The 71,785-nt window shown below is 39.5% G+C and overlaps 4 protein-coding genes and 1 pseudogene across 4 annotated transcripts; 2 read left to right on the top strand and 3 right to left on the bottom strand.

Moving 5' to 3' along the window:
• Positions 1-8,194: 8,194 nt before the first annotated feature.
• LOC140949060 (protein mono-ADP-ribosyltransferase PARP10-like) lies at positions 8,195-20,165 on the bottom strand. The gene is made up of 6 exons (XM_073398307.1): positions 19,942-20,165; positions 15,758-15,873; positions 11,145-11,298; positions 10,086-10,189; positions 9,208-9,367; positions 8,195-8,310 (listed from the first exon to the last, which is right to left on the bottom strand). Exons 1-6 carry the CDS (start codon positions 20,102-20,104, stop codon positions 8,195-8,197), a joined length of 813 nt encoding a protein of 270 aa, XP_073254408.1. The 5' UTR covers positions 20,105-20,165.
• A 6,418-nt stretch (positions 20,166-26,583) lies between these two features.
• LOC140949061 (uncharacterized) lies at positions 26,584-27,545 on the top strand. The gene is made up of 2 exons (XM_073398308.1): positions 26,584-27,281; positions 27,324-27,545. Exons 1-2 carry the CDS (start codon positions 26,673-26,675, stop codon positions 27,543-27,545), a joined length of 831 nt encoding a protein of 276 aa, XP_073254409.1. The 5' UTR covers positions 26,584-26,672.
• Positions 27,546-36,086: 8,541 nt separating this feature from the next.
• Positions 36,087-47,151, bottom strand: LOC140948197 (protein mono-ADP-ribosyltransferase PARP14-like). The gene is made up of 9 exons (XM_073397418.1): positions 46,916-47,151; positions 45,257-45,529; positions 44,506-44,748; positions 43,791-44,027; positions 41,262-43,600; positions 40,734-40,955; positions 38,780-40,358; positions 38,316-38,642; positions 36,087-37,378 (listed from the first exon to the last, which is right to left on the bottom strand). Exons 1-9 carry the CDS (start codon positions 47,085-47,087, stop codon positions 37,095-37,097), a joined length of 5,676 nt encoding a protein of 1,891 aa, XP_073253519.1. The 5' UTR covers positions 47,088-47,151; the 3' UTR covers positions 36,087-37,094.
• Positions 47,152-47,243: 92 nt separating this feature from the next.
• On the bottom strand, positions 47,244-51,150 carry LOC140949063 (protein mono-ADP-ribosyltransferase PARP10-like). The gene is made up of 6 exons (XM_073398309.1): positions 50,902-51,150; positions 49,599-49,699; positions 48,743-48,896; positions 48,389-48,489; positions 47,708-47,861; positions 47,244-47,251 (listed from the first exon to the last, which is right to left on the bottom strand). Exons 1-6 carry the CDS (start codon positions 51,062-51,064, stop codon positions 47,244-47,246), a joined length of 681 nt encoding a protein of 226 aa, XP_073254410.1. The 5' UTR covers positions 51,065-51,150.
• Positions 51,151-51,478: 328 nt separating this feature from the next.
• LOC140949064 (uncharacterized) lies at positions 51,479-60,300 on the top strand (annotated as a pseudogene).
• The last annotated feature ends 11,485 nt before the right edge of the window (positions 60,301-71,785 follow it).

A 71,785-nucleotide genomic window follows, 5' to 3' on the forward strand; every position in this document is an offset into this window, starting at 1 on the left:
AAAATATACCAAAACATAAAAGACAACAACGAAACAACAAAAAAGGAAAAAAGAAAAACGAATAGCTATAGCCATTTCCAGGACGAGAGCAAAAAAGGAGGAATGAAGGGGGAGGAGGAGAGGAAGACAGGAAACCTCTTCTCCCATCCCCCTTCTTCCATTTTGTGTTTGTTTTTGCTCTCGCTCAAACTTTCGCGTGATAGTTCGACTGGAACAGCTTGCCGCGCCGGCTTATGTAATTAGTCATGTGATTAACTTCCATCGTTACAATCCAGATGCCTCTTTATGTTGTTAAAAGGAAAATACACAGAAGCCGAGTCTTGAGAGTTTTCAATAACCTGGTCCATTTATATCCTTAACACCGACCCCTTAGGATCTTTAGGGGCAATTATGAAGTCACTACAACTGCTTTCACAAGAGATTCCACCTCAATGACTGACCTGATTTGACTTTGATTCAGGGTCTTCTGTGAACGGATTGCATGACACCTCAACTAGTGCTCCGTTAACACGATGTGTTCGAAGTGTTACATTTCTAGCATCTGCCAAATGAACAATGCTATCGTTACTTATGTCTTTAATATACAGGGTGTCCCAAAAGTTTGTTCCTCTAATTTCATGCACTATAACTTTTGATCAAAACTTTATTTTTACTTGTAATTGCTAGAAGATGTTTATTTCACTATCGAGAACATGCATTCATAATTTCAGTTACTGGCGTACCCTTTGTGTTTTTTTTATCACATTCTGTAGCCGTTGCGGCATAAAGTGGAATACAGCGTGTAGCCCCACATGCAGATGATCCATATTGAGCTTTTTTATCACCTGGTGTGCAGGAGCCAGTTCAGCCCCCAAACAATATTTGTTTAGTTTAGGCAGCTGAAAAAAATATTGGGCACTCATCCAAAAAAGATAATCATCCCTTCCACAGTAAGGCTTCTGTACTTCTTTACAAATTTGAGACGAGCTGGGCGTTACTTGGCAGACTAAGCAGAGTTTTTTTGGCCATCTCAGGGGTCTCTAATTTTTTAAACATTTTAAACAGCTTTTCATGACCCCTTCTGGACGTGGCTTGCTATTTATGTGAGAGTTTCCTTGTGTAGACGTCTCCTTTTTTGTATCTAGCCTTCTTAAAACTATTTTACCTGCTTTATTAAAGGACTTTTGGTCTTCCCCCTCGTTTCTTGCCTTCAAAACCTTCATTTCGCCATGATCATTTACCACCCAACAATCGGATTTTTCCAGTTTTTTAGCAGTTTCTATAACAGACTAGAAATACGAGTATCGCAGAACCTCGCGAAGTTCGGGGGGGGGGAGCCCATAAGGGGTGGGAGGACAGGAGAGAAATGAAGTAAATCATGTTAATGGGGAGGGCGGGTCTAATATTGGAAGCTGAGATGTACTTTTTAAAAATTTGAACCCAGTGCTCTGATTTTAAAAAGGATCTTCTGAGATTTAAATGGGGTTGCTGTTGTGAGCCAATGCTGCATAGGTCCCATCCTGTGTTCACCCCATTTGACCCTCTTACATGTGTAATTATGGTCAAAAGAAAATGGGGGTGATAGTGGATAACTGATGACTAATATGCAGTTGCCTTTGCTTATAAAATAAAAGCTCACCTTTAAATGTAAGAATTATTTGTGAAATATGTCAGTAATAGTGAGTGGATGGCAATGCTAGGAGATAATGCTGCAGTGAAAACAACAGCTAAATGCTGGTAATTGGAGACAAAATTTATTGTTAGGTGAACTACAGCTATAAATGTGTTTGCACTTTTTTGGTTTTTTGGTACATAATCACACTTGTACAACTATTGTTCGTAACAATAAAGTGCAAAGATAATCACTGAAATAGAAAATTACAAGTAGCAATGTCATTAAGGATGCAGTTCATGAGAAATATTAAAGTGATCATGACTTATGATCATTGAATATGCGGGCATTCATCGCAAAGCACTGAATCCATGTAAAAAGTATTAATTTTTTATCACCTAGGCAAGTGTTCAGAGTTATTTGTGTACATGCATAAGAAACAAATACCTATGCAAGAGTGAATTTGTATGAAATGTCCAAACAAGTCATGTTGAAGGTGATCAGTTTCTCCATTGGTGTCTATTCTAAACAGGCATGAGCTTGTTGAGACAGTGCCAGAGCCATAGACTTTTAATTTCCCAGACTGAGACGAGTCAAATGAACACTTTCCCTGTATTACATGCATTTATCGTGAATGTAAAGCTAAGTGCAGGATGGATTGCTCTTAAATCGGAAACCCTATAAAACAATCTCAATCTTCTTCTGCCAATGGAACAAATGTTTTATTTCTGTGAATATGTCACCTCTCTCTGACTTCTTTGAAAGAGTGAAATTTTATGACTGACTTCTTAAATTTTCCCTAACAGCGAAAGGAATTAACGTTCTTGCCATGGCAGCCATGTCACCCACTAATATTCTGAGGATATCCGAAATACAGATGGTCTTTTGGAATAATAGGAACGAAAATATAGGAGGCCAGCAATAATAAATTTTTGTTATATTTGACTTAAAAGACACAGCAGTGTTTATGTATAAGGCTGCTGTACACATATTTATATATATTTTACTTATGACGGAAATTGAATGAACATAATTTTGTTCAGTAGCGATTTTGTTTACAAATTGTAACGCTTCCCTACATGTCACACATTATCGGTGTTCTAAACTGTTCATTGTAAAATAAAGCTTACTGTAAAACGGTGAAAAGGCTGATTGGCTGTCCTCAGTCCGTTGGAAAGATACTCCTCATGTCGATCTTACAGATGGTGTAATTCTTGCTGCCTAGGCCTATCGTTGGATCGAAGAAGGGATAATTTTGGGGAGAGTTGAAAAAACTGACCCCCACTCCGCGGACTACCCACTGACCCCACTCCGCGGACTACTCTACGGACTACTCCGCGGACTACTCTACGGACTAGACCGCGGACTACCATGCGGACTACCCTAACTAATCAACCAAATTTACTTTCACGGAGAAAAGAGTTAGAAGAAGCGTACCTGCCTACAAGATCACACTTGATAAACAGCCGCCATCTTGATTTTCGCCATTTTACTCGACCCAGCCCTTCTTCTTCATTGCTACGTCCATTGCAGCTTCCGTTCTTGGATCGTCACGCAACGCTTCTCTCCAAACCTCGCGTGACGATCCAAATAACGACTGCGTGCCCTACGTAGGAGAATACGTCTCCAAGGGCCTTGTGGGCCAGGTGAATCCAAAAATATGGTGACTTCCAAGCACGGCTATAAGTAAGTTCTTAAAAACATTTTTAAGCTGAATATAACAAAAACTGTTACCAGCGCCAATAGTGGTCATCGATTGGCTGAACGGCGTGCTCTGACTTGTGGCCGATGAAGACTGGGGCGAGGCTAAAGGAGAGCTGGGTCGAGTAAAATGGCGAAAATCAAGATGGCGGCTGTTTATCAAGTGTGATCTTGTAGGCAGGTACGCTTCTTCTAACTCTTTTCTCCGTGAAAGTAAATTTGGTTGATTAGTTAGGGTAGTCCGCATGGTAGTCCGCGGACTAGTCCGTAGAGTAGTCCGCGGAGTAGTCCGTAGAGTAGTCCGCGGAGTGGGGTCAGTGGGTAGTCCGCGGAGTGGGGGTCAGTTTTTTCAACTCTCCCATAATTTTGACTGTAAACTTGCCCCGGCAACTTGCCTCTCGATGATTCCTCGTCGGTTTCGTTGCGAATTCTATTGACCGCATTTTGCTGAAACATCGGCAGTCGGTGTTCCCCCTCTTCATTGGCTTTGTTTGCAGTGTAATTGTAGTATTTTGTTGCTGCCTCTTTACATCCTCTGAGTTTAGTTGACAGCGTTTGTCTTCGCTGTGCCGTTGCTCACCCTGAATTTAAAGTCGACGTTCTCGGTCTTGCGGAGTTTTGTTTGTAAGTCTTTCCCAGCGAGGATTTCCAGCCACTTGTTGAATCCACTGTTGTTGAGTCTGCTGTTCTCTTTTATTTCCCTGAGATATTGGGTAGTGATTCACCGACCGCAAACATTGTTATAATTCACATATGAAAAAACCCTCTTCATGAATAAATCCCGGAGCTTTGTTATCGATGGCAATCGGTTGCCTGGAAACCCATAATGCACTTTGACGTCACTACTCCCGGATGACGTCAAGGCGGACACCAACCAAACTCGATAGATTTATAGCCAAGAGAAAATCACGCTGGCATTGCAATGCTCGTGTGATACACGCGCGCTTCGCGCGCGACGAGATTATAAACCTCGCGGCTCGGCGCTTCGCGAGGAATAAGCCAGTAAATCGAAGTATACTTGCTTATGCTCTCACGTAGCCGGACGTTTTTGCGTTAAGGGTGTTTATCTTTCTTGATATTCACAAAAAAAACAAGGAAGGAGTTCGAGCAACTCGGCCTATAAAATACAAACAAAAAAGGCTGGAAAATATACCCGCGCACGCGCACTTTTGGCGCGGCAGTACACAAATCGAATATTCGAGTCAAAAGATGGCACAACAAGTTCGAAAAAAGTGAATTCGATTAATAGTCACAACTTTTGTTTAAATGATTTTCTAACCAAGTCCAATCGTACTGAAATACAGACTTATAAAGTAGAGGAACAAACTTTTGGGACACCCTGTAGTTTACCTGATAACTGTGTACCTTTTCTTCCTGAAACTCATTAAACCATTACAACTATACAAAAAAAAAGGTTCAAGCCTTTTACAGAAGCTTTGTTAGTCTCAGCACACAAGCTTAAAATGTTAGTTGTGTAGCAAGAAAGGTAACCAACTTTATTTTGCGTAGATATTCTCGGCTAAATGATCAATTGTGTTGTATACTATAAGAACTTCTTCTAATCAATAAAATTGTGTTTTGAACAAAACGGGGTTTTTGTTTGTTTTGTTTTTATGAACTTTTAACATCTTAATGTTGTTAGGAAAACCCTTCATGCTGATCACGAAATTGAACGGCTCATGCTGTGTGAAGTCATGAGACATATATTCAGGAACTGAAAAACAGGATTTTATTCATACTTTTCACTTTGTTAAGTTCTCCAGTGTTGTTGCATCTCACTGCAACTCATCTTACTGGCATGTTTTACCTTTTAAAAGCAGTTTCAGTTTGCGAATTAGACTGAGAAATATTTCTAAAACTCCAAACTTGTTTTCTGGTATCTAAGGTCACGTGTTCCTTAATTTGCGTTTCTGCCGTCCTTGCAAAATATGTACTTACCTTCTAATGACTCAAACTTGACTCGAGCTGAATTTCCAGTGATTTTTAATTCCTCCACTGGCCCTCCACCTGAACGCCTCGTGTTTTCCAAATAGTTCCACAGGCCATCTTCAGTTGTATCCTCAGAGAGTCCACGAATGAAAACAACACTAGCCTGCGGCTGAATTTGGGTAACAGAGAAAAGATAAACGTAGTAAGAATATTCTTTAAGCCCTCAGCTAAAATGCCTACGACTGCAAGTAAAATAGGTAATGGCGTCATTTTGTTGCTACTTGGGAGGTATTGACCGTGAAAAACCCCACCGAGCCACCTTAATATGTACCAAACTTAATGTATACGAGAGCAGTAAATGCACTGCATACCGTTTACTAGTGTTTGTTTACTTCTTTTCTTTTAGGGCAAGACGAGGTAGAAACAGCCTTTAAGTTTATTAGGTCGTGTGATGGATATTTTGCTTAGATACCATCTTTATTTTTTTTTGGTGTTTTCTTCAGTGACCAACCTTAAGAATTGTTAAACTTGTATTAAGCAGTAAGTCAGCTATTAGCCAAGAGTGGCCGTTGAATACAGGGTTTTTTAGTGATTGTAGCGAAATTATTGTTTAAAAAAATTGAAAAAAGAAAGAAAGAAAGAAAGAGAGACAGAGAAAGAAAGAAAGAAAGAAAGAAAGAAAGAAAGAAAGGAAGAAAGAAAGAAAGAAAAACGAATAGTCGTATAGCCTGCGTAGCAAGCGTTTCCGCGGGAGTTCGTCGAGAATGTTGGGACGGAGCAAAAAAGAGGCCAGGAATGAAAAAGGAGGAGATTGGGAGAAAAGGAAACCTCTTATCCCCTCCCCCTTCTCCTTCCTTTATTTTGTTTTGCTGTCGCTCCAACTTTGGCGCAATAACTCGATTGGAAACGCTTGCTACGCAGGCTATATGAAGCACAAGACCTAACGACAAGCAATGATAACATAGTCTTATGATTCACCAAGCGCCTGTGTCATGAGCTCCTGGATTAACTTTGTCACAATCCAGATGCCTCCTTTTTGTTGTTAAAAGGAAAATGAATAGAAGCTGCAGATGGCTATTAAAAGATTCCACCTCGATGACTGACCTGACTTAAATTTGATTCAGAATTCTCTTCTGTGAAAGGATGGCAGGACACCTCAACTTGTGCTCGGTTAATACTATGTTTTCTAAGTAATACATTTCCAGCATCTGCCAAAAGCAAAATACCATTGTTACCTTTCTCTTGAGTATATTGTACCTTGGTAAGTGTTTTCTTTTTCTTGCTGAAACTCAGTGACTAACCCATTATTAAGAGCTATTCTAAAAAACACCCTAGCCTTCAGTTTACTGAAGCTGGGCGGACACACGACAAATGTCGTTTAATGCAAAGAAGTGCACCTTCCTAAGAGTCCCATGCTCGAAATCTCCAGTTCAATACCGATACACCATCCACGGAGAACCCCTGCAAGCTGTAGATCACAGCAAATACCTTGGAGTTGAACTACCCAGTGGTCTAAATGGGGATGTTCATTTTGCTGGTATTATAGGCAAAGCCAACAGATCTCTTGGCTTTATGAGACGAAACCTAAAATAGTGCCAAGAAAACGTAAAAGAGCAAGCCTATCTCGCGTTAGTTAGACCACAGCTTGAGTATGGATGTTGTACATGGGACCTGCACATTCAAAAACAGATAAAGGACATTAAGAGTGTGCAGAGACGAGCGGCACGTTTTGTTGAAAATGAGTATAGCACCACTCGCGGAAATGTCATGATAATTCTGAATGATTTGAAATGGCCAACACTCGAGAAAAGACGGAAAGTGACGACTCACAATGATGTTTCTATTCTATAGCTATACAATTTCCACCGTATATATTATTTAAAAGACGACAGGGCATTAGGCAATTCCACCCTAAGACATTCATTAAAGTTGGTGCTAAAACAGACAAATACCAACACTGTTCCGTTTTATTGCAAGTACAATCAGAGACTGGAACGTCTTACCAAGTAGTGTTATTGAAAAGCAGTCGAAGAGGCTTCCAAAAAGACCGTCATGTGCTATCTTTAATTCGCGTTCTGCTGTCCTTGGAAAAGATTTACTTACCTTCTGCTGACTCAAACTTGACCCGAGCTGAATTTCCAGTGATTTTTAATTCCTCTACTGGCCCGCCACCTGAACGCCTCGTGTTTTCCAAATAGTTACACAGGTCATCTTCAGTTGTAACCTCGGACAGTCCACGAATGAAAACAACACAAGCCTGAGTCTGAATTTGGGTAACAGAGAAAAAATAAACATAGTAAGTATATTCATTAAGGCCTCAGCTAAATTGTCTACCTCACTCGACTAAGATGAATTTATCGCAACTCCAAACAATTAAATGCGTTTAACTTCAATTAGTTGTGTGATGGATATTTGGCTTAGATACCATCTTCATTTTCTTCGTTTTTTCTTAAGTGACCAACCTTAAGAATTGTCAAACCTGTATTAAGCGGTCAGTCAGCTATTCAACAATAGTGGCAGTCAAATACATGTTTGATTGTAGCGTCCCACAACCTTCCACAAAATTGTGAGAGAAAAAATAGAAGAAAGAAGAAAGAAAAACGAAAAGCCTTGCGTAGCAAGCGTTTCCGCGGGAGTTCGTCGAGAATGTTGAGATGAGAGTGAAAAAGAGGCAAGGAATGAAAAGGGAGGAGATGGGGAGAAAAGAAAACCTCTTATCCTCTCACCCCTCCTTCTTTCATTTTGTTTAGCTGTCGCTACAACTTTGGCGCAATATATAAATCGATTGGAAACGCTTCCTACTCCAGCTAATAAAGCACAAGACCTAACGACAAGCAACGATAATAGTGTTATGATACACCAGGAGCCTTTGTCATGAGCTCCTGGATTTACCTTGTCACAATCCAGATGCCTCCTTTTGTTGTTAAAAGGAAAATGCACAGAAGCTGCAAACTGCTATTAAGAGATTCCACCTCAATGACTGACCTGACTTATCTGTAATTCAGAGTTCTCTTCTGTGAACGGATGGCAGGACACCTCAACTTGTGCTCCGTTAATACTATGCTTTCTAAGTGTTACATTTCTTGCATCTGCCAAAAAAAATACCTTTGTTAGTTATCTCTTGAATATATTGTACCTTGGTAAGTGTTTTCTTTTTCTTGCTGAAACTCAGTGACTAACCCATTATTAAGAGCTATTCTAAAAACACCCCAGCCCTTTACTAAGGCTGGGCGGACACATGGCAAATGTCATTTAATGCAAAGAGGTGCACCTTCCTAAGAGTCTCATGCTCGAAATCTCCAGTTCAATACCGATACACCATCCACGGAGAACCCCTGCAAGCTGTAGATCACAGCAAATACCTTGGAGTTGAACTACCCAGTGGTCTAAATTGGGATGTTCATTTTGCTGGTATGTATTATAAGCAAAGCCAACAGATCTCTTGGCTTTATGAGGCGAAACCTAAAATAGTGCCCAGAAGACGTAAAACAGCAAGCCTATCTCGCTTTAGTTAGACCACAGCTTGAAGTATGGATGTTGTACATGGGACCAGCACATTGAAAAACAGATAAAGGACATTGAGAGTGTGCAGAGACGAGCGGCACGTTTTGCTAAAAATGAATATAGCACCACTCCCGGAAATGTCATGATAATTCTGAATGATTTGAAATGGCCAACACTCGAGAAAAGAAGAAAGTGGCACGACTCACAATGATGTTTAAAGTAGTTTCTAGTCTATTACCTATACATTTTCCACCCTATATATTTAAAAGGCAACAGGGTACTAGGCAATTCCACCCTAAGATATTCATTCAAGTTGGTGTTAAACAAACAAATACCAACACAGTTTTATTGCACGTACAATAAGAGACTGGAACTCCTTACCAAATACTGTCATTGAAGAGCAGTCAGTAGAGGCTTTCAAAAAGACCGTCATGTGCCATCTTTAACTCGCGTTTCTGCCGTCCTTGAAAGGATTTACTTACCTTCTGCTGACTCAAACTTGACTCGAGCTGAATTTCCAGTGATTTTTAATTCCTCTACTGGCCCACCACCTGAACGCCTCGTGTTTTCCAAATAGTTACACAGGTCATCTTCAGTTGTAACCTCGGACAGTTCACGAATGAAAACAACACCAGCCTGAGTCTGAATTTGGGTAACAGAGAAAAATAAACGTAGCAAGTATATTCATTTTAAAGGCCTCAGCTAAATTGCCTGCCTCACTCGAGTAAGATGAATTTATCGGAACTCCAAAAACATTAATGCGTTTAAGTTCAATTGGTTGAGTAATGGATATTTGGCTTAGATACCATCTTTATTTTCTTCGTTTTTTTTAAGTGACCAACCTTAAGAATTGTCAAACCTGTATTAAGCGGTCAGTCATCTATTCGCCAAGAGTGGCCGTCAAATATAGGTTTGATTGTAGCGTCCCACACCCTTCCACAAAATTGTGTGAAAAAAAAAAACATTATAGAAGAAAGAGAAAGAAAGAAAGAAAGAAAGAAAAACGAATAGCCATATAGCCTGGATGAATGTTGGGACGAGAGCAAAAATGAGGCCAGGAAAGGGAGGGGATGGGGAGCAAAGTAAACCTCTTATCCCCTCCCCTCCCCCTTCTTTCATTTTGTTTTGCTGTCGCTCCAATTTTGGCGCAATAACTCGATTGGAAGCGCTTGCAACGCCGGCTAATAAAGCACAAGACCTAACGACAAGCAATGCTAATAGTGTTATGATTCACCAGGAACTTATGTCATGAGCTCCTGGATTAACTTTGTCATAATCCAGATGCTCCTTTTGTTGTTAAAAGGAAAATGCACAGGAGCTGCAAAATGCTATTAAAAGAGATTTAACCTCAATGACTGACCTGAATTGACTGTGATTCAGAGTTCTCTTCTGTGAACGGATGGCAGGACACCTCAACTTGTGCTCCGTTAATACTATGTGTTCTAAGTGTTACATTTCTAGCATCTGCCAAAGAAAAATACCATTGTTACATATCTCTATAATATATTGTACCTTTGTAAGTGTTTACTTTTTCTTGCTGACACTCATTGACTATCTCGTTATAGCTATTCTAAAAAAGACCCCAGCCCTTTACTGAAGCTTTGTTCATCTTAGTAAAAAGCGTGAAATGGTAGGTGTAAGTGAAGTTGGGCGAAAATTGATTTGATGAGTTTATCCGTCAAGCCTTTCACTTTGCGTTACTCATAAACCGTATTGAATGTTGTAAAATCTAACTTACTCGGCGCTATATAACGGAAAATCGTATTGATCTCGCAAACAGGGCAAAAGCAACAAAAACGTTTTTATAAAGAAAATAGGGGTGAAGCAAAATCGTCTTGGTAATAGTCCCGACGATTATGAACAAACAAAATACGGGAGGCGGTACATGTACCTTTTTCAGGGTTCTCTCAGGTATTTTAAAGAAAGGGTAAAGATCGTCACTGACCTCGGGGTGGAGCCTCCCCGTATAAATCCTTGTTGTGTACACCTAAATACCCCTGAGAAACAAGCTTTTAGATAGTCTCTCCACAACCTGTCCCTTGAGGCCATAAATTCAGTCCAGAAATGTGGACATGGTGAGATGAGTAAGGGAAGGATGAACAGAAAGCAAGATAAAACAAATAAACAAACAAAATGTCAAACGGATTTTAAACTTGATATGGTTTTGGGGTTTTCAATCCCGTTAATCGGTCAATTCAGAATTGAGAGTCGATGCTGAGCCACTTAACATTCCATCTCAGCCATGGTTATCAGTGAGATATTGTCAGACGTTGTAACCCATGTTGACAAAGTTTTTAATTAATTATATTACTCTAATTTCTCTTCTCTTCAAGTTTTTGGAAATTGGCACTCATATCTGTCGGTTTGCGTTCGCTGCAAACGTGATTCCAAGCCATTCTAACACAAATGGTGTAATTACCTTCTGATGATTCAAACTTGACACGTGCTGAATTTCCAGTGATTTTCAGTTCTTTCACAGGCCCACCACCTGAACGCCTTGTGTTTTCCAAATAGTTTCTAAGACCATCCTCATTTGTATTCTTGGAAAGTCCACGGATAAAAACGACGCTAGACTGGAAAAGGAATGGCTTATAAAAAAAATTGGACCAAAAATGTAAAATAGTAATCGTCAGAACCAATGGCATCAACATGTTTATTACACACCAAGCATATTAATTTATTAGTCGAAATTGAAAACTGGGAACAAGCCTCATTCCCTCAGTCCTCACTGTCAAGACCAAGGACAAAAGTTTAGATGCTAACCACAGGTAACCCAGGCTCTGTGATAGTACCATAGTACGGTTTCAGTAAAATTACAGTGTTTGTATGGGGAAAAAATACCATCCTAAAATTTCTAGGAAATACTAAATAAAGATCAATGAAACTTACTCTACAGTTAATTGTCGTTGTCCTTATTGCTCCAACGAAGTTTGGTGATAATTTGCAGTAATTTGTTCAAATTCACTCTATATACAATAATAATATACAAGGTAGGAAACACGAGATGCCATTTTCGCCGACATGCTCTCATTCAACACAACTTTTTCCACGAAATTCGAACTCCAACGGAAAATAAACATGCCAGGATCGTAGAACTAGGATAGCAGCAGATATAGAAACCAATGAAGCTTTCCCAGATAGAGAAACGAATCCCACAGACTTTGACAAACTCGAAGGATATAATCCAAACAGACCGAGAATATGCTAGCCGAAGCAGCCGGGCCAGATCAACGCGCGGCCAGGAAAATGAGGCCTGGGCACTGTACAAAAAAAATCCATCCCCGGAGTCCTGAGGTGACCTTTCTGGGGACCGATAGATCATTTACCCAAAGCCACCCTACCCTGATGAAAAAATAGTTGATAGAAGGCAATTGTTCTTCCTAGCCAATCACAATTCGCCAGAGAAAACCCTGCACGCTCGCCTATATTAAAATGGCTAAAAAAAAAAAAAAAAAAAAAAAAAAACAGGATAGCCTGCCGTGTTACAAGGCGCGCTATTTCTTTTACTAAGGAACGCAAATAACAGTAATGAGACTATGAAATAATTACGCGAAAAACTTATCAGGCGGGCTAAAAACGAGGACGAACAAGAGGTAGATGATGACTGAGATACTGTTGCTGTAACTCTCGAGCGAAACGATAAACGGTGAAGCTTACAAAATAATATCAAAAATTATACAGAAAATTCCAACAGAATATGAATTGCTTTGACTGAGACGAATGTGAAAGGCATGTGCACCAGTAAACAAACATAGAACTAGCACTATTGACATATTTAGCGATTAATGCGGCCATAACACGCCGACTTCTTGTCAATACAACCGGACGTTCTATCAGTTAAATATGTGAACCATCGTGACACCTCTCTTTGAATTTGGTCCTGTTGTACAAATGCCACTGTAAGAGCCAAAATTCACTTATATCTTTTTCTCGTTTTAAGTTTTGTAAATCCTCCTTGGTTGTTATTTCCTTTGCCCTTATAACCTTGCCCTATTGATGTTTGATAGACTCTCTGAGGACTAGCGCCAGGCGCTGAATAAAGTACGAGAGGGACATAATATCTTTAAAACAGGCCAGGGTGGTACGGCTAGGAAGAACAATTGCCTTCTATCAACTATTTTTTCAGCAGGGTAGGGTGGCTTTGGGCAAGTGATGTATCGGTCCCCAGAAAGGTCATCTCAGGACTCCCGAGATGGATTTTTTTTTGTACAGTGCCCAGGCCTCATTTTCCTGGCCGCGCGTTGATCTGGCCCGGCTGCTTCGGCTAGCATATTCTCGGTCTGTTTGGATTATATCCTTTGAGTTTGTCAAAGTCTGTGGGATTCGTTTCTCTATCTGGGAAAGCTTCATTGACTTCTATAACTGCTGCTATCCTAGTTCTACTATCCTGGCATGTTTATTTTCCGTTGGAGTTCGAATTTCGTGGAAAAAGTTGTGTTGAATGAGAGCATGTCGGCGAAAATGGCATCTCGTGTTTCCTACCTTGTATATTATTATTGTATATAGAGTGAATTTGAACAAATTACTGCAAATTATCACCAAACTTCGTTGGAGTAATAAGGTCAACAACGATTAACTGCAGAGTAAGTTTCATTGATATTTATTTAGTATTTCCTAGAAATTTTAGGATGGTATTTTTACCCCATACAAACACTGTAATTTTACCGGAACTGTACTGTGGTACTATCACAGAGCCTGGGTTACCTGTGTGCTAACTTGCTTAAAGATCATTTTGCATTGTCGCCTTTGTATTTCCGAACCGCCTCTCAGTCCGGCTTTGCGCCTTCAAAACCTTAGTTTTTTTGCTGTGATGTTATTACAATTTTTGTTTTTATAATGTAATTGCCTCCATCCAACTTGATTTGCCGTTTTTTTTGGGCGCGATCAGTTTGTCAAAAAAAGAAGAAGAAAAAATGAATAACACGTGCATTTTCACCGTTTTTTTCGGCTAAATTAATTAGTAGGCCATTTCCGAGTTCCACAAATTCTCACTTTCAAAACTTAGGCGAAGTGCAAAACCTTTCATGTCAAAATGAGTTTTATTTTCATGAGAATTTAAAAATATCATTTTGATATCAATGGCCTCGCTTTTAGCCTCGCTTTGAAACAAATGCTTGAGGCAACCCGGAAATGGCCTATTTCAGGTATTTTGATACAGCTTTTCGGAGGCCATACCGATAATTTCAATCGCCTTAAAAGTGATTTTATCCTTTTCCGATCGCTACAAAATTTTCACCAGTGATTGACTATGAATTAAAGTTTGTCAAAATGCCATTCGAAGTAAATCAATGTCACTATGACAACAACAAACATAAAGCTTTGAAATTAATAAAAGTCGAAATCCGACAGATATGTAGAAAAATCCTAAAGGTAAAAAACGTGTTAGTTTTCACGATCGCAAAAAAGAAACTACACCAAAATTTCCAAGCAGCAAAATGTGATATTAAGCAGCATTCTGATCATGACGCAGTGCATCAATCTTACTGAAAGTTTCATACATAATTATATACATTTTGAGGATTATGTCATGAGGTTTAAAAAAAATTCTGTCGAGTTGTTCTTGAGAAATACAGAAAAATGCTAAAAGTCAAATTTAGACTGAGTTGCACTTAGACAGGCGGCGAGAAAACAGATTAGTTGAAAATATGAGGTTTAAAATATACTAAAGCTTTATTTGAATTCAAACATACAGAATTTTTTTAACTTCTCACGAAGGTTATTTGCTAAACACTACACTTTAAGTTCCTGGTCTCGGATTTTCAGTAGCAGTTCTACATCGCGCAAAATTCGATTTTTATTGATTTCAAAGTTTTTTGTTTATTGTTGCCATAGTGATATCGATTTGACTTAAAACTAGATTTTGATAAACTTTAATCCAAAGTCAGTCAGTGGTGAAGTTTTTATAGCGATCAGTCAAGGATAAAATCATTTTTAAGGCGATTGAAAAATAACGGTATGGTCTACAAAAACATGTGCATGAAGAACAGGGCCGTAGCATGGGGAGGGGCCAGGGGGGCATCACACCCCCCAGTTTTTTGCCCCCAAAAAGTCAAAACATGCACGCATAAGAGTTGAAAATAAAACTTCATCTCCAAGAGTATTGAAACAATGATGTCTCTGCAGCTAGGTAAAACGTTTTCTAGTTTCAAGATACAGAGACCAGTCTAATGGAACCTCCGGACTGAAAACCCTCTGCTTTTCAAATACAATGAGCTAACTAAAATCTCTGTGCCCCCAAGTTTCTAAAGGCTTGCTACCGCCCTGATGAAGAGTCGGCTATAAGCAGATAATGCAAACATAGTTAATAGAGGAGACTGGTTGTGAAAGGCGGCAAACATCAAAAATAAGAACAACCGTGCAGCACTTTATGTTGGAAGTTCCCTGACAAATTGTGACTGAATAAATTAATGCGACATTTCCACTGGTCAATAGGCGAATCTTTGGTGAAGTCATTGTTTACATTTGCCCTCATTAGCATACGACTTAACTCATAGAAGGCATGGCCGTATATTTGAACTAAATGCAAAAGTTAAAAGAGCTGATTAAGTTCAGCAATTTTGTGCAATTTTCAGCTCTTTGCAAGTAATATTGAAGGAAATATCAGCCATCAAAAACTGCGAAATTGCTGTGTGGCAAAAAAGGTTAATGAGCCATACATTCCCTGTAAAATTTCTAGTTTTTAGAAGAGAAATTCTCCTAAATCATTCGGTGTGTTGGGCTCAATTGGGCTTAATGTTTTTATTTTATTAGCGTCATCAGATAGTGATAAGCATATGTTAATGACGCAAAAAGTGTAAACAAGAAAGATTCGCCTATAGGATCAAAATAATAGAATAGAATGCTATTAACCGTTCTGCACCCGCCGTCCGTAAGGCATAAACATATAACAAGGGAGATCAGTGGGCTTTCTCGACCTATTATTTTTAATTCCACCCTATAACTATGTTGCTAATAAGTCCACCCTTTTTTTAAAAAAAATATTGTAAATATTGACTGATTCTAAAGGACTTCTTAATCTTAGAAACTGCAGACCTGATTTGATGTTAATTCAGAGTCCTCTCCACTGAACGGAACAATAGAGACTTCGACTTGTGCTCCGTTAATGGTATGTGTTCTGGTTTGTGTTCTGAGTGCCACATCTTTAGCAACTGCCAAGACCGAAAAAAAAATTGTCAGCTGTCGTTGCAAAAACGTATTTAAAACTTCATGATTTATAAATGAAAGGAAAGTGTCCAGTAGAGCTGCGTGATTAGGGGAAATTAATTCAGGGCTTTAAAGAGATAGGCATTTAACAAATGAGTTGTTTTGTATCCAATAATCAAAGGTGTAAATGAGTGTGAGGTGTTCTTTTGCATTTGCCTGTTTGCACGAGGGCATCATTTTACTCCTACTACCACAATCCATCAGGGTATTGCTTTCTTGTAGAAATTAGGGATTTTGTTATTTAAACCTGACTGGACTGATTACCAAATTTAAATATGAAAGATAAAACGAAAAGTCCTGGTCTTAGTAGTAAAAAGACGTCAACGCGCAAATAGCCTATTCTGCATCTTTATGGCTTCAGCAAGCCTTCTAATTTTGTTTTTTTCTTACAACCAGCTTTGCAATTTTTTCTTTATTTCGGTTGAAAAGCAAAAGGGAAATGTGTCCTTTGAAATTTAAAAATCGTGTGGGGTTGTAAAGTTATGCATATCAGTTTCAGCTTGTTACTGCTTTAATAATTCGAAGGAGACAAAGTGCAAATAATTGTTGTTTCTGGAAATACCTGAATGTCGTGACGGTTCATTAAGTATGATGCCTAAAATGTTTTGCATATTCCACAACTTCTTTTGGCTCTATTATTGCGTTCGAGGTACGAGAACGCAACCCCTAATTTGTGTTGGGTGTTCTGTGCATTATTGGGTTACCTGGTGCAATTAATAAGGGAGGTTTTTTTGAGATGTCATTTTCGTTCGTCGTCGTCGTCGACACACATTTGCCTCACTTTGACGCGCTAACTCATGTGGTGATTCTTGTGTCCTCGGCGTTCATCTTTCAAAGGTTTGCTAAGGTCTGATATTCTTCGTAAAGCGTTCATCTTTTCAAAAGTTTGCTAAATCTTCGTAAAGAGAACATCGATCTGTGATTGCTGAATCGTCCAAAGCGTTCATCTTTCAGGAGTTTGCTGTTAAATTTTACTTTGGATTAAGCCTTCATATTTTCCAGCATGGTTCGTCACTGTCTTTGGAAAACGTCTGCGACTACTGGTGCATGCATCAAACCGGGTTTAGTTCGGCGGCCGTTATGCCACAAAGTAAATTTACCGAGTTGTGTAGCTCGGCGGAGGTTTTGTCACAAAGTAAATTTACGAGTTGTGTAGCTCGGCAGCCGTTGTGCCACAAAGTAAATCTACCGAGATGTGAAGCTCGGCGGCGCCATTTGACCATGCCTTGTGATATTTTTGGCACCGGACTGGTAGTTTCGAAAACGAAGCACGAAGCACCCAAATCTCGATCTAAGGTGCTTCGTTTTCGAGTTTTGGGTGGTTCGTTTTCGAGATTTGGGTGCTTCGTGCTTCGGTCTTCGTTTTCGAGTGCTTCGTTTTCGAAAAAAACTACCCCGGACAAACGAACAGTTTAACTCTATGTTATCTATTAGGAAAAACTTATAAATCAGCCCACAGTAGCGCCACTCTCATGTCACTGAAATCAACACCCTCGACCAAATTACTGGAAAAGGGTTTAGTTCGGCGGCCGTTATGCCACAAAGTAAATTTACCGAGTTGTGAAGCTCGGCAGCCGTTGTGCCACAAAGTAAATTTACCGAGACTTGAAGCTCGGCGGCGCCATTTGACCATGACTTGTGATATTTTCGGAACCAGACAAACGAACACTTTAACTCTATGTTATTTATTAGGAAAAACTTATAAATCAGGCCAAAGTAGCGCCACTCTCGAGTCACTGAAATCAACAAGCTTGACCAAATTACTGGAAAAGGGTTTAGTTCGGCCCCAAGGGGGGGGGGGGGGAGGGTACTCCCATACATTAGCTATACGGGTATGTGCCGCCCAACGGGGTCGTGATTTTGAAGCTCCTGATTTAGAACGGGGTATCCATTTCAGAGGCGTTTTCTAGAACGGGGTATAAAAAATTGTGGATCACGGCTTTATCTTCTGCTTAAAATTGTTGCCGATTATAAAGAAGCATTCATTTGATGTATAAGTCGAACAAATAAAGAAATATCTTTATAAAAAAAACAGGGCTATTTCAATTTATAAACTTTATAGGACGGAGTGTAAAAAATTGGCCCATTTCTAGAACGGGGTATCAGTGTTAGACATCTATGGCTACCATCCCGCTCTGGTTTGAGTTCTTTCGGTGTCGTGTTGATGTCTTGCAGAGTTAATTTTCACGTAGTACGATCAGCATTGCGGTATCCTGCTTGCAGAATTTAATATGTCTCTTTTTCATTTTTGCTGATCAGGTCTTTATAGATCCTACGTTTTCCGGCATATTCGTTTGCGGTCCTTTGCAGTCCTTTGTGGTTAATGTTTGTACTATCAGTTTTAGGGCGAATTCTAGAACGGGGTATAAAAAATCGGCCCATTTCTAGAACGGGGTATCAATTTTAGGGAAAATTGTTTTAGAACGGGGTGCCAATTTGGAGTCCCGGGCGGCACATACCCACCCAAAAAATACCCAAGGCCCCCCCCCCCCCCCGGGAGTTCGGCGGTCGTTATGCCACAAAGTAAATTTACTGAGTTGTGTAGTTCGGCGGCCGTTTTGTCACAAAGTAAATTTACGAGTTGTGAAGCTAGGCAGCCGTTGTGCTACAAAGTAAATCTACCGAGATATGAAGCTCGGCGGCGCCATTTGACCATGACTTGTGATATTTTCGGCACCGGACAAACGAACACTTTAACTCTATGTTATTTATTAGGAAAAACTTATAAATCAGCCCACTGTAGCGCCACTCTGAGGCATTGAAATCAACACGCTTGACCATTGATGACGTTCCATTGATCGGGTTAGTGCGAAGTTTGAATTCATATGTGAAAGCTTTTAAACCAGTAAATTCAATGTAATTCATTTTGTCAACAAGTTGATGATAGGATGCTGTTAAAAATATCAGAGGAAATTATCCGAAGAAATGTTTTTGAAGAAAGAAAAAGAATCCCGGGTTAAGAACTAATCGGCCTTTGAGAAACTGCGCCCTGTAACTCGCGCCAGTGAAACAAAATGTTCCATTTACACGTCCTACGCTGGCCAATGTCTCCTCCGATTAAAGCACTTGACACCGAACCATACGATATCTTTTGAAAACGTTCTTCAAATGATACACAGTTTAAATAGAGGTTTCGCTGTACGCAACCCTTACGTTCAGAATATGCCATAATCATATTTATCTACATCGCAACCACCCTTCCGCCTCAACAAACATATCGAACGCACTCTCCTAAGCTCCGATTACTCCTAGTTTAAATTGGCTTTTTTACCTTTGGACTTTCGTTTAGATCACGTGTATGCTGGAGGATTTTTTTTTCTTTGTCAAGTTTTAAAAGGTGCTTATATGCGTGAATAAGGTTATTTTATGAAAGGGACAGTTGTTTTCTCTGCAGGCAGATAAATATAAACCTAAAATACGTAGGTTGGAACTGAAGCATAAGGGACTAACCACAGAGACTGTGAATTCTTGGAATTTAAAAGGTATCGTCAAACAGACGACAATGAATAGAGTAAATTGTCATACGTCTTCTCAAACGGGTGTTTCAAATACTAAGAAAATTCAAGAACATACACATTTTGAAGCACTACAGGAAGGAAAAATATAAACCTAAAATACGTAGGCTGGAACTGAAGCATAAGGGACTAACCACAGAGACTGTGAATTCTTGGAATTTAAAAGGTATCGTCAAACAGACGACAATGAATAGAGTAAATTGTTATAGGTCTTCTCAAACGGGTGTTTCAATAAAATACTAAGAAAATTCAAGAACATACACATTTTGGAGCACTCAGGAAGGAAAATAACCGGTAACATATAAAAATATGTCGTGCAAATTTGTTTAGGAATAAAACACTGAAAAGTGAAACCGGAAGCCAACGAAAAAGAAGGAAAGCAAGCAGTTTGATGTTGTCTCAATATCCCTGTTTGCAAAAGAAGAAAGTTGTACTGTTTGATGATACATCATCCTCCCAAAAATTAAGTGAAGAGTGTAGATAAGTAAAAGAATTTACCTTCCTGGTCTTCAAATGTAATGATGGACTCTTCATCATTGATCTGTTCGATGGAACTGATGTCTCCACCGCCAGACTGCTTGCGAGATTGGAAGTAAATTTCTAATTCTTCCTTTGAAATTGCCTTTCCTGTAACTCGAACGTAAATCCGGCCTTCATCCATCTTTACGGCCGTTTATTTCCCTCCTTCAGCCAAGCATACTTTAGTCTCTTCCGCGCACCACGAGAAACTGAAAGTAGTCGGCGCCAGGGGATCCTGGGACTGAGTTCTTGTTGTAAATTTAAACCATAGTTTGAACAAGAGGGGAAGCAGGGGGGGCTGGCAGCGAGGTCTGGAACCGAGTTTACATGATCGCCCCAGTTAAGAAATTCGGCCGAGTGAGACTAAGTACAAATTTTCCTTGAAAACAAATATGGCGAAGAATGCATGGAAGGACGATGAGTTTTTGCTCGGTTTTAAGTTTTCCCGCCCACAAATATCAAGAAAAGGTTTCTATGAACTTTTTTAATGGAGCGTTTGGACATCAGGAGCCGTGATATATGAACAGTTCATGGGTGACTTCACTTAACGTGATTCGGGATCTCGGCAAGTTCAGTTATTTTTAAGCTTCGTGAATTTTCGAGCGACCATCTTGCTCCATCTCTTATATTTTTCCACTTACGTACAGTGGTTTTAAGACTCTCCTCCTTATCTTAAACATATGCTACGCGCACAGTATATTGGTATGAGTCTTGCAACAGTCATGTGCGAATGTTCATTAAACCACTGATTTTCTACTTCGCTGTTCGTAAGTTTGTTTGTGTACACCGTGAGGCAAAACAAATATTTATGGGCGTAAATACAGAATACACGGCCAATTTAGTAAAAACCAGGGTAAATGTTCCAATCACTTTGCTTCACATATACTGGGTCTGTCAGTATAAGCTATTTTTTAATATCAGAAGGCTGGGAGGGGTTTACTGAACCTTCAAAACCTTCACTGGAATGATAATCAATAAATTTCCAACCGCAATAACGTATTTAGTAGTTTTGTATTAGATACTGACTTCGGTTTCAAGTATTTCCTTGAAATTGTTGGTACAAAAATTACCCTTTAGTTATGAATTATACTTGAAATCATTATAGTGGTTTAGTGTAAGAACAAGAGGCTAATTCAGTTGCTAATAAGAGTGAGTACATTAGGAAAGAGTATGCTTTGAGAAAATCCCTCAAAGGACTGAAGTACAAGAAACAGAAAAAAGAAAACTGAACGTTTTGCAAAGTTTATAAAGAGAATCAGAACGGGCTTGAAAAATATACAACTTAAGTTTATTGTTTGTGTAAGTTATGAATCTGATTTACAACTAAATTATACAAGGGAAAATTGATTTTTTATCAACCATCAAAAGAAGCTATTTTTGGGCTTGAGCCTTATCCTCTCAGCAGTTCTTCCTACTATACTACCCTTGGCTTATTTGGCCTAGATGGGTATGTGCTGCTGATTTAGGGTGGTGACCATTTCACTCTTTAGAGTTTTGAACAGGTGTCTGTTTGGGTTGTGAAGGTTGAAGAAGAAGTGATCTATAGAGTACAGTCTATTGGTACCACCATCCCCCCCCCCCCAAGTTTTGCCATGTTTCTAAGGTTAAAAGCTACCTTAATTCTGTATGTTAAAGGAAATGAATCAGGATTATAAAATAAGGTCTCTTGGCTTAAAAAGGGTAGGGAAATGCACAATGTGTCCTACTACCCATACTCTCTTTCAGTGTAAGCCCAGGGAGGTGATCTCACATTTTAATTCCCTTCTACCACTTGTTGTAACAGCAAAGTCAGTGAAGGTTTATGGTCTCTGAAAAATATTTTTGCCAGCCTCAACACAAGTTTCTAACTGTTATTGTTGACTGCAAATAATATTATCTTAATAATCATTTTACATACTTTTCCAAGGCATCCTATGGTGTTTTCAATATCCACTAGTACAAGGCAATTTTTAAGTTGAGAGGCTTTACTTTGATTTCATCAACAGTAAACTACATTTTTACAGAGACACAAACTAACCTGGTAGGTTGATGTCCAAAGGTGTAAAACATTACATGCAACTATATGGCAAAAACTGATCTCAGTGGCCAAAGGAAAGGCAAAAATAGAAATGTCACCATTTTTTTAATGTTATAAATTCCCTTTGAAGCATATTTAGCCAGATGTAGTCCCTGTCAAAACATGCAAATTTGAACATTTATTTTCTGACCTTAGCCAATCTTTTTTAAACCAAACTCTTGTTCCAGTAGGTAGTGTAGATTTTGGAATAAAATATTTATAATTTCTCCCTCTTTGTTTGCAACAAAACAAAAAACAATTGAATGAGGACTCAAACTGAAGGCAGTGTAGTAATTAACTGCTGTCATGAAAAGAGAATTCCAAACACACAAAATAATTACCCTCTCATTTGCCTATATTCATTTCTTAGAAACTACGGTAAAGTTTAAATAAAATCACACGAAGATAAGAACTTGAGCATATCAAGAGTGAATGATCTCTTGGCAAAATTTATTTAACCAATTATTTATTTAGACAACTCTGACAACTCTTCTACTTGACCACGGCCACCGCGCTTTTTTTAAAATCACAAAGGATTAATTTTCGGCCTTTCACTTGAAAATATAAACTCTTCCGACATACGCATTGGAGAGTTGGCCCTTCTTCTAGTCTTGTGGGTCTTCTTAACAGAAACACAGCTTGAAAGCCTGTAGTGAGCCAAAAGGTCGGGCATCGAGGAACATGTACAATGACTGTTCACTGGTCTCGTTCTTAGCGTAGTAAACCGCATGTAATGGCAAACGCAAGACCAGAAGATAGGAAAACGTAAGCTCCACATTACTGCGGAAAAAATCGGTTACAGCAAAGAAAGCAATGACTAACAGGACCAAAAGCGAATTCACTTCACACTGTCGAATCGCTGTGAAGACGAACTCCTTGGTGTTGTTGTTCCCAGCCCGTTTCGCGCATGTTCGCTACAGTTCTCGAATGATTGACAGATTTCTTAACTGGGGCGATCATGGAAAGCCGAAAAGCGGCAAGATCAAAGGCCGTTGCCAGCTCCCCCTGGGGGAAGGGTGTCTTACATTTTCTATCACTTGTTTTTTTTCTTTGTATCAAAGAAGCTTGAATGAATCAATATTCTGGTTGCGAAAGTATATTGTTTTTTCATATAAGGTAAGAACCATCTGAACTGTTACTCAAGAATAGTGTGTAGATTAAGAAACAAGACTTTTCATTCTATCCAGCCCACCCTATTGGGCAATTAACAGAATATTTCGGCAAACAAAGCGGGCTTCCCAGGAAAACGATAAAATCATATGAAAAAGAATTCAAAGAATAACAGTGTGAAGAACAGAAAATATTCGTTCGCTTCTGTTCGCTTGCCAGAAAGCGGAAAGGTGTTATTTTTTCCCCTTTATAGGAGGAGTAATAGAGAAGAAGTTGACCCTGTTCGCATGTTGAAAACGAACCCATTAAGAAGAGTCCGAGGGCCCTACGCCGAGTAATTTGTGCATATGGCAGCTAATACTTTTGTTTCCTCCGCAAAGCCTCCCACTATTCCAATTAAGGTAGCTCGACTGGATTCTTCACAGAATACACCTCCCAAGTTTGAGTAGTCACTATTAAAGTCGTCATTTAATAACAACGATGTCGGAAAAAGATTACCACTGACAGCAGTATTATATTAAGATGAAAATTTGTTATGATCTGTGACGTTAACGTGACATCACTGTGTTTATTTTTTCTCGCCTTCGTATTTCTCAGAATCGGAATTTTTTTCCTAACGTTACTGAACGTCTAGTCGAAGTTGAAGGGTACAATAGTAATACACAAAATGTTTTTACTTAGATTCTGGGCAGGCGGTGTGAGCATCATGGGCGGTATTCAAAATCTGATCGTTTGTGTCAAGATGGCGTGGAGTGAACATCTCGCAGGAGGCGACTGCGGAGACGCATATTCGTTAAATACGCTGTAGAAATCAGCGATTTGCCTTTATTTTCTTCCAGAGACGTCTGTAAAAAAGAAGGCTATCGAATTATCGGGCAAAAACACCGTCATTTCTTTAATAAGTGTATTTGGTTCGAAATCACTCGCATGCAGTCGGTAAATCCAATGATTGCTGCTTTGTTCTATGCTTTAGTCATGATATTATTAAAGGTAAGACCTGTGGTTTGCCGGAAAAAAATGATTTCATCGTCAGATCTACGAGGTACTACGACGATCTCTTCATTATTAGCAAGACGAATTTAAGCTTAAGTTGGCTTGAAAATCTTGTAAGATTGTGTATGCTTCCTTCTGACAAAATAGCCCTAAAACATTTGCCAGGTACTATAAGAGAACTTTAGCGGGTCAGCTTTACGGGCATTTAGGTCTCTCTTGGCAACCTGTTTGCATTTGTTATTTGTTTTACCATCTGTATTTATCACACATGAAGTAAGTGGAAAGTAAATAAAGATATCAATACATGTACAGTGGGTTGTGTCCTATTTATAAATAATTTTGAGCACTACTTTCTTCAGGGATCTTTAGTCTTAAATAAAAACTGAGCTAAGGAAGAAATACTGCAAACTAGTATCCTTGCTTTCTATATTGGTATAAGTCACAGAATGTAAGGTTTGCAATTGAAAATGGCATTCAGCATTTGTGATAACTAATTATCCTCTTACAGTCAAGCAAATTATGTTACACGAATTGAGCCTAGGAGACATTCATATATAGTTTTTGCCTTTATTCTTTTTAAAAGTCTGATTTTATCAGTATGCACAAACACATGTCATCGCATATTTTTTGTATGAAAATAATGATTTTTTAAATTCAAAATGCGAAAATCTTATCTGTGTTGGCAAATCTACTGTAATCAGGGGCAACATGTAGGGAGACCCCTTTCAATTCTTGTGATCCCCCTCCCTTCAACTACTTTTGTTTAATTCAAATGTTGTGTCATAGGTGTTATTTAGGTGCAAACTTTTGGGTAAATAATTATGTAGTCACATTTTATTATATTGGCAGGGTGATTAGTATTTCAGTGCTGTCATTTTATAGTGACGGATACTATTTTTCCTTGCATGGTGTTGATATAATTCAGTCTTTTGGGTTAGCAATGATTACTGTGGTGGATCCTAGTAGTACCCCCTTTTTCCCACTTTGGATATCTTGCAGTTAATTTTTTATCGCAGGTAAATTTTATTTTTCTTTTCTTTCAACTCCATTTGCACACATTAAAATACCCATACATTTGTCAGAAATTAACGATAATGTTACCCTTTTGCCTATTCCATTCTAATGACGAGTTCTGTGCTCTTCTACCCGAAATAAAAGCCGGAATATTCCATTGACTAGAATCAAAGTGCCAGCTTGTTGGCTTCTACATGACACTACTCATGTATTTCTCTCACCACTTTTTTTCATAAAGGGTAGCTGTTTTTAAAATGTTCAGGGTTTATCTGTATTTAAAGTTAATTTCTTATCTTTGAGGAAAAAATATTCAGGTACTTTCATTATACTCTCAGAGGCTTTACATATTGCAGCAAATTATCATTTTACTTGGTGTAATTTGTTTGTTTTTAATCAGACTTTAATAGGCCATTTTTCATTCATGTATTTATTCATAAATCCGACATTTGTTACGTGCAATCGTCCACAGGCTTCATGCTTCTGTATATAACCGATGAACTATTTTGCAATTAACTTGTGATTACAAGAGTGACACTTCAAGTGACATGTCACGTCTGTGCGAGGCCACATTTTGTTATGAAAACATGTCGGTTTTAATTCGAAAAAACTATTTCAAAAAGTGGGGAGCGTTTATACCTTGGCGTAGATATTTGTAACAACGCTTAAGACTAGTTTCTGTCGTCAATGAGCACTATGGTAGAAATTATAGCTCTCCAAACAGTGGGTTCAAATTTCATGCTCGTGGAGGACGAATCTTTGTTGCTTCTTCTTTTAGATTGTAATGAGGAATGTTGATTTTTTTTCGTCACAGAAAAAGCCTAAATAAGTATAAGTTTATGTAATTGCGGATAACTTTCTCAGAAAAGAACTATGTCTATCGAAATATAAAGCATATAACCTGGGAAATTCCTCGACCTTCGCCGCCATCTTAAAAATTCTACATCCACAATGCATCGCAATCCTAGTGCGCACACCGCCTGGATTCTGGGACTAACTTACGGCTTTATAATGATGGCGGGATTGGAAAAAATATATTCCGTATAAGATAAATGCAAAAATCTACGTGTCTTCATCGTCATCTGACGCGGAATAGCCCATTTCACAGTTGTAGATGGAAACGAGGATAGAGTTGACCTTCTTTGCAAAATTCAACCTTTTCTGATTTGTTATGTAAAATCATGTTGTTCTTATTTATGCTAACTAGCATTTTTCGAGTATAATCTCGATAAGAAAACAAAGTAGGTTTGTATCAAAACAAGGTCAACCTCAGCCTTGCATTCACGTTCTCGAAGGCTAAGGTACTAAGCCCACAACTGTAAAATGGTCTATTTGAGAAGTGCGGCTACTTTAATTCTAAGTCGCCATTTCTAGTTTTCGGCATTCTCTACATGATGATAAAATTGAAGCAGTTTGGCTTCAATTACGACCTTCGCGCCTCCCTAGGGGATTATCTTGTATAATCATTGCCAATGTTTACCATCCACAGACAGACAAAGGCGTTTCTGACTCTGAGATCTTGCTCTATCTCCACGACTCAATGTCTACAATTGAATCGCGTTTTTCAAATTGTGGAGTTTTGATCTTGGGGGATTTTAACAGACTCGATACCTCGAGTTTTACGAACGCTTTTATGCTGAAACAAATTGTCAAATTCCATACTCGAGGAAATCAGACTCTGGATCTCGTTTTGACCAACATCAAAGAATTCTATGAGGAGCCAATAAAACGCCCAGCTTTTGGTCTGTCAGATCACGCATCTGTTGAACTCCAGCCCTTGTCTCGCTGTAAATCTCAACCATTAAAACGATCCATCATTTCAAGAGACCAGCGGGAAAGTTACAGGGTCGCCCTGAGTTCATACTTGGAAAAAGTCAACATCGCCGACCTTGTAAAGAACAAAGATAGATGTGATGAGAAAGTACAGTTAATGGAAGAAGCTATCATTTCCGGAATGGACGCAATCATGCCCTTGAAAGAAAAGTCGATATCAGTGAACGAGGCGCCATGGATGAATAACTCTCTTAAACGCCTTATTCGCCGCCGGCAAAAGGCATTGGCCAACAACAATCTGGCTGAGTACAAACAGCTCCGGAATAAAGTGAACAGAGATCGGAAGGCGTGTCGAGCAAAGTATTATGATGCCAAAGTCAAAGATCTTAAGGCTTGTAAACCTGCCCAATGGTGGAAGGAAATCAAACAGCTAAGTGGTTTTTCTAAGGTCGAGCGCGCGAGCCCCATCGCAGACCTTCAACATCTTGCCGATGAGGGGGAAGACCCTAGACATTTCGCCAATGTTATTAACGACGCTTTTTTGTCACCAATGACCGCTTTCACCCCTCTAGTCACGCCTGATGCACACGCGCGTGCGCGCGTATACATGCCAACAAGATCTTCCCCGTCCGATATCTGAGTTTTCAGTCTTTGAGAAACTATCGGCGCTTAATACGAACAAAGCATCCGGACCTGATGGAATCCCTTCTTGGGTATTAACCCTATTCAGACTGGGCTTTTTTGGTCAATCTGTGACTGGGGGGGGGGGGCTCCTCGGACCCCCCCTCTGTATCTCTGGAACCAATAATGCTAGGGTCATGAAATTTACAAACAATGATCATCTCCGTACAAAGAAGCCCCACACCCAGTTTTGACTTGCCACGCCCAATGATGACGTCACAGTGACGTCATATTCCGATTTTTCAATGTTTCTTATTATTTTTCCACTTAGATACGTAAAATATCAATAATATTGGTAAAGTCATCTCTTTGTTATCCTTTCTTCTGAACTAGTAACAAGGAAACACTTGTACAGCGAGAAAAAGCAATAGGAAGGAATAAAATTTAAAATTTGAAATGGTTGTCCGCCATCTTGGATCCGCCATCTTGGATTTCCGGTTTTTTTGTTAAAATTATAATTTAAAGCAACTTTCAAAGGGGAAAAAGCTCAGAATGTATAAAAGAAGTATCAAATTAATGTTTATTACCCAAACAAAGGACTTTGGAAGTGTTATTTGGAAAATAGAGCAGCATATTTGTCAAAGCAAAAAAGTGACAAATTTTACCCCACCCCTCCCCCCCAAATATTCCATGTTGAAACATTTTGATGTAATTCAAAAACTAGTCCCAAGCAAAGACCATTTGAACAACAAAAAGCACTATAAGTGTAAAAACGCGATCTTAAAACAAAAAAATCACCATTTTTTAAATTTTCCAAAACCTATGTGTCAGAAACTGGTTGCCATGGCAACATGATTAATCACATGGACATGGTAATTATACCAAAATGTTCCTAGATAAATTTTAGGAAAAGTCAGAAAATTTGAACGTCATAGCTCTTTCGGTATAGGAGTTATCACGATTTTGCCGGAGGGGGGTTCGAAAAGCCCCCCCCCCCCCAGTCTGAATAGGGTTAAAAGAAAACGCGGACTTATTGGCTGCACCAGTGGCAGACATCTTGAATTCTTCCTTTTTGGAGCGTCGCCTTCCAACTTCGTGGAAGAAAGCGGACATTACACCCCTCCCGAAGACTTCACTTGTTAGCGATGTGAACAAACACCTGAGACCCATTTCGTTGACTTCAATTCTCTCCAAAGTCGTGGAAGAGTTTGTCGTTGACGGCTACATCAAGCCTGCTGTCCTTGCGAAGATTGACCAGAACCAATATGGGACTGTTCCGAACTCCAGCACAGTGCATTCCCTAATCAGCATGCTCCACAACTGGTATAAGAATACTGACGGCAACGGTTCTACTGTGCACGTGGTGCTCTTTGACCACGAGGAGCCGCAAGAGGTGATATTTTTGCACGGCATCTGGCGGCACATCAAAGAATTTGGAATTGAAGGGCAAATTCCTAGAATATCTTCGCCAGTTAAACTAGAGGAAAGGTGTTAAAAAACCTCAGGATCCTAAACAACACGTCAATCAAAATATCACTTGGACCTTTTCGCTGATGAAGAGCTATCACGCGGCTAAGCTTTGAATTAGACATATATTGAAATAGGAACTCGTGTCAATAAAGTATCAGAAGTGAGTGGGAATCGCTCCTGGTTAAAAAACTGGTTCACAGGGATATGCATCTCTTCTAGTTAGGAGAAAGGAATCAGAGCTGCTTTTCATGCAGGAACAGGTTTCCTTCGGGCCAACTACAAAACTTCAGCTTATTTTACTCCTTGACATTGTCAAAGCGAATTTTGTAAAGATAACTTTTTCCGCTTTATCAGCTTTTTTTATATTCTATTCCATTAATGTTTAACCTCCCTCAAAAAGCCAAATAATATAAATGCTGTTGTTAAAAAAAGCGTTTTACCTGTTTTCGTGAATTCGCTAACCAAAGATCACTATGCTCAAAGGACAGGGCAAAATTTCCAGGAGAGAGGCATTAATTTTTTTTCCCACGAGGTTACGAAGAGAAAATGCAATGATTATTATTAATGTAACCATCAGGTATACTCTACCCACGAGGTTACGGACAGCAAATGCAGTGATTATTATTAATATAACCATCAGGTATGTTCTACCCACGAAGTTACAAAGAGAAAGTGCAATGATTATTATTGACGTAACCTTCAGGTATGTTCTACCCACGAGGTTACAGAGCGCAAATGCAGTGATTATTGTTAACCGTCAGGTATATTCTACCCACGAGGTTATGGAGAGCCAAATGCAGAGATTATTATTAATGTAACCATCAGGTATGTTCTACCCACGAGGTTACAAAGAAAAAGCGCAATGATTATTATTAACGTAACCTTCAGGTATGTTCTACCCACGAGGTTACAGGGAGCAAATGCAGTGATTATTATTAATGTAACCATCAGGTATATTCTACCCACGAGGTTACAAAGAGAAAGTGCAATGATAATTATTAACGTAACCTTCAGGTATGTTCTACCCACGAGGTTACAGGGAGCAAATGCAGTGATTATTATTAATGTAACCATCAGGTATGTTCTACCCACGAGGTTACAAAGAGAAAGTGCAATGATTATTATTAACGTAACCTTCAGGTATGTTCTACCCACGAGGTTACAGAGAGCAAATGCAGTGATTATTATTAATGTAACCATCAGGTATGTTCTACCCACGAGGTTACAAAGAGAAAGTGCAATGATTATTATTAACGTAACCTTCAGGTATGTTCTACCCACGAGGTTACAGAGAGCAAATGCAGTGATTATTATTAATGTAACCATCAGGTATATTCTACCCACGAGGTTACAAAGAGAAAATGCAATGATTATTATCAACGTAACCTTCAGGTATGTTCTACCCACGAGGTTACAGAGAGCAAATGCAGTGATTATTGTTAACCGTCAGGTATATTCTACCCACGAGGTTACGGAGAGCCAAATGCAGAGATTATTATTAATGTAACCATCAGGTATGTTCTACCCACGAGGTTACAAAGAGAAAGTGCAATGATAATGATTAACGTAACCTTCAGGTATGTTCTACCCACGAGGTTACAGAGAGCAAATGCAGTGATTATTATTAATGTAACCATCAGGTATGTTCTACCCACGAGGTTACAAAGAGAAAGTGCAATGATTATTATTAACGTAACCTTCAGGTATGTTCTACCCACGAGGTTACAGAGAGCAAATGCAGTGATTATTATTAATGTAACCATCAGGTATATTCTACCCACGAGGTTACAAAGAGAAAATGCAATGATTATTATCAACGTAACCTTCAGGTATGTTCTACCCACGAGGTTACAGAGAGGAAATGCAGTGATTATTGTTAACCGTCAGGTATATTCTACCCACGAGGTTACGGAGAGCCAAATGCAGAGATTATTATTAATGTAACCATCAGGTATGTTCTACCCACGAGGTTACAAAGAGAAAGTGCAATGATTATTATTAACGTAACCTTCAGGTATGTTCTACCCACGAGGTTACAGAGAGCAAATGCAGTGATTATTATTAATGTAACCATCAGGTATATTCTACCCACGAGGTTACAAAGAGAAAATGCAATGATTATTATCAACGTAACCTTCAGGTATGTTCCACCCACGAGGTTACAGAGAGGAAATGCAGTAACAATTATTAGATTTTAGTGCAACTATCAGGTTGAGTTCCTCCATTAAAAGAGTTTTTTGCTAGGTTTGGCTTTCATGAGTTTCAAGGTGCAAGAAATTATCAGTATAATTATAGCACACAAACATTGTCATCTAATTTTTCGCACGTAGCCGGAATAAGCCAAGAAATGAAGCATATATAACGAAAAATTGTCCTCAGATGATCTCCATATTAAATAAATTATACTAAACGTTGCGAAATAAATTATTATTGTTTGTATCCGTCTTATCCATCGTAAAAAAGATAAGTCATCGCATGACATTCGTTATATACTCACGGGTTTCACGAGTTGTATGCACTATTTTTCGCCGAGAAACAAATTCAAACTTCAATTCTTACCTTACAGTAGTCCGTTCTTTTACCTTGCATTCGACAAAAAATCTGTTAAAGGCGAACAAAGCGATTCCGGCACTCTTCTTTATGATGAGTAGCAAGCCGCAGGAACTGAAGCCGCTTTACTGAAGTAAAATCCACCGATATGCACAGCATTCTCACTACAAATATATACAAACGTCGCGGGGAAAAAAAGACGAGGAGGAAAAAATGCCAGATCTTCGCCTCGGTAATGCATTCCAGCTACCATGCCGGCGTATCTCCAGAAGGTGGGCTCGAAGTAGGACAAACCTTGTGATTTTTTGCGCGCAAACTAATTTATTCTGGCGCGAAATAAAGATTAACAATATGTATACTGAAATCTAATCCACGACAAGAAGATTTTCGCACTGTAGCGCGACATATTAAATGCCTATTTTTACAAGTACGCGGAGAAAGTGGTCCTCTAGTTTAACTTTTTTAAGATGAATTTACTCCACAAAAGCAAAATGAAATGTTTTATCTCTATGTTGTTTACGTGCCTGATTAGAAGGCAGAAGTAAATTCATCATACAGACCCCATCAATATGAAATTACACGAATGAAGCGGAATAAGTTTGGGACGGTTTAGTTTCTACTCAGCAGCTTCTTTGCTTTTATAACAAAAATTTAATGTTGCAGTCTGTTTTAAACGTTGGCATATCAACGCGCACAGTCACTGAATGAAAACAACAGTCACGATCACGTTCTTCGAAACCGACCAGACGCGCGCGACCTACCACTGTAATGTTAAGCAATTATCCTGAAGGTGTTAATGTTCCCGTGACAGTCTTCGCACTGAAGGTGTAAATGGTAAACCGAACGGTCGCTTTGATCATCAGAAAGACCTGTCAACTTTGATGATTTAACTGATTAAATTACGGGACAGAAATTTTACTGCTTGCGGCTCCTCGTGGAATGGCGTGGTCGATGAGATCGAATGCTTTCCTAACACGAGGAGCCGCAAGCAGTAAAATTTCTGTCCCGTAATTTAATCAGTTAAATCATCAAAGTTGACAGGTCTTTCTGATGATCAAAGCGACCGTTCGGTTTACCATTTACACCTTCAGTGCGAAGACTGTCACGGGAACATTAACACCTTCAGGATAATTGCTTAACATTACAGTGGTAGATCGCGCGCGTCTGGTCGGTTTCGAAGAACGTGATCGTGACTGTTGTTTTCATTCAGTTACTGTGCGCGTTGATATGCCAACGTTTAAAACAGACTGCAACATTAAATTTTTGTTATAAAAGCAAAGAAGCTGCTGAGTAGAAACTAAACCGTCCCAGACTTATTCCGTTTCATTCGTGTACTTTCATTTTGATGGGGTCTGTATGATGAATTTACTTCTGCCTTCTAATCAGGCACGTAAACAACATAGAGATAAAACATTTCATTTTGCTTTAGTGGAGTAAATTCATCTTAAAAAAAGTAAACTAGTGGACCACTTTCTCCGCGTACTTGTAAAAATAGGCATTTAATATGTCGCGCCACAGTGCGAAAATCTTCTTGTCGTGGATTAGATTTCAGTATACTGTACATATTGTTAATCTTTATTTCGCGCCAGAATAAATTAGTTTGCGCGCAAAGGGCTTCTAAAAAAAATCACAAGGTTTGTCCCACTTCGAGTCCACCTTCTGGGGATACGCCGGCATGGTAGCTGGAATACATTGCCGAGGCGAAGATCTGGCATTTTTTCCTCCCCGTCTTTTTTTCCAAGCGACGTTTGTTTACATTTGTAGTGAGAATGCCGTGCATATCGGTGGATTTTACTTCAGTCAAGCGGCTTCAGTTCCTGCGGCTTGCTACTCATCATAAAGAAGAGTGCCGGAATCGCTTTGTTCGCCTTTAACAGATTTTTTGTCGAATGCAAGGTAAAAGAACGGACTACTGTAAGGTAAGAATTGAAGTTTGAATTTGTTTCTCGGCGAAAAATAGTGCCTACAACTCGTGAAACCCGTGAGTATTACCTCTGTATAATATACCGGATGTCATGCGATGACCCCTCGCTTTTACGATGGATAAGACGGATACAAACAATAATTTCTTTCGCAACGTTTAGTATAATTTACTTAATATGGAGATCATCTGGGACGATTTTTCGTAATATATGCTTCATTTCTTGGCTTATTCCGGCTACGTGCAAAAAATTGAATATCAATGTTTGTGTGCTATAATCATACTGATAATTTCTTGCACCTTGAAACTCATGAAAGCCAAACTTGTTTAAGTCTAGCAAAAACCTCTTTTAATGATGGACTTAACCTGATAGTTGCGCTAAAATTTAATAATAATCACTGCATTTGCATTCTCTCTTAACCTCGTGGGTAGAACATTCCTGATGGTTACATTAATAATAATCACTGCATTTGCTCTCTGTAACCTCGTGGGTAGAATATACCTGACGGTTACATTTAATAATAATCACTGCATTTGCTCTCTGTAACCTCGTGGGTAGAACATACCTGATGGTTACGTTAATAATAATCATTGCATTTCCTCTTTGTAACCTCGTGGGTAGAATATACCTGACGGTCACATTTAATAACAATCACTGCATTTGCTCTCTGTAACCTCTTGGGTAGAACATACCTGAAGGTTACGTTAATAATAATCATTGCATTTTCTCTTTGTAACCTCGTGGGTAGAATATACCTGACGGTTACATCTAATAATCACTGCATTTGCTCTCTGTAACCTCTTGGGTAGAACATACCTGAAGGTTACGTTAATAATAATCATTGCATTTTCCCTTTTAACCTCTTGGGTAGAACATACCTGATGGTTACATTAATAATAATCACTGCATTTGCTGTCCGTAAACTCGTGGGTAGAGTATACCTGATGGTTACATTAATAATAATCATTGCATTTTCTCTTTTGTAACCTCGTGGGAAAAAAAATTAATGCCTCTCTCCTGGAAATTTTGCCCTGTCCTTTGAGGATAGTGATCTTTGGGTAGCGAATTCACGAAAACAGGTAAAACGCTTTTTTTAACAACAGCAATTATATTATTTGGCTTTTTGAGGGAGGTTAAACATTAATGGAATAGAATATAAAGAAAGCTGATAAAGCGGAAAAAGTTATCTTTACAAAATGCGCTTTGACAATGTCAAGGAGTGAAATAAGCTGAAGTTTTGTAGTTAGCTCGAAGAAAACCTGTTCCTGCATGAAAAGCAGCTCTGATTCCCTTCTCTTAACTAGAAGAGATGCATATCCCTGTGAACCAGTTTTTTTAACCAGGAGCGATTCCCACTCACTTCTTATACTTTATTGACACGAGTTTCTATTTCAATATATGTCTAATTCAAGCTTAGCCGCGTGATAGCTCTTCATTAGCGAAAAGGTCCAAGTGATATTTTGATTGACGTGTTGTTTAGGATCCTGAGGTTTTTTAACACCTTTTCTCTAGCTTAACTGGCGAAGATATTCTAGGAATTTGCCCTTCAATTCCAAATTCTTTGATGTGCCGCCAGATGCCGTGCAAAAATATCACCGCTTGCGGCTCCTCGTGTATGGCTAAACTTACTGATTATGAACTACCACCTTGGGTGCTGGACTGGATTGCAGATTTTCTTACTGACTGGAAGCAACGAGTGAGACTCGCCCACTATTGCTACTCGGATTGGGGATTTGTCAGGGCAGGTGTCCCGCAGGGGACCAAATTGGGGCCCTGGCTCTTCCTGGTAATGATAAATGACATCAATGTCAATGGCGTCAACCTTTGGAAGTACGTCGATGACACATCGATGGCCGAGACAGTCCACAAGGGCCAACCAAGTGGAATCCAATTTGCTGAAGACGACCTAGTTAGGCAAGCCGAAATAGATAAGTTCCAATTGAATGAGACCAAGTGTAAAGAGCTGCAGATAAGTTTCTCAAGGTCTGTAGATCCTTTCGAAACAGTTACTATTAACAACAAACCAATTGAGGTTGTAACTAGCGCAAAACTTCTTGGTCTCACAATTTCAAACAATCTAAAGTGGAACGCTCACATAGAGAATGTTATCAAAAAAGGAGCCTCTAGGCTATATCTTTTAAGGCAGCTTAAGCGTGCAAAAGGAGATCCTGCGCAGCTACTTTGTTTCTATACTACGTGTATCCGGCCCATGTCTGAATATGCCTGCTAAGTTTTCCACAATGGTCTGCCTGAGTATCTCTCTGAAGAGCTAGAGAAAATTCAGCGCTGTGCACTTAGAATTATTTTCCCAGATTTAGGTTATCAAGAGGCTCTAAAAGAGTGCAATATTGCCACCCTCCACCAACGGCGCCAATGGCTGACAGAGCGCCTATTCAATGAGATTAAGGACAACAGCCTCCACAAATTACATGGCCTTTTGCCGCCAAGTAATCTTAGTACTGTAGCCTTAAGGAAAAAGCGCGCTTTTAACGTACCTCTTTGCAGAACAAATAGACTAATGAATAGTTTTATCATGCATAACGCGGCTCTTTTCTAATGGTTTTTCTTAAATTTCATGACGTAGTATTTTGTTCCTTTGTTTTATTTATTTACCGTTATTTATTTATAATAGTTAGTCTTAGTATTCAACGTATTGTACAGTCCGTAATCCAACCCTTGGGCTGCAATGGATTTTTGATAAAGCTATCTATCTATCTCGTCCCCAGAGCTACTCGTTTTGATCACATAGTCATTACTGACTGCACATTATCAGTAATAAATCCTCCGGCCAACAAGGCTGAAAATACATTATCTTACCGAATTTTTAGTTTACTACTGCACTTTTCAAAAACAAGCGAACGCTGCAGAAGTTCTAACGCCAACTGACGTTTGCGTTTCTCGCTACCGTCAATCATCTTAACGGACTTCATGGGACAGAGACGTTTACTTCAACGAGTTCAAAAGGTCATGGTTTGTGATTTGTGATTGGTGGATTTCGATCCATTTTGTGTGTTTCTGTGTTTCAAAGTTTGATGCTCGTGATCGTAATTATGATTGACCACAGCGAAAAAAAACCCAGCGGCATTTGAAATTCAGTGTTCTCGTGTTCTCGTGTTTGCTTAGTAAGTTTCACACGTTCTCTTGTTTCTGGGTTATAATTAAATCGTGATAAGCATTTGAGACTGACTTTGAGATTTGCAAACTGTACTATCAGAAAATAATGTGATAAACTGTAATTACACTAATAAAAATATTACTGCAATTCCTACAACAAAAACAGGCTTATATATAGTACAGACTGAAATTTCCTAAATGGACCTTGCAATGTAGAGTTGTGAATAAAATACTGTATATTTCAGGGCCAAACCCAAGTTTACGTATTTTTCTAACCGTAATCCTAAAAACATCTCCTTGATAAATAAGAACCGCATTAATTAACAACCTACTTCGGCTAACTTGCCAATAACTACCCAAAATACAAGAACCTGTTTTTGACAGAGTTCATAGAATGTTGGTTCTTTCATGCGGATTTTGCGGCTACGCAATTCAACGTTGCTCCGGAAAAAGATGCTAAAAATTAACTCATTAAACAAATTTCGAGAGATTCGCACCGGTAACTTTCGAGCTCACTTAAAAGTAACAAGATAATCAGGATAACACTGGCTATCATAAAACACAACAAAAATTTTTGGATTTCCCGGACTATCTACAACACTGTCGTATGCATCTGTGGCGTCGCTTCCCTTTGCTGGGGGAGTAATCATCCCTTGACGTCCAGCCGCGTATTCGCCCACTAGAACATGGGCAAGGTACATGTAGCGGTTTCCGTTTCCATCAGGTGGAGAGTATTTGGCTTGAGCAGAGTAGGAGGCATCTCGGGCAAAATAGACTCCATTCCCATACATAGTGGCTGAAAAATTGAGTTTAATCATTCATGTAAGCATAAATTGTACAATTACACTTCCTTCCCAGAATAGTAACTGATTATTTCCTGTCAACTGTGTTCTCGAACTTGTTGTGTTCTCGTTGCAAAATGGAAGGAGGAGTATGTGCTTCTCAGTTTGGAAAGACCTGGAGCAAAAAATGCACTTTTAGTTTATCGGTTGATTTTTCTTGCGTAGCGGATTTGAATGGCTTAGATATAGTGTCCATTTTTTAACTTAAAAAGGACAGTTTCCCTATTTTTAAGGATAGCCCTATGCGTAACCTTCAAAATTAATTCTTAGCTGGAAAAGTTTTCAAAAATTAAAGGATATTAGCCCCCCTGTCTATATATTGGATAACCGACGAGCTATGAATTAACACAAAAATGCCGGATAGCAAGCGCGGAAAGAGTTATTGATAGCAGCAAGCCATAATTCTTGAAAACAAAGAATATAACTGTCCACCTTAACGTAATGTTTCTTTTATAATTTGTGCTTGTTGTTCCTCTCTGTTTCTCAAGGGATAGTTTTGTAACGAACTCCACTTGGAATTTTTTTCCATCGCTTCTTCCGTTGCAAAAAAAAAAATGCAGCAGTTTTTGATCTTATACATGCAGCTTATCTCAAAATTAATCGAGCCTTACCATAGCATACGAAGCCCTGACACATCAATAGTTAACATTCCTCATAAAAACGCGGTGGGCTCGTCGAAACACTAGCCTTTGTAATTACAAATTCGTGCAACGACTTTTATCATTCCAGCATCTTTCTCAAATACCCTGCCTTTAAACGTATTCTCACGCTTATCGAGATCTCCCGTAAAATAAATGATAATAATGATAACCATAACGATGAAAATAAAAACAATGATGGTGATAACGCCGATGATAATAATAATTATAATAGTAAGACGCCTACGCTTACCGTTTTTCCCACAATAGCTTCTGTTAAAACCAAACTTGTTGATACTGGAGCAGCTGCCTTGAGCAGTACCATGAAAGAGAAATTTTTCATTGGCGCCATTTCTCTGTTCCATTTGATCCTTTTTCACCATGTACGCGCGGTAGAGCCCAGGGTTCTGCACTCTTTCTATCTTGGTGATGTTAACTGAAGCCGTTTTTTTAATTTCGTCTGCTACTCGATTGTACTCGGTCGGATTGCTGGCGGGATCAAGCGCGACCAAGTGAACTGCTTTCTCTTTACCTGAGCTGTCCTTTGGCTGTACGCACCAATCATTAGGTAACAGAATGCCTGTTTAATAATGTCAGAAGTAAAGGAAACATTCACCATAGACACATTTTCCATGTATTGAGCAACACGTCAAATAAAGATAATGAATACGTTTTAATTATTTCTTAAAAGAGGACTTCAGGCATAGTTTACTTTACCTTTCCCTATTTCCTTTCTCACGACAATTCTTTTTTCTCCATCTTCTAGACAGGTCTCTTCCATGAACCTGAACACAATCTCACATCTGGCATCGTCAATTACAAAAATAACAGATTCTTGGCCCTCCTCATGGGCACTTTCTATTCTGTAATTAGATGTAGGGTCATAGGGTTCCCATCCGTCATCATCGTCATCAGAGTAGTACCACTGAACGGTCTTGCAAACAAGTCCTTCAACATCTCTGCAATACTCTTCCTCTATTTTCTCGTTCAAGATGTCGTGAATTGCAGTGGCAACATCTAAGACATCTTCTGCGTAACCTCGAATAGATATACGACCAATTGGTTCTTCTATATTTATATCGGTGCCATGTTTTCCTCTTAAATTAATTATTTTCCCTTTCTGTTCCTCAGAGAGCTTGCTGATAGCATCCTTTTCAATAACTTTGGTAGTGACTTGATCAGCCAGATATTTGTGAATTTCTTTAACAGCTCTCGTGACGTCTTGCTTGGTTCCTGCAAATACTTCCAAATAAGCTTCAGCCCTCTCGCTACTACTTTTCCTGATGGAGGGGTGTAAAGGATTAGGTGAGGCGTCTTTGCCTGATCTAAACCAACCAAAAAGCTTGGAGAACATGCCTGTCCAACCTCCGGACGAGGAGACGCATGCCTCCATCGCAGCACGGAAGTCCTGAAACATGTGCTCTTGAAAAATCACAATGCGAATGAAATGAAGTGAAGCTGGCTGTTCTTGAGCAAATTTCGCAATGGCTGCTAACATCTCTTGAGCTGCTTCTTTTACACCGACTCGCACATTACCAGTTCCGACAGCTGGGAAAGATATTGAAGTCAACCCGTTCGATTCGGCTACTTTCAAGCAGTTCGTGATACAACTTTTAACGGAAGCCATGTTCAGCTTTTCTGGCACCATGTGGTATATGTTTCGAGACTGCAGTTTTCCTGCTCCAGTAACCGCGATAGAACCTGGTGTCTGAACCCCCAGAGCCGAACATTCTGTTTGAATACTTGGTCCACCAGCACTGACAATGGCCTTTCCAACGCCGCTATTTAGTGAAATATTTAAGTTTGTGTTTGACAAAGTAACGATTGCGTCAGTTACCTCTTTGGTAATGTTACCAATCTCTGCTTGGACCGTAACGCTACCTAAGGCAATTTCGGGTCTAAATGGATCCAGTTCTTCCACAGAGACATCAAGAGAGTCACAACCGCTAGTTGTGTCACCAGAATGAACCGTTGTCGCGGCTCCCCCGCGCGACCCACGACGTTTTTTCTTTCCACTTTTCGGTACCTGCTGGGGTTGTTTTCGTTTGCGACTTTGCAACTCAGTCTGAAAGGCTTGTACAGTCGGCAAATCTTTGTCATAAACGACCAAGTGGACCTCCTTCACAGTGCTCGTTAGATTCTTCTTACTGAATGCCAACACTTCTTCGAAGGATGCGGTTGCCACCCGATCATGAGGAAACTTGAGATTTCCGGTGCCAATAGCAGGTATGGCAATACTTGTAAGGCTTCTCTTGTGAGCTTCATGAAGACTTTTCTTTAAAACATCACGTAAAACCTGCAAAAAATAGATTTGTGTCATCATTGTCGAGCTTTGTCCTTGCTAACATTGGTCTGGAATTAGAGTCAGTTCAGGGTCTTGAATATAGCAAACAATCACAGAGTTGACAGAACGCAAGAGAAATACACTTAAGGTACAACAAAAACAAGCACGGATAGGAAAAACTGAATAAAAGCCAAAAATTTGAAAACGGACCGCTTTCAGGTTAAGCTTAGACCTCTCTCAATTTGCATAATGCAGCTAACGAGCTTGGGTATGAACGTACCGCGACCCTTTAAGAATTTCGGAAATTCATCCCCTCTAAGAACTTCATTAATGGGAGAGTAGATTTGAGCCAAATGGCGTATTCTATGCGTTAGTTCCATAAGGTACCTTTTCACCCTTTCCATTTTCCCAACCAGAACAGGAACTGTGAAAAACATGCTTGCACTTAAGGTTCCCTCCAGTGGTAACAACAATGCCACCAGTCTGCACTTCGCCTATAGCCTTACATTCCTGTTGTAGAGTGGGGCCTGCAGCCGTACTCAAAGCTACAGCACTAGGGTTTCTACTAAGGTCTAGGTCTGTTGACGTGGAGTTCACGATCGCGTCAACCTGTGGAGAAAACATAAGCTATAAAGAAGGACAGCACTTTCAGTAAGAACCGAGATTTATCAGACTTCAAAGTCCTTTCAAAGGTAAAAGAGTTAAGGGACAGGTTGTTACGTCGACTTTCAGCTAATACAGCCAAAACAAAGGGAGTCGGGTATACTCTCTTGCACTATTGTTGCCGTTCATTGACTTTGATTTAACATTGCATAATTCTAGCTTGTCTGGAAGTTACCTGCATGTCAAACCGAAGAACAGAACCAAAACTAGTTGCACACTCATAGACAGAGGAAAAAACTAGGTGTAACATGCCTGTTCATGGGCCATATTCCCAACCACAAGAGCCACTTTAATACCCTCTGGAGTAGTCACTTCATTCAGTCCATCTGTAGCATCCGATGGTGGTGGTGCTATATGAACTGTTTTTCTTCTACCTTTAGCTTCTTTTTTGGCAGCTCCTTTTGATGTGATTTTTCCTCTTGAGGAACCACGCGAAAAACAAGGATCTTGTCCAAATTTGGAAGCCATCTCAGTAACAAATGCTGTGACCACTGCATCGTCGGTGCTTGTGAACTGGATCTCAGACAAATAGCAGCTTGGATTTTCTTCACAAAACTGTACTGTTGCATCAACCATAATCTTAGCGCACAAGTCGCGTGGGAATTCAAAGGCACCAGTACTTATGGCAGGTAACGCTATTGATTTAAATTGTCTTGCGGCATCTAAGGCATTGGACACTGCATAGCTCAGGTATTTCTCTTCCTTTGGTGTTTTGCCCATCGCTTTTTCTCGCGTGGCCTCCTTTCTCCAAGATGGACCAACTGCATGAACTACTTTCTTGAAAGGCAACTTTCCGGCAGAAGTAACGACAACTTGCCCCTCCAAAACAGATCCTTGCTGGACGATAAAATCATCGCACTCATGCTGGATAGCTTCTCCACCAGCATCAAGAATGGCTTTAGAAACACCACTCAAGTGCTGGAGTTTCGTATTGGCTGCATTAACGATGACGTCTACGTTCCGATCACATATGTTGTCTTTGAAAACCTTGATCATTTTACCTTGTGGAGTCAGGAAAGTACACTCGCTCTCTTTCTCGATTCTCTCGTCATCTTTTTCTTCTTCCATAACGTCCTTCGAGGAAGCATCTTTCTCCCCGTCAAAGAACTCGATTACGCAATTATTTTCATTTTCAAGAAGGTTCAGCATTTTCCTCCCATTGTTTCGATTAAGCACTCTCCGCATCCCTGGTTTGTCGATAGGAACCTTTTGGCTTTCGACTTGTGAGGCTAGATTGTAAACATTCTCCATGGCCTTTTTAACTCCTTCGTTTGTTCCGGTGACGACAACTTCCTCGTCCTCAGCAATCCCCTTTATAACTGTACAGTGTTTGTTCAACTCCTCCTGGATAATCCGAAGCTCGTGCTCTTGGTACTTTGAGAGAAACCTTCTGCTGCCTCTTGGAAACTCCAATACCTCACTAACAATGGTGTTCTCGTTCAAAAAGCCCTTGACGCTTCTTAGTGCCGTTGTAACATCCTCCCTTCTACCCGTCATGCATAATTTGTTGCTGTTTTCGTCAAATTTGATACCTAAAATGGAATTTGCGGTCAGGTCATCTCTAAACGAGCGCCATTTTTCACTTTTTTCAAGCTGCACTTGACCGTCATCTAAGACGATGCTTTCTTCAACGATGGTCGTCTGCACTAAACGCGACGCTTTCTGGGCAGTTTCAGAGTTCATACCAATTACCCTCAAAGCGCATGGACCCTCTTCTTCATTACCATGGAAAGTCGCAAGTGCTTGCAAATTATTGGCTGTGAATTGTTTTTGTATGAACAACTGGCAAGGTCTCCTCCTTAGTACCTCTACTGCATTTTGAGACACTTCACAGCTGACCTCCTTCATGTTTGCAACTGCTTCCCAAATATCAGCTGATGCTTTATGAACAACTGCAGGAGGACCCCAAATGCAAACTTGACCTTTGTCAAGAAGTATGTCCACTTTTGTATTTTCGTGATGAACTTCGAGTTCTTTGTCAAAATCTAGGTCAGCTAAAAACTTAAGACGTTCTTTAGGAATTTCTTTTACAACTGTCGATACTTTAGATGCCTCCACTGCTAACGTACTCTCGATTTCTGTCTTCAGCTGCTTCAATCTCTCCAAAAGAGTCTCTGCATTTTGCAGTATCCCCGTTAGGACGATTTTGCACTGCTGATTCAGGTACTGAATTTTTACGTCATCCTCCATGGAACTCACAAGTTCCTTGAACTGTTTGGTAAGAGTTTGCCAAGCATCTAGTGTGACTTGTACGGAGTATGTCTGAAACTCTGCTAGGAAAGAAGTAATTGCTTCGGAAGCTTCTTCGAATCGATCTGCGTCCATTGATGTGCCATCTACAGGTGCAAGAGTGATACTTTTTGATCCTTCTTCCCACTTGACTTCAACGCCATGTTTACGTTGGATGTGCTCCAAATCAGCTTCATGTCGTTCACAAATGAATTGCATGACTTGCATATCTACAGGTATCTCTTTCTCTTGCACACGGTCTTCAGTGACACACGCTGATTTAGAAAGGACTGGATTATGTCGTCTTAGTTCCAACAGCGCTCCGTTTAGAGTGTGACTTTTTGCTATGACTTTGTTCACAACTGTTAAAGAAAGAAAAATGCAACAACTTGATACTTTGGTCAACCGCGAGCAAAAAATCAATAACTAGCTATTTTAATAAGTTCTAAATAAGTTCTCTGGTTGTCCTCTAGATTAGGGGGCAGAATCGTTTTAGCTGAGGGACTACCATTATTCAAGTTGTCTTAGCTTGTTATAGGAACATCACACTACCCTGGGGATCTTCGAAGAAAACCAATGCCGAGCCTTCTGTCATATTGAGATCCACATTGTTGACACCACCGCCACCATTCTTGGGATTATCAAAGTAGTAGAAAATGGCGTCTCTTGTTGTGTTCTCCTTGTTCATACCCATCACCAGCACACAATGGCAAACAGGCACTTGCTCCATTGACAGGATTTTTTCTTCAAGTTTTCTTTCTGCAGCTTTCTGTTTAATGGATTCGTAGGCTAGAGAGAAGGAAAAATGTAATCAATATTGAACACCAAATTTAGAAGTCTTGCATATCTCAGACGCCTAAGCCAAGGATTTTTGCCTTACTAAGTTAATCATTAAGTTCTCTTTCTGACCATTATCAAATTAGATGTAAATGCTAATGGGGAAAATTGTGAAATAATTTACTGTCATCTTTTCGTATTAGTTAAGTTCATTACAAACTATAAACCGGCACACGTGCGCGTTGTGAAAATATTTTTAGCAGGAACTAAATATTGAAGTTGTGCTAGCCATGGCTATATTTAGTTTCTATACCCCAGTTGCAATATTTACTTCGGAAAAACAAACAGTTTGCAATGGTTTGTGAAAATCTCCACAGCCACCTTTTTTCTTTCCAAAAAAGGCTGGCGGATAATAAATGAAAAAGTTGGAACAGACGTCAATTCCAACTATTACAGAACAAAGTGTTTATGAAAACCAATCGTAACTTACTATATGATTCTGCAAATGTAATAAGTGCACAGCCTTGCTCTCCAAATTCCACATGTAATACTTCCAGACCACTCACTACTTCCATGTACGAAGCCAGTGCATCTCGGGTGGTTGCTTCACTAAGTCCTTTGACGAGAAGCCTCTTAGTGTCAACTGGTATTTTTTTGGCCGGTTTTTGGATGGTGACGTGCAATTCTGCACCGTCAAGGGTAAGAACGCCTTTCTTCAGAACTCCTTGGGCACCTTTTGAATAAGCAGAGAGAAAGGGAGAAAAAAAGCAACGCTCCGGTGGTCTATACTAAATGAAGCGGTTTCTGAACAATGCATACATAAAAAGCTGTTTCTTACAATGGGGATGGCATCATGTGTGAGACGTACGAGGCGTGTTCGTACCCATCCCCGTTGCTTAGTTCTGCGTCCAACTAAGCTTGGCAAATTAACAGAGCTTTTGTTTGTCCTAGTTAATATGAAAGAGTTATTACTACAACTACTTACCTAAGGAGCCTTCATTGTTGACAGAAGGCATTTATAACGGTAGGATCATACAAAAAGGAATTAATTGGGATCTTTTCCTGACTTTTGGTGTAAGTGGTAAGGCCGAGAGAATAAAGTGTTGTGGGGAATGAGTCTGGGAACACAGCCTTTTGGTTAAGGGGTTCGTTTTTCGGTACGCTGTTATGGACGAGCAATAACCTAGATAGGATCCAGGGTAAGTTGGTATCTTGATTTCTACTTTACCATTCCCACTCACTTTCAGCTAAAAGAAACGTCACGACAGCACATCCCTTTTCAGTGACAATCTCCACGTCGCTTATCTCCCCTCCACCAGAACGCCGAGCGTTTTCAAAAAAGTTTATAATGGCATCTTTGGTTGTTGTTGAAGCAAGCCCGATCACTTCAATGGTACGCGATTCCTCCATTTTTTCCTCGTCAGGTATACCAACTGTCGAGTTACGGCTTAATGCCACTGTTACCAAAGTTCCGTCAAGGGAATGCTGTTCTCGCTGTAACACCGTGGTAACAACTAAAATAGAGGAAAGTGAAGACAAATTTCAATGTCGAAATCCCGTCACAGTAACAATGGATCTTTTCTGGTTTTCTGGTACTTCGGCTACATAAAGATCAATCTTCTCGATTTTATTATGGTGTAGGTTTTCACCAAACTTTAATTCTACCCGGGAAAAAAATTCGGATTTTTGCTCTGTCGGTATGGCAAAGCGCAGAGTCGCTGAAACAACGGCGTCTGAGACGAAACAGACAAGTTCCTTATTAAACAAGACACTATCGGAGCGTACTCTTGAGCGTCGTTGTATTACGCGTACTTGAGGATTTTTGTGTCAGGCACGTGTGAAGACTGGTTGAGTTGGGAGTAAAGGAGAAGTGGAGCCATAAAGCACGTTGTTTAGTATGTTATTAGCTCTTTGATAATTTGAATAAACCAGTTAAAACTATAGATTATTATATTAGATATATTGTAACAGAAGTGGATCTCGCTCTCAAAATTTAATAAGCTTATTAATCAATCAGCCAACCAATTATTCAGACAATCAGCTGTGTGGCTTCATACTAATAGCGACAGATTCTACCGCCACCAGATGTTGTCTAATACATATTGATAATATCCATACGTTTACTTTGTTTCTCTGAATAGAAGCGTAGTTACAATAACCGAACGCCATCTCTAATCTTTTCAGGGTCTTGAAGGGGCTATGTCACAAGGATATTGCTGTGTTAGGTTAATAATGTACTAAAGTGCCTTTACATATACCCAAAATGCTCTGTTAGGGATATGAAGAAGATATCAAACAAATTTCATCAGGGAGCGTTAACCATTACAACATTTTTTGGTGATTTTTTAAGTCTTTTCGGTCGTCTTTTGCACCGATGATATGGGTGGACATGGATTGCGACTGGAAAAAGTTGGGCAAGCTTTTTCAAGTTTCAATCCATGTCCATCCGTGTCATCGGTGCAAAAGACAACCGAAACCAGTCTCAATTCCTAAATATAGTCATGTAAATGACAATGCAAGACCACTGTATAATTTTTCGGATTAGCTGATGCAAAGAAAGGTTTTAGATTTTCAAAAAGATAGCAAGTAGCTACAACCAGCTGCAAAGATGTTGAGACACTCCCACGAAAGAACGACCTTTCTTGCTTCAAATCGCTCCTGGTCACAGGTCTGTGAGATATAATACTGACCTCCCTCCTCTCTCCCATTCAAAGTTGTTCCTCCAAGTAATGAGTGTGGTCTTGTATTGCTAGCAACTTTGATAAGGGGTAGAGGGGGGATCACAAGCACAAGATCATGGAAGGGCCATTTATGCCAAAATAGGGTACAGTGTCTCAAGTACTTTTGCAACTGGTTGTAGCATGACAATGCTACTTTAAACAAATCTTACGGCCGCTTACCACTGGCGTCTTCAAATCTTACGAACGCTAAACCATTATCACGTTGGATTTCCACACTTTCTACGTATCCACCTCCAGATCGTCGCCTGTTTTCGAAGTAATTCCAAAGTGAGTCTTCAGTGGTTATTGGTGACAGGCCTATCACCATGATGGTCTTGCAATTATCAGGCATCTCTATACTGACATCAAGTGTAGCACCATCTAAAACGTGTTTTTCACGTTGGATAACTCGGTTTGCCACTAAAATAGGAGACACAGACACGGGAACTTACAACAGCTCCTTATAAGTAGAATACTGTTTTAAAAGTTACATTATAACTTGTGTCATCTATTTTGCTTCAATGCAAAAAGAAAAAACAATTTCGATATATAAAAATCAAAACTTGTTTCCAAGGCTTGGGAAATGAATCAAAGGAAATCAATTTGAGGTTCAGGGGTGATCATGAATAAGACATTTCTTTCGTTTTATTCCCTCAAGCCTTGCAGCCACGTGTAATAATTTTAATATTTTGAAATTGGTCTATTTCAAAGCCGGCGATTCCTTCGTTTCAGCAATAAGCTTTAAAGCAAGGCCCAGTGTGGGACCTAAAATTGCCTTAGTCGCGTAATTTGCCAAATTAAGTCAATTAGAGCACCAATTCTCTTTTCGTCAAGCAAAGATATCAATGCGCTGCCTTTTTATTTGGTGGAAGAGCAAGGGAAAACACGAGAAGCTGGGAAACTTCGTTTTCACTAGGACGCTTGGTACGTCATCTTTTTTTTGCTTAGTTACGTACGTAAAAGAGAAAATACCTTCTGATGACGCAAACTTGACCCGTGCTGTATTTTCAGTAATTTTCACCTCCTCTACTTGACCACCATCCGAACGTCTGGTGTTCTCAAAATAGTTCAACAGAGCATCTTCGGTTGTATTTTTGGAGATCCCACGGACTATCACAACACTGGACTGCAAAGAAATGTGAGGTCGCAGTGAACAAAAAAACAGTTCAGTTTGTTTATTAACAGATTAAGTATATATAACAAGTATACACACAAGGTGGAAAAACAAGTCCCCTACAAGGTTAAACCGCCCAGTAAAGAAAATTAATTACTGAAATACCTCATATCAAATGTAAATCTAAGGCCATAAAGCAAAGGTAACTACCTCACTGACGCAAGAATTATTAATCAAATCCGTAGTTAATTTCTGACTACAGGTAAAAGCATATAGGTAAACTATGAGTCAACCTAAATCATTGGTAGTTCAAAGCACCTTCACCAATGGTTAGGCCAAGTAGCCAACCGTTATAGGTTAGACGATTCAATTTCTTAAAACATCCAGGTGGCTTTCTTGAGGAAGAAACGAATAAGGAAATACATTAGAATCACGTACAAAAGGAGTTTTCATTTTGGATAGTCACTTAAACTCCCAACTTATGCATCAAACCTTTAGTATAAGCACATATTCAAAATTCGTCCTCAGTGGATTCTGACCTCACTTGATGGCAAGTTCCGTTCGTCCTCATTGGGATGGCTTGAAACCTGAACTTGGGTTCCGTTAATGCAGTGTGTTCTGAGTGTTACATTTGTAGCTACTGTAGGGACAAGAAAATTATTGTTACCTGCCATTTTACGTACCGCTAGTTCTCAAATGTGATCGTGTTTGTTTTTGTCCCTCATTATAAACAAACGCTTCTAAAACTCTCAGCGCATAAACTGAATTTGGACTAACCAAGTTAGCTACAATAGATGCAAATTTAAAGTACTTCCAATAAAAATTTTGCCTTACGATAATTTGGGCGTGGCTAAATAAGCAGAGGGGACGAAGAATACCATTTAAGAAATTACCTTCTGATGACTCAAACTTGACTTGCGCTGTATTTTCTGAGATTTTCACTTCCTCTACTGGCCCGCCACCTGAACGCCTGGTGTTCTCAAAATAGTTCAAAAGAGCATCTTCAGTTGTGTCCTTGGAAAGTCCGCGGATGAACACAACACGGGACTGAAAGCCAAAGCGAGTAAACAAGAAATGTAATCGAAAAAATATCCCTTAAACTTTGTTATACAATGTGTATGTAAATATATATATATATATATATTACGTCAATGCGAGGCGCCTGACACCAACAACAACAACAACAACAACAACACAAAAACACACAAAAATGATTCTAAATATCAAACCCTTCACTATACACAGGGGAGAAGATGCATATGGTTTTCAGTCATCAAGGGCATAGAAATCATAGGAATTCTGTTTAGTAAGTGGTACCTGGGGAAAGAAATCAATCCGTGACGTGAAAGTTGGAGTTTCTGATTTATAGTTAGTCTGCATGGGATAGTACAAGAATTAAAAATTGCAGTTGAGCATAATTCTGGTACAGGTTAAGATTTCCACGATCTCAGCGGTACTCCCCCTCCAACCTTCGATTCTTTGAGTACCCCGGGAATTTAGACGCGTTAGAAAACTAACTTCACTTCAGCTACCAAGGGCTAATCATTCATCCCTGGACGCTTTGTTTCTTCTTTCTAATCAAACAAACTGATTGTTACCGCCGTATCACGGTGGAAGCTTATTTTGGAAAAGAGATTACAGGGGCGAACCAATCTTTCCGACCTTTCAATTTTGCATTAAATACTTTTCATACCGAGCCATTCTTTAGATTCTCCACTTAAAACAAACAATTGTGTGTCACTAACTGACCTGATTTGATGGCAAGTTCTGCTCCCCAACGAACGGATGACGCGACACCTCAACTTGCGCTCCGTTTATGGTATGAGTCCCTAGTGTTACATTACTAGCAACTTCCGAAACAAAACAATAACAACAACAAGATCAAAGTCTTACATCCTTCGTTTAAGGTGCATGAATAGTCTTTTTTCAGGTTATTCGGTTTCGCGCTTTGATGAAGCCCACCAGGCTAAGCATTTCAGATTGAATTGGCTTTTGGAAGTGCTGGTCTTTGAGAAGCAAGGAAAATTGTAGTACAGTACCAGGATAAAATTCAAACCCCTCGGATTAAGGAAAAGACCAACAACAAACGCAACCCGCGTATTGCGTCCACGGCGGGAGAGGAGCCCAGGTTACATTCTAGAATCATTGACGAAACGAGAAGACAGTGTCTGCAGCTCATGTCGTTAATAGCTGAGTTCCAACCACAATAACTGATACATAATGAAGGCGAATTTTTTTGTTATTATTATTGTATTGTGTTTGACAACTTTGGGGAACTACAATAAATGATACATAATGAAGGAACATATGTATGTTATTATTATAGTATTGTGTTTGACAACTTTGGGGAAAATGGGATATTTGTCAGCCCCTTTCTAGCCTCCTTGAAAAGGAGAGAAACGAGAGGGAGTTGAGACGAACAAAGCACCGTCTGATGATCTACCTGTCTCCCATTGCTAGCACGAGGGAATCATGTAAATGGCGTCACGCAATCTTTACTTCGGGACTCAACATCAAGGTACAAATCTAATTTATACGCTCAGACGACAGAAATAAAATGACGCTCAAATGACAGAAATAGACAACAAATTCAAGATCACACTGTAGAGTGAAATTAGACATAGAAAACTTAATTTCACGGTCATAATGGACGGAAATCTGATGAATTTTTGTAGCCCCATCGCGCAAGAATGGATGACGGCAGAAATCGTCGAATGAATTGTGGTCAATAGTCTGGCTACTCAAACCGTGGTTTAAGACCCTTTTAAGACTAAACTAGTGTACCATGGCCCACTTCTTAAATTATGAAACAAATGTTTTTAAAAGCTCAGTTATTGTTCAATGCAGGTATAATAAACGTCGAAAGTGAAACCGGACGCAAACGAAATATATGAAACCGAATAACTTGAATTTGCATATTATCACTTTTCATGCTTAACGAGTTTACAACGAATTATCAATATTAGCTGCCAATCTAGCTGGCAAGGATATGAATCTTGTTGCTATAAAACATCAAGTTAAAGACAATAGATAACGTATGTTAAAAGCTTACTTTCCTGGTCTTCAAAAGTGATAATGTACTCTTCATTGTTGATTTGCTTAATCGAACAGATGTCTCCTCCACCAGACTGTTTACGAGACTGAAAATATATTTCTAATTCTTTCCTTGGAACTTTCTTTCCTATAACACGAACGTAAATCCGGCCTTCACCCATTTGAGCGACGGTTTATTTTTCGCTTTCAGTTGAACATTGTTTCCCTCTTCCGCACCACTAGAAACTGAAAACATGGGCTATTCGGAGAAAACATGTCAGGAAAGTACCGGAAAGACGTCACGGTGCAAAATATGACAGACCAAGGGGACGGGTGGCTTATCTTACGCCTTTTTTATTTTACTTTATTGTGTTATTGTTATTTTTCTCGATGTGGTGTTACTTTTAAGTGGGATTATCGATATGATCCCTTTCCCAAAAATGGTTGCAAGATCTGAATGTTGAATGAACGCACTGAAGCCATATGCCTATATTTCCGTTCTTTGATTCCACCCTTACTTGTGGTTGATATGCATTTTTCTGGGAAACAAACCGGGGCTTTCCCAGAAACCAAAACAACTGCTTGATCTGAAAATACTCGAATGAAGCCTTAAAATATAAGTTTATTATTCAGTCTTCAACAGCAGAGTGAATAGGATTATAATGGCATACGCACTGAAAACTGATGATTCTGCCTCAAGAAAAGTAATAGTTAAGAATCTTTCGCCTATCACAAAGCAGGAAGACATTATCATTCACTTTCAAAGAAGAGGCAATGGAGGAGGAGAAGTCGACTCTGTTCACATGTTGAACGAACGAGCGGCAATTGTTACATTCGAAAAATCAACAGGTAAGTTTGAACTATGGTTTTCTTCATACTCTGCATAATGTAGTTCCGTGCTATTGCCATTCACCTTCAAGTTTGTTTTCAGTTCGCGCGATGCAGTATTAACTTAGTTTAAATTAAGCGGATATGTACCTGGCACATAAAATAAATGGGAAGTATAGTGTACTAGAGTGCATTATATAGTTCGTCAGCTGTTTCGCAAACATTTTTTTCAACATACGTAGATATCGTTATGCCTTTGCTAAGGAAAAAAAAGGAAAGATAAATAAACCTTTCTTCTACAATACAAATGCCTAGATAACTTTAAACGGACTCCTTTCCGGGTGACAAAGTTAATATCAAAATCGGAGTGTTCTAGAAGATCAGTGAAATCATGAATTTCCAAAAGTATAAGGTGTACAAACCCACTTCTTTTTATTTCCATAGCATTCAAATACGGTCTTTTCTGTTCTGATTTAAATTGAAACTAATCGAATATAGAGACTACGACAGTGCGGAACAGCCTGCGCGCACGACTGGTTTCCGAAATATTGCGGAAAGTGAAAATGAAAGTGGCTGTTTTTTTTTCCAAATGTCTTGTTTTCAAATAAATCGCATACGTGGGGCCTCACAGGGTGAAAATTCCGAGCAGAGGTGCAGTATTTCATTGCCTTGTATTTGTTCAACGGATTTGTAGTTTACTTTGGGAAGACTTGATTTTCGTGAGTCCGTTAATCAGAATGACCTAACGTTACTACATGAGAAATTTCTGCAATTTGATTGGCTTAGAGCCGTGGTATTTCAGCTTAATTTGAAATACCTAAATGTGACAATAAAAATCTTTTGATGGTAGTGGTATAAACAAATAATAGCATGATTTGTACGTGATATTTGGCATCAATACCACTCGTGATATTTCAAAATTGTCCAAATTTCACTCGCCTAAAAAATTACGCATAGAAATTTCGAAATATCACTCGTGGTATTTACGCCAAATATCACTAACATCATGCTATTACCTATACAAATTAAAATGAAATATATCAAGCCACAAGCTACTTAAGTACTTAACGGTGCGGTATGGGGGTTCTGTAACGTGGGAAAGGGCCCTTAATAACTACAGTAGAACCCGGTTGGGTAACTGGAACTCTGAGGGGAAACGAAAAACAGTTCGAGTTGGCGGGGAGTTCGAGTTTTCAGTGTAAACTTCAGTGAAAGTTTTATCAATGGAAAGGAAATTTAGTTCGCGTTAGCTGGGAATTCGAGTTATCCGAGTTCGAGAAATCGAGTATCTACTGTACTTCTGGCACCGAGCCTTACAATGGAATAACAAGCTATCGTGGTAAGCACGGTTAATTTCTGTTGCAGTCCCCCAGACAACTTGATGGGTTCCATGAGTAGAACCGACCGCCACAGTTTGTCGGTACCACGTTATTTAATCATTCCTCGAGCCCGAATGGGCTCTGAGTCAATAGCCCATGCTAGTTAAAGCTAGACTTTAACCCTTTTTTGCCGGTGCACTCTACACAGTGTAGCTTTTATCTTGGCGTTGTATTTACTTCTCTGTTCAATCTGTTTAATAGCCCTAACCACGTTTATTCCTTTCTCAACAGTTGCCGAGTCCGTTTTAAAGAGGCAGCATGAGATACACGGCTCCCTGGTTACCGTTAAGTTGTATAGACCAATGCCAGATCAGGTAATCGAAATCAATCCTGAACTTCACGAAATAACTTTTATTTCTGTAGACGTGTCTTGCTACGATCGATTTTTACCGGCTCTTTTTTTAAAGATTATTTGCCATAGACAGCGCTAGACCAACACTAGAGTGACCTCGGCCAGTTTAGCCATACCTATTTGCTTCTCAGCCGTAATCACTTTTGTCCAATTTCATAGGTTTTTGGTAGAGTGTCTGGTCGCATTGATCCTAACACCTTAAATGCAAGTAATCACTCAATGAAAACCATTCTTCAACAAATTCAGGACGAAACAAAGGTCGAGTGGAAACAAATATTTGATGGATTCGTCGTCTCTGGTACCTTCGATCAAATTAAAGCTGTCAACGAGTTGGTGAAGAACAAACTGACAGAAAAGAAGCATGGAAAGAACGTTTTTTCTCCAAGCCTTTCTAGACATGTCAGTAGTTGTGACAAGGCTTCACCTGCTCCACCAGTTATGACACCTTCGACAGAGACGTTTCGAAAAACGAGAGATCAGAGTTACGAAACGACCAGCACAAGCTCAAGTCAAGTAGACAACCAGTCATCTGCCAACGAGCTGATGCCAGAGACTCAAGTAATTGACGCCTGTGTACAAAGCAGTCAACTATCTTTGAATCCGGACGATGTTCTCCAATCCGTGCTGGAAAAGTATCATAGCAATGAACCTCAAACATTCAAGAAAGTGAAAACTGATGCCAGTGATAAATACAGTTCATTAAATGGTTTCCCAACTTCTGAGGCTGTGACAGATTCCGGTGTCGTCTTCTCTGATGCAAACGTGCCTATGAAGAAGACCGCCAAGAAAACACAGCAAGAAGAAAAAAGAAAGAAACATTGTCGGCCAACAACGTCCGGGACATCCAGTGAACAAATTAAAGGAAAAAAGGATGTCAGCATTACCTCGCAACTGGATGATGAAATTGCTGAAGAACGCAAATCTTATGCTTGTGACTTGCAGGCTAAGGAAGAAGAGATTCATGCCATCAAGACAGAAAACGAGTCAGATTCCACTCCACCTGTTGGCATGGAAGAAAATGCTAAACAATCCCAAACTTTGGAACGTAATACCACGTCTAATGTCATCTCAAACACGAATCAAGAACTTGGTGTCACAGGAAAAGGCACATACATGTTTAACACAGTGACAGGTCTCAGAGTTTGGTTGACAAAAGGAGATATAACCAGTCAGCAAGATGACATTCTCCTCAGCCCTATCGACCCTTCACTTTCATTAAAAAGTGATTTTTTAAAACGGATATTTAGGAAAGGAGGCGAAGCAATCAAACAAGAATACCTACATAAGAAAGATTCCCATGCTCATCCACACGATCCAGTCATCACGGGTGGTGGTAACTTGCCCTGCCGAGCAATCGTGTTTGCCGTACTTCCACTGTGGAATAACGAAGTGCAGGACAAAAAGAAACGAAAGCAACAGATACATAGACGCCTAAAGGAAGCTATAATACGTGCTTCAGCATGCGGGCACAAGTCAATGGCACTTCCTCTGTTACGAAAAGACGGAAATGACATCCAGGATTCAGCAGAAATTATCGTTCGCGTTATTGCATCGTTCGGAAAGAATATTGATCCAATGCACAGTGGCATTAATGAATTCCGTATAGTTTGCAAGGATGAGGCATCTCTCGCTGTAGTTCTTAACGAATTCTCTTCATTTTCGTTTCACCCCGGACAGGTATTCTTTGTGAATCGTTCGCCGAGCATTAATAACCTTGTCCAAGCAGAGGAAACTGATGTTACGTTAGCGTCCCAGAATTCTCAACGAAACAAACCTGAAATGCATGATTTATCCTCAGAGAAAGTAAGTTCTATGGATCCAGACAAGGAGGCGTCGTCACGAAATGAAACTTCTACTAACAAAACCACTGTGGATCACATAGACGAGCCCCAAGCTCCTTCTAAATCTTCAGAAGTGACAGTCGGAAAGGAGAAAGGTCCCCCTTTACCATCCATCTCTCCTTCCTGTCAAGTTGATAGCGCTTCACATCAGAACCATATCGACTGGGATACTAAGCATGAAGCTGAAGAGGACGGTAGCCCAAGTGACGTGAAGCATGGTAAAGAACTGACGATTGGCAATGTGCCAAGTAGCTGTGGAAGGTACACCACATCGCATGTTGCCTCAAATGGTAACCACCAACGTGTCATTATTACAGACACAGGCTTTCGAAAGTTTGATACAGTAACAGGTCTCAAAGTTGTTTTGGTCAAAGGAGATATAACCAGTCAGAAAGTTGATGTTCTCGTCAGCCCTATTGACTCTTCATTTTCTTTCAAAAGTGATCTTTTGAGACGGATTCTTGAGGAAGGTGGGCAAGCGATCAAGCGCGAATATCTAAGCATTAAAGGAACTAATGCCCCTTCACAAGATCCTGTCATCATTGGTGGTGGTGATTTGCCTTGCCGAGCTCTCCTGTTTGCCGTTCTTCCGCAGTGGAATAACGAAATTGAGGACAAACAGAAATGCAAAAAACAGATACATAGACGCCTAAAGGAAGCTATAATGCTTGCTTCAGGATACAGGCACAAGTCAGTTGCTCTTCCTCTATTAGGACAAGACTATAATGACATCCCAGTCGAAGTTTCCGCAGAAGTGATAGTCTGCGTCATTGCATCGTTTGGAAAAAGCCTAGGTCCAATGCATAGTGGTATTAATGAATTCCGTATAGTTTGCGAGGATGAGGCATCTTTGCAGCAGTTGTTAACCAGATCTCTTCATTTTCATTTCCCTCCGGCGGACAGCCATTTTTCGTGAGTCGTCCGTCAAACAGTATTAACCTTGCACATGCGGAGGAAACTGCACGAACCGAGGCTTCAATAGACAAAATGTCCGTAACAAAAGTAATTTCTGTAAATCATGACCAGGAGGCGCCAAGAATAACTGAGTTTTGTCCTAAGGAAAACACCGTTGATCAGGTAGACGAGGTCCATGTAGTTTCACAAGCCTCCGCCTCTAAGTCTTCAGAAGTGACAGGTGAAAAAGAGGCAGTTCCCTCTGGTTATCCTTCGTCATTTATCCATTCTTTCCGTCAATGTCACAGCACTTCACATCCGAACCACGAATCTAAAGAGGATGGAACCCCAAACGACGAGAAACAAGTTAATGAGATGACGATTTGTCATGTTCCAAGTAGCTCTGTTGATTGCGTCGAGATCTCCGTGACACGAGCATCTGAGATACAGCAAGTGACTTCTGTTACTCAACGTGTTCAAGAGAAAATCAAGAGCATTACTCTTCAGGATCAGCCACACCTAGATTTTGTCGCAGACCACGCCCTGAATTTGAGGGAAAAGGAAATGAGTACAGGAATTAGTAAGATCGAGGAGATAACTGTGGGTACTGCAGTAACCCAGGAAGTGACAGTGGTTGATGGAGATCCTCAACTCAAGAGTTCTCTGCCGGGGAGAAGTCAAGGTGAAAGGACTCAAGAGACCGAAAACAATCGCAGTCTCAGCTCCACCAAATTTAAAGACAATATTACAGACGCGAAGATTCAAGCACTGGATGAAAACTCACAGGAAGAGTCTGCAAGTAGCTTCCATATTCAACCAAAAGTCACAAAAAAGAGCACGGTCCTTTATAAGAAGGTCAATCAAACTGAAGAGGGCAACAACTCGGGAGAGAAAAATCGTTCCAAGAAAGGGAAAACGGTATATACTCCATCGCGACCAATTCCTGGAAGAGGAGTTAAAGAATTGAAAGAAAAAGGAGATCTAGTTTGGAAAGACGAATGCTTTGAAAGAAAGAAGGGCGACCAAAAGCTGAATGGTGAAGTTCCTGACGGGGAGTTAAATGGTAATATATCTAAAGATAACAATGTTTTTTTTAATATGTAACAATATTTATTCAGCGCTTTCGTCTTCTAACAAAGTCTTATCAAGCAGTGGTGTTATTTGTTGAATGCACCATATCTAAAACAATTACAGCAACTTAAGTACTTTACAGCTTACCTTTCAGTAACATTGGTTCTCAGTAGTGTACTTTACATCTTTGTCTTTTCAGAGCAACAAGTTACCATTCTTTGTGCCCTTTGCCAGGACTCAGTCGACCACCCAGAACTTACAGATCCAAACACTTGCATGAAGCACAAGTTTTGCGACGATTGTATCATCAAGGCTTTCACTTTCAGTAACATTTGTCCTGCCTGCTTGGATACAGTTGGCTTAATCACTAGCAAAAAACAGAAGGTTAGCCAAAACCAAGGTACGTTTTCCCCCAGTTCTCGGATAGCCCATCTCTCTCGTCGCCCTGCCGGCTTTTACATTCTCCTAAGAAAGCCTGCAGGACATTCTCTCAAAAGAATAGATTGAACCCGAAAAACGAGCACCTACGTTCAAATGTTTTTTTTGAAAGCTTAATTGTGCGTTATCAGGAGATAATAAGCTAGCTCATTCCTCTTGGCGTTATATGATATTAGCTACATTAAGAATGAATTTGGCGACTTTTATGTCGATGTGTTCGCAAGTTGCTGATAGCCCCATAGCTTTGTAAATCTACCCATGCTAAAAAATTTGGTAATCACGAGACCGTACACCGAGCGACCGAGCGACCGTCCGTCCGCACCACAGGCATTTCAATGTAAAATAACTCAATCAACAGGTATGGCAACCCAAATGCAACTCGAGGTTATTTTGGCAGGAAATTGCATCGCCACCTGCGTCTTGTAAAGCAGAGACAACTTAAGAGTCAATAACGACGAAAACGGAAAGCGGAGATTGTTTCTGTATCCCGTGGTGTGTAAAGTATTAAGCTTAATAGATCAATTGTCATGTCCACAAATTTGGAATATAGAGCTAAAAGACAGGGAAAAAGAGAAAGTAGGCGGCAGGCCAGCGAAGCTCAACGAGAAAAAAAAAACAAAGGAGACACATTTTTTGTTGGAAGAACAACGTGAAAACTTTGTAGCGGCGGTGACAAAATGAGAAACGCTAGCGGCATCAATGCAAGGTGAAAATGAGCGGCAGTGAAAAAAAAAGTGAACGAGAACACGTACGACATTTCCTCAAAAAAACGTGTAACAAAGAAGTTTCTGGAAGTTTCACATTGTAGTCGTGCAAAACGACGGCAAAGAAATGTACAAAAAAAGTGTGCTGAACGTGCAAAGCTTCTTTTTTGCTAATTAGAACTATTGTTGGTTTTCACCGTTCTCCGGCGTTGCCTTCGCCGCTTAGCATTACACTATTCTATATTTTGTTTGGACAAACTTTAAATACTACCGACAGCTTCACTTGTAGTCTGGGCTAAAAGTTGTCCTCGTTTTTTTTTTTAAATTTACTTTATACTCCTGTACTTTCTTATTTTCAATCTTCAGATCTGGCTCATTCATCGATTAAAGGTTCAAGTTACCACCTCAACAAAGTTGATAAGCGCTGCTGGACAGGAACCGCAAACTCCTTTCCAGCAAATCAACCCCCGGGAGAAATTATTTGGAAAAAATACCAAATCAGTCTTCCTGGATTTGAAGGGCATGACACCATTGCCGTAAAGTTCACTTTCTATGATGGTGTCCAAGGTTTGGATCATCCCAATCCCGGGATGCCTTTCAAGGGGACACAATGTATAGCTTACCTACCAGAAACATCGGAGGGAAAGGAAGTTCTGAAACTGCTACGCAAAGCCTTTGCTGCATGCCTTCTCTTTACTATCTCTTGTTCGTCCCCAGAAGGAATTGGAAATGTTTCAGTAAATGATATTGAGCTTAAGACGTCGTTGGAGAGACATTCAAGGTAATCAATCTTCGTCTACGGCAAATAGTAATAGTGAAATAAAAACTGAGCTTAAAAAGCTTATGCACCAGAAAAGATCTTTTAAGCTTGTGTGTTTTGTTTTCTCAATTCAGACCATGTGATATTCTCCAGGGAATTTGCCTTTTCTATTTTCATAAATTACGGATACAAACACACGTGAATGCACTTGTATAGGACGACAATTGAAAGAAACAGTTCTCCGGAGAATTTCTCCGGCTGGGGTACCACATACATGGTCTGAAATGGGAAAACAAAACGTACAAGCTAAAAAGGTCTATTGCAGATGTTTATATATACAAAAGGAAGTCGTGAATATGAAATACGTTGACGTAGCAGAAAATGATATCTTAATTTTTGATATACGCAGGCTGGGGATGTCGCACTATTGATTAGTCTAGCTTTCTTCCTTATTTGAAAGGCGTTCTTTGTTCGCCGGTTTAATTACTTCAATGGCACCGATGCCTTGTTGTTTTGCCTTAAACCGGTGACCAAAATATGTTATAGATTTTCCCCCATATTTAAAATGTTTCGTTCTTTTACCAGCTTTGAGTGCAAATAAAATCACGCAAACGGAAAATAGGACGAATGGCTTTTAAGCTTCAGAAAACTGGAAAAAATGTACGCAGATAATGGTAATAAACACTGACTGTCAATTGGTAATATAAACCGGGTTAATTTCATTTATCCCTGTAATTGTTCCAATCTTTAACTTGAGATCTCTATATATGTTTTGTTACACTTCCCATTGTAGGAATAGCTACCCAGATGATGGCTATTTGACACGAGTGCGGAATCAGTTGGCTGCCAAAGGATTTCATTAGACATGTCAGTGGCCAAATCACTGGGAAAACCTGTCCAAGATAGTATTCTTTGAAAGGTGCAACGAGGTGTTCTGGTGTTGCAAAATGTTAAAGTTGAAATAATTATAGTTATCTTTAACTGCCAAATTGGCTTTGATGGATTGTGCTCGCAAAAGCAGCAAAATATGCTCCTAGCAATATTCATATATTTTCTAAAATTACGCTAATTTTTGTAAAATATACCCATTTTAACTAAAAATGCCATAATTATGTTTCTACCTTTTTTTACTTTAAATGTCAGTGGCAAAACACCTCGATAACCACGGAGTAAGAACTAAACGGCAAACACATTTAACTTATTTAAATATTAATTCACTCCCTGACATCAACAGAAACTCAAGGAATTAACTTGAGCTCGCGGACGCCATCTTGGGTAACCGCAGAGCTACCGTGACGTGGTTACATGTACTCAGGCATGCGATGAGTCCTCTGGGAAGAGACTTGGGCAACTTCCTGAGACAGTGGCAATATAAAATCCCATGAATGTCACAATAAGCAGTAAGCAGTCAAAGAATTGATTTTGTTTCCAAAACTTCGGCTGAGGATAGGTTAGAAACTGCATCAAGTATACCAAAATACTAAAAACTCACTACAAGTAGTTTTAACGTAAAATACGTTCGCGAATAAATTATTTTCATTTCTTTTTACTGACTAAAAAAAACATGCTACCCTATCCTATTGACCTTTAATGTGCTGTTTGGCCATAAGTCGCTTGGCTAACTACTTTTCAGTCAAGCATCATGTAAACCGCGGTATTCAAAGGGTTGAATTTATCACGATCCGTCTGTTTTTTACTTTTGGCGATAAAACCTTAACTGAAGACATAGCCTGTTCCAGGCTCCGAGATAGTCGGGTTCGCGGAATTGAGAAAGCACAAACACCAAAATAAACTTTTCGCGTACCTTTTTCCTTCGCGTCTTCCACACTATCTCAGAGCCTGGAACAGGCTACTGAAGACACGAAAACGCGAACAAATACCAGAAGGTGTTTGCTTATTTGTTTGTCTGTTTGTAAACGAATAAAACCGGATGCCAGTGACAAGAACAAATGCTAACCCTCACGATCACGGTGACCTCCTGTAATTTCATGATATCGACAACGGCCCACAACGTAATGTGATTATAAGATCAGAGCATAACATGGCGCCTTTTAAGAGAAAAGCCTTTTATCATGGGCTAGTGTATCGGATTTGAAATATTAACGTGGATGACCTTACCTCAAGAAACAAGTAAAAGATAACCCCTTGCCTTTATATCCGTAGAAGTCTAGTGGAGAAAGCATAACAGCGATGTTCATGTTCTCATTTGTTTGTTTTATCTCTTGTGTAGTGTATTGATTACCATAAAAAGCAATTATTTACTACTCAGCTAAAATCAGTGAAGCTATCATGATCAAATGATGTTTACGTACTTTAGCACGAATGTGAAAGTACTGAAACTAAGTAAACATAGAGTGTGATTGTACTAGCTAGGATAAAGCCGAGTTATTCAGTTAATAAAAGACATTAAGTAGAAAGCAATGGATGATTGACCATCTCCTTGTCTAATGACTACATTACAACCGGATTAAATTGCGGATACCAGCAAATGAAATAAAGGTCGCCTGTTCACGTGTGAGAATTATCGAGTTGCATTTTTAGTCAACACATCAGTGATAAGTGGATAACAAAGTGTGCCATAAGTCACCTTATGAAGTCAAAGTCGCAATACAAATATTGACAAGAAATACAAGTGCGTTAACCGTCCACAACATCATGAAATGAACAACACGAAAGGTCGTACTACAATATTCGTGTGGTGAGCGAAATATTTTAGGTGTAGACGATGCTAAATGCACAGCGTAAATAAGGCAATGTGAGAGAGTAGCGCCTGTTTGTTTGAGTTCCAAATGCCAAAAGAATTAGTAAGACTATTGATGTCTGATTTTAGCCAAGAAGCATAATGATTGCCTTTTGAAAATGGATCATGTTTTCCTTTCACCAGGGGAGGGGGAACCGTGGAGCACCCTGGGAAACCTCTGGGCAAGTTTGCATAGCCTGCGTGGCAGGCGTTTGAAAGGGAAGGGAAAGGGGCTTTTGGGCGCGAGGGAAACGCGAGGGGCGCGCGAGGAGGAAGGGAAGGAGGAAAACGCCTGCCAGGAAACCATTGTTTTCGCCATCCCGCCTACTAATTATGTATGCAAAAATAACCCCAACTGTGAATGACTAGCTGTCAAATAAGTCTGGCCGCGATGCGCTTATTTAAGTCGTATTTCGCGTACTGTTTTTCTTTTGTTTTCCTAAAATAAGAAATCTGAAGTGAAGGTACTATTAAAAAAAGTGTAAATGCGGTCGTCCGTTGAAAGAAGAAAGTCGCAACCATGCGTGGCTTGTTATATAAAATCCCGCATAAATCTATTACGTTTTTGCCGAAGGTATCGCGTTGGACTTCCCAACTTGCATGCAGTGTTTGTCGGAGAAATTTATTACAAACACTTTGCTGACTCTCGAACTGGATCCAGCGCAGCATACAAAAGAACGCTGGTGGCAAGGAAAGAAGAGCGGAACTTCAAAGATCTACAATAAGGCTAATTCTGCAATCAATATTATTATTGAAGTACGGTAATTTCCTGGCGGCTTTATAACGTCTATAACCAGCAAGAAGAAGTCCTCAAACCAAAAATCGCTAAGGATTATAGATCGCTACGTCTTCAACAATCTGGTCTTTGATAAGCGTAGCCTGCGTGGTAGGCGTTTAAGGTCAAACAGCAGATAACAAGCACACAGGCAGCATGATTTTTCCTTTCTCTCTTCTAGTGAGTAAAACAAGCCGTTGGGAGACAAGACTTCTCAAAACCAGTCAGCAAAACTCATCTAGCTGACAGGTCTTTTCCTTCATACGAGACTTTTAACTGCTTTCTTCTATTCTCCTTTCAAGCTGAAATAGATGCCTTCAGTTTCTAATCGTTCTAAAACGATGAATTCCATACAGAAATCTCATATCGCCTCACTATAAACAACATATTTCTAAATGATTACTGAAAGATCGATTAAGTTACTCAGTAGCGTGATGTTGATTTCAGCCAATCGGATTAAGGTATTACGGCTGTGATTGACATGTTTTGAAGACGGACCAATCAGGATTTTAACACTCGCCTGGTGGATGTTAAAAACGAGAAAAACAATGGTCTCCTGGCGGGCGTTTCCCTCCCTCCCTCCTCGCGCCTCTCGCGTTTCTCTCGCACCTAAAACTCCCTTTCCCTTCCCTTTCAAACGCCTGCCACGCAGGCTAAAGTTTGCACAACGAGATTCACAAATTTCCAGCACCCAAAAACAACACAGTCTTCACAAAAGCTTCCATTGTCCCTCCCCCAGGGATACATTTGCATCCTATTTTTGAGTCTCTGTGGTGTTACAGAGATGAAGCGCCAAGTCACAAACTACATTATTTCAGTGGAATTCTAAATTAACACAATATTTTCTACTTTCTATGTAAATAATTCCCCTTTCATTTAGGGGTGATTTTTTAGGACTGTTAATTATGAGCGAATAAAGTGCAGTCCTGTCAGCTACACATGATGCCCTTCAGCTTCTTATAAGTTGTTGTGTCCTAGTTAAAAACAAAGAGGATTTACTGAATATTTCAGGTTCTCTAATGTTCAATATTTACCTGAACTGTTCTACATATTTAGAGCCAACGCTGATGACAGCCGCTGACAGGAACAAAGTCCTACGATAATACGATAATATTATTTGGATCCGGCTTAACTTGGCTGGAATGACCGCAGATAAGTGTCTTATCGCTTCACTTTGAGTGAGAACTGTAAATAATATTACGCCATTCCAAGTTAAGGTTAGGTGATAAACTATCAGTGCACAATAGCAGTGTTCCCAGGTGATTAATCCCTAATAAGAAAGGGAATCAATTAATTAAAATTAATTGATTTTTTAACCTCGGTGATTAGACTAGTAATTTATCAGTATTGCGACAAGAGTTGGTCGAGATCTCTGCGTTTTGTTTTGCTTTGCTTGTTCTTTCATTTTTCTTAATCAGAGGATCCGATTTCTTGACTCTTTAAGCCCTACAATAATAACATGAATACTCTCTTCTCTGTTCTCCCTGGTATATTTATAGTAAGGGGAGTTGACCAACAAAAAAGTTAGAAGGGATCAGAGAATTAAGGGACGCCTACAGTCGAAGTACCTCGGACATCAGACCTGGAGTTGGGGGGGGGGGGGGGGTGGTGGGGAGGAAGGGCAAAACATTTTTTTACGGGGAGGAAGTACAATCCCTTACCCTTTTGTACACCATTTTTGACAGCTAAGTTACTTCTTTCCCATACTTTCTGTTGAAAAATGGTACTTCTCTCACATCCCTATTTTAGAACTTTGCATCCCTTTTAACTGCTGTGAGCGCATTATCTTTACTATATAAATAAATCACAAAACAACGTTTTGTTTACTTTTCTACAACTTAAAATGCATCTGTAGCACTTTTGTGCCTTTTTACGGTCTGAAATAGTTATTTCCCTACCTTTTCATATAACCTGAAGCCTGATAAAGGAACCCCTTTTGCGCAGAGCTCCTCCTTACAGGCTATTGTAGGGAGTACCCTGTCGGATAAAGATTCCGGTTGTAAGCCCTGAGCCATAACTCTGTATTACCGGGGTGTCCATAATGTTATAACGGGCTGTCCGCAAGGCGAGAGTTGCCTTTAGTCGACATAGAAACGGTTACTTGGGCAAGCGATAGAGGAACCCATAATAGAGGCAGGGAAGTGAACATTTTTAATCTAGTGACAGGGATGGAGATAGTTATAGGTAGCTATATTCGACTATATTGTACACATGTTTACGTAATTAATCAATTACTCTCTTAATTTTGCAACTTTTGTGAACACCATACTGCTTCTATTTGTTTGTAATGAGTGTGAAACCAGCTTCTGTTGTGTGTCGTTAGCGTAGTAAAATAAATGTGTTGACTTGACTTTACTTGAGTTTCTTATGCTGGTCTGTTAACCCTCTCTACCTTATAAGAAAAGGGCACTGGTTTAATAGGTAAACTGATTCATATTGCAGCTTTGACTAGACCGGGCTTCGCTGGTGCAGACTATTAGACACATATAGCGAGAGGAAGCTATTTGTAATGAAAGGTGTTTGTGGAAAGCAGTGCTTTCCCTTCTGATTGACGCCAACACTTGAAATTTTAAATAATAAAAAGAAAAATCGTGATCGGCGGAAGATTTAAGGTAAGTCCTTAAAAGATAGATTATTATCCATCTTTAGATAACACAGCAACTTCCTTTCCCTATCTCAAAGGATAAGCCTTTAAACCTGAGATTTCTCGGGTAACAATTCAGCTACAAGTTCTATTGAGTCCAAGTAGATACAAAGAAAACTTCATTGAGTCTTGAAGGGGTAAGTACAATTAACGTCCGTTCTCTTTATAAGATGCTACAATGTACCTTACCAGAGGCAACCGAAGACCGAATGTTGACAAATACGTCAAAAGTGTGTCATATGGTTCTCTTAATGCTCTGGAAGCCTGATTGGTTCTTTTCATGCAACCCTAAAAACAACTTTATCCTTTTATTCGGATATCTAAGGAGAACTTTGGCTGTCTCAAAAGTTTTAGGTGGCTTTTTCTTCTCATCCGAAGCTGTTAGCTACCTTGGTAGGCCTGGTCGAACATTCGAGGACATGGAGTAGCCGTACTTTCATTAGAAAATTCTAGGAAGCGTGTTATCTCTGTACCGAAATTTCAGGTAAATTTTACTTGAAACGATAATCGAAGTCTGTCTTGGAAATAGAACGGGAAAAATAAAACCTCCAAAAATAGTAGGTAAGAAGGAGAATAACTGCGAATATCTTAGACGAATGGAAAGGTTATCCAGAAAGCTTTAGCCTTCCTCGAGCTTTAGAAAATTCTAGACCATATCTTAACGTTCAAAAAGTTATTTTAAATTAAAAGGTTGTCAGGTGCCCCTGGATTACGCAAGTACGTACACGACGATGACGGCAGCAATGAGACATTTTTTTTTTTCTGGAGTCGTATTGGACGGATTGGTAAGCAGAATCGAAAAGCTGTATACATTCTCTAGATCAGAAAGTTCCTCGCTTCTCATTACGGCTCCAAATCTGACTCCGTCTCCTTTGGTGCTGAAAACCAGCCCTTAAAATAAAAGGTCATTATCAGTAACAGAAAGAGTACGGATACATAGATATTGCAGTTTTATACAGACGCAAACAAATGAAATATCGTAGGGATCGAATATATGCGCCCCAAGTTGGTCGTGTTGTAGCTTGTAGACGGAGTAGTATCCTCAGTGATTTCCTAGTTAGAGCCAAACTCCGCAGTCTCAAAGAACACAACCAACCTCGGGACTCATACCTATGTGGGAAAATCGTTTAACAATTACATATCCGACGGACAAACTTCATACACATTCCACTCTACAGATGAAACCAGTCCTATCACCCATCACATCAACTGCAACTCCAAAAACGTCATTTACATAGTACAGTGCAACCGCTGCTTTTAACAGTCGTACATCGGAGAAACTAAACGACGACTTTTGAACAAGACCGTTTCCACAAACATCGCAGACCTTTGACAACCCATCTCATATCTCCAAACCCACCACATTCTCAGAGCATTTTCGTACTAATGATCACTGCGCTAAAAACAATTTTATGACATTACACTTATTCCACTGGAACTCATTAAATCTAATAGAGACAGTGTGCGAAAAGCTAGATTAACATGTCTCATCGACAGAGGCAAAACTCTTGAACCCTTAGGCTTAAAGTCTTCGACAACCTATTATCTTAAGCGAAGCCTTAGGTACATTAATTGCAGGAGCTGCAATGAGTTGGAGATATCTGTTTTAACTGTTTCTCATACTAAGTTTTCCTTATATTCATAATTTATAAAGTATATCTTTTTTACTCCCCAAATGGAAATCAGCTCTGGTTGTAGTGGCTAGCGCACAGAAATTGATGTATACGTCTTGTATACGTCTTTATAACTAGAAAGGAAATAGATTTGAGTTTAGGAATGAAAAACGAAACAAAACCTAGGCCAGAGATTCAAAATGATGCCGTCAAACTAAATTCAGCGTTCTAAACCCTCTGTTACTCCTAAAGTATGTGGTCTAGCGGAGGGAAGGGTGGTTTTAGCAATGTATAACTTATAAATAAAAAAATTAGCAGCCTAACTGTAGCCAGTGTACAAATAGGGCGCTGTTTCGGAATTTTGACTTAATTCAAATTTCTGAAAATTATGAAGAGTCATGGAGGAGGGAGTGGCATAGAACCCCCGTCCCTTCCACATTGTGGGCCTCAATTGTCCTGGTCTTGATTATATTTTTTTGTTTAAGTCCACTGATTTGTAATTTACAGTTTAAACGTGCCTTACATTTTCAGAAATCTCTATTTTTCAAGTTAAGGCGTTTTTGTTTTCATAAATATTTTGTTCTAATCATACTTTGTTGTTGTAGAGTGTCAAGAAAAGTGGCAATGGGCAGCTTCCTTCAAACTCTTATGTGGATATTATGGCTCTACCTTATTCAGCATGTTGTCAGGGCAACAAGTAAACATATATGACTATCTTTATTGCAGTACTTTTAACTTTAGAAAAGTTGATTGCTACTTGGATGAAACTAACGTATTTTTTCAGTTAGTTCTCCAAGATTTCTCACTAAGTTGCTTTTGGCGCTCTCTATTTTCTTATCTATCGTCCCGATTAACTGAGAGCCCGGAGCAAGCTAACAACAGTTGTGCTTTATTTGATATAGTTTATTGTTTATATGCTCGTACGGTACTTTCATTGGGGACCTAAACGATTAGACAGCAGCGACGCCAAGTGAAAAAACGTCGCTGAAAAACTAACTTCAATGCGAATCAGTTTAGGGATTATTTAAAGTCGCCCAGTTAGGACTTTTTTAAAGAGACAAGCTGTTCCAATTTTTGGCGCTAAATTGTGGAATATGATACCAGGTGGAATGAGAAATATGTCAAAAAAAATCCTTTAAAGAAAAATTTAACAGTGCGCTCTTTGAAATATAAAAAGACAAAGATGATTACCTTGACGCAACTATGACAATACGAGAAAAAAAATCGCGAAATCCTAAATCTTGCCCTTCTCACAACTTGAATCACATCGTCTTTCTTGTTTTTGACTTAGTGACGCATTTTCTATCTTTTCTTTTCTCTTTGCTTTTTATGTATTGTCTGTGATATGTGATAGTAATAGGACTGAGTGGAGTACAATTCAGGGAGTAATTGGGTCAACGCGCTCGGCCGATTTAAAATTACTAGCCCGATTACCCCTGATTTGTACGACCCTAAGTCATATTACCAATTAATTGTGTCAATAACAAAATGCGAGAATCTCAATCTTGGAATATTCATTGATATAAGAGAAAGATTCCAAAGAAAAAACATGCTCGAGCACTCCGGGAGCCTTCAGATGCCGAAAATTCTCAAGTCTAATTCAATCGCTGTATGTGTTTTATTGTACAGAGGTCATATCCTCAATTACGCTTGTAATTAACTAACTCGTCTTCAACTTAATTGTTCTTTTCACCATTGCGTGGCCCTCTGACTTAATCATTATCATCGTCATAATCATCATCATCATCATCATCATCATCATCATCATCATCATCATCATCATCATCATCATATTCATTTTCATTATTATTAATCTTTTTTTTATTCAGTACCTAATCTGCACTGCAGGTATGGCGCGGATATAGTTTTCATGGTGGATAATTCCAACATTTCCTCTCCTGAGTACAGGCTCGAGGTAGATTTCGTGAAGGATATAATGAAACACCTTGCAAATAAGTCGTCTGAATTCGATGCTGCAGTTGTGGTGTATGAACATCAAGCAAGTGTAGAGTTAAACTTCACTGGAACGTTTCAGCTGGATCGCTTTATTTCCGCCATGGATCAATTAGCCTCTCTACATAAGTTTGTTCCTTCCCTTCCAAGAATTGACACTGCCCTGCAAGTTACACTGCAATCCGCCTTTAACAGAAACGAAGAAAGAAATGTACCAAAAATTATTGTTCTTCTAAGCCAAGGCGCCCAGTCATTTGTAATGGATCAGTTCTCTATGAGAAACGTTTCCAGTTCTTTGAAGAAGAAGGGCGTTCGCGTACTGGTCGTGGGCGTTGGAGAGGACATTAATCAAGAGCTGCATAACATAACAGAGGGATTGGACGATATGATTTTGGTCAACAATAACTTTTCTTCGCTTCTTAAATATAAAGATATTTTGGTGGAAAAGATTTGCTTAGCTGTTGGTAAGTTTAAGAATAGTGTATGAGAAGGAATCTTTGTTTCGTTGTTGTTCCAGTTCTGCAGTTGGGAATGATTTTATAGCTACAACGCACAAGTGTTTGGCTTGTCGTGTGTTAATGAGAATGACAGGAAAATGTTATGAACTTAACCAATTAAGGTGGCTGAACACAGTTTTGGCAGTTTGCGAGTATATGTCGTTTGCCAAATCATGGCAAGAGAAAGGTTGCAGCTCAGACGCTGAAACTTGGCTGATGAAAGATCTTGATTGACAGGTAAAATTTGACGTTCTTGTAGTTTCCATGGCAACATGAATGATTGAATACAACCTTAAAATTTCACTCATAAAATTGGCTCATTAGATTTTCCTATAAACTTGCACACAGCTTACTATCATTACCATTTGAAACTTATTTGACCAAATTTTAATAATTGTACTGTAATCATTAAACGTGCTACAAAAATGGTCTGTCCAACTTCCATTTTAAAGTTCTCATTATTTAAAATACGATAAACGTAAAAATTCTGCCAAATATCACAAAATTTTAATGAATAGATTTCTGTGTACCATTACTTTTTTCGCTGCCATGTTTGCTTGTCTAATTTAAAACACGCGCCGTCACGCGAGTAACCGCTGATCGCCCGCAAAACTGTGTTCAGCCACTTTAAAATAATTGCTACATCGCTGGTAGCTCTAAGAACATCAAGAATTTCCCGAACTGATCTTTTAGCTGCAAGTGATAAAGTGTATTCCAATCTCATGGATTGTTTTGAATTAAAAGCATGTTATTTATTTATTTATTTATTTTTTCATACATACTGGTATTGATTACTTATAGACGTTTTTGTTATGTTTGCTTTCTTGTTCTAATGCTATTGCTTTTTTTCTTTTTCTTTTCCTTTCCTTTTCCTTTTTTTCTCCAGACAATCCATCAGTCAGATTTGATAAGAACCAGATATCTCCGTTCGTCGGAATGAGACAAATCCTTACGTGTCACGTGACGGGCACATCAACACCAACTGTCACGTGGCTGAGAAGTGGCATAGTACTGAGAGATGGCGATTTGAACGGAACTATTAGGATAAGGAACAACGTAGTGTCTGGGGCTTTTCGAGAACGAATTCATGAGCTTCTACTGGATACAGTGCAACTTGAGCACTCTGGGAATTACACATGTGAAGCAAGAAATAAATACCGCGCAAGGAGACGGAATATCGTCGTCACGGCCTCTTGTAAGTTGCTTTGTACTGTCAGTCACTTATTATTTATTCTTAACTTTTACCGTATTTGAAATTTTTATTCTTCAATTTCCGCCTAATTAGGGGCCGTTTTCCGCTCCATTAAATCCATTCAAACTGCAATAAGATATGATCTTATTAATATTTACAACGTATGTTTCCGTTCTGGCACCAACAGATCTAGATTAGAGGAAGAAGATCATTTTAGAAGAAATTTGCTATAGTGAAAATAAAAAAAGTCCATTGTTCCCACAATCTGCTATTTCTGTCAATGTAACTTTTCCTCTACGTTTATTCAAAATGTATGTGTCTATTAATATATATTCATTTGTTTTATTACTTTGCCACACACAATAAATTACAGAAGTAGAATTAAAAACATAATAAATAGATAAATAACATTCTATTAAAATTACTATTGAACTGTAACAACTCCGTATTGTATGATTTCTAACCAGTTATTAGCGGAGCTCCAGCGCGCGAAGCGCGCCAGCGGAGCACCATGGGTAATAAAATTTGGTAAACCATCCATCCGAGAAAATTTGGTTATGGCGTAGCGTACGCCCGTACACTCTTTGCGGGGGAGGGAGGGGAATCAGGTGTCAGCCCGTCGGGGGGAGGAGTATGTTATGAATCGTGCGATGCATTTTGTGCAACTCACCTGTTTCTTGGCGGGAAATCGCGCAAGAAATGACGTGGCTGTCGTCGCGTTCAAAAACATGTTTACTTCAACGGAACTACTTCATTACATAAGGATTTTGTGACTGTAGTGCTCAGTTTCTAGTAAACTGTTTCGAAGAAATTGTTATCGCAACAAACAATAACGGATTGGATTCAAACTATTTGCTTGTAAGTGAAAAGCGACGGGAAAGAGAAGAAGAGAAAGGCATAGAGTAAGAATTAACAGGAGCGCTAGCGAAGAGGATTCAAGTGGAAAATTTATGCAGCATCTGCGACTTGTTCACTGATAGCTGAAGCTGACAGAGTTTTGAGTCATCTTTTGATGTTTTTACCTGTCTTTCTGCACTGGATCTACAAAATAAAATGCAGCAGCTATCAACATTCTTTTGTTATTCTTGGCTGGTTTTACTGGGTTGTTGTTGAGAAATGTGCCGCACGACAAAAAGAAATCGGGAATCATCGTGTTCAAAAAAGCTACTCTTAGTAAGCTTACTTCGCCTTGCTCATGGACCATGCGAAAAATCTTAAGCGA

This window comes from Porites lutea, chromosome 9 (assembly GCF_958299795.1).
Source record: "Porites lutea chromosome 9, jaPorLute2.1, whole genome shotgun sequence".
Lineage (NCBI taxonomy): Eukaryota > Metazoa > Cnidaria > Anthozoa > Scleractinia > Poritidae > Porites > Porites lutea.

Bases quoted from the DNA above. Each gene is read 5' to 3' on its own strand.
- LOC140949060 (XM_073398307.1), bottom strand. From the start codon at position 20,104: ATGGATGAAGGCCGGATTTACGTTCGAGTTACAGGAAAGGCAATTTCA. The intron at 10,190-11,144 runs GTAATTACACCA...TTTCTTTGGCAG, and splicing joins CAAGTTTGAATCATCAGAAG to ATGCTAGAAATGTAACACTT. The intron at 8,311-9,207 runs GTAAGTAAATCC...TTTTTTTGGCAG, and splicing joins CAAGTTTGAGTCAGCAGAAG to ATGCAAGAAATGTAACACTT.
- LOC140949061 (XM_073398308.1), top strand. From the start codon at position 26,673: ATGTCTACAATTGAATCGCGTTTTTCAAATTGTGGAGTTTTGATCTTG. The intron at 27,282-27,323 runs GTCAAAGATCTT...CAATGGTGGAAG, and splicing joins CAAAGTATTATGATGCCAAA to GAAATCAAACAGCTAAGTGG.
- LOC140948197 (XM_073397418.1), bottom strand. From the start codon at position 47,087: ATGCCTGATAATTGCAAGACCATCATGGTGATAGGCCTGTCACCAATA. The intron at 40,956-41,261 runs GCATGTTACACC...TTTTCTCCACAG, and splicing joins GGAATATGGCCCATGAACAG to GTTGACGCGATCGTGAACTC. The intron at 37,379-38,315 runs GTAAGCGTAGGC...TCAATTTTTCAG, and splicing joins AAGCTATTGTGGGAAAAACG to CCACTATGTATGGGAATGGA.
- LOC140949063 (XM_073398309.1), bottom strand. From the start codon at position 51,064: ATGGGTGAAGGCCGGATTTACGTTCGTGTTATAGGAAAGAAAGTTCCA. The intron at 49,700-50,901 runs GTAAGCTTTTAA...TTGTTTCGGAAG, and splicing joins CACTTTTGAAGACCAGGAAA to TTGCTAGTAATGTAACACTA. The intron at 47,862-48,388 runs GTCAGAATCCAC...ATTTCTTTGCAG, and splicing joins GGAACTTGCCATCAAGTGAG to TCCAGTGTTGTGATAGTCCG.